The sequence below is a fragment of the Anomaloglossus baeobatrachus genome, chromosome 6, assembly GCF_048569485.1.
Source record: "Anomaloglossus baeobatrachus isolate aAnoBae1 chromosome 6, aAnoBae1.hap1, whole genome shotgun sequence".
NCBI classification, from domain to species: Eukaryota; Metazoa; Chordata; class Amphibia; order Anura; family Aromobatidae; genus Anomaloglossus; species Anomaloglossus baeobatrachus.
The window spans coordinates 78,179,305-78,251,393 of NC_134358.1; positions in this window are offsets into that span (position 1 = coordinate 78,179,305).

Sequence of the window (72,089 nt, forward strand, 5' to 3'; positions counted from 1 at the left end):
TTGAAGGTAAAAACGTCTGAGCCCCCAGCCTCTCCCTGTCTCCTGTCCTGGCCCTGATGACTATGTCTCCACCACACCCACCAGCCAGACCGGGAAAGAGACCCCAACAAGGGAACTACTAAAGGTGCACAGGGAGGGGAAACAAAGAAATGGAGAAAGTGACTATACAGGGTACTTTCACACTACACAGCAGCAACAGACAAGAAAAGCAGCAGCGATCACCTCCACACCTCTCCAGGGCAAGTTCCAGTGAGAACTGAATAACCAGCACCCCCTGCAAGAAGTAGAGAGTATTTAGCAAGGCTGGAAGTGGAAATCAGAGTAAACACCTGGGTCAGGCTAATGAGCTAGCAGCAGGCAAAGTAAAACGGAAATTAACACCAACGTTGCCAAAGGAAAAGAACATGTTTAAAATGTATGGTCTCAGAGGGAACTAATCACGAGGCATGTAGTGACAACTGTGACACTTCTTCAGTCCAGTTTTTACTGAGCCATCTTTGGTATCTTCTACTGCACAGCCACCTTTGGCACCTTCAGGCGCCTCCTGTCTTTGGCACTATTTACTCTGAGGAGGCCACTTGTCCTCTTGATGTCATATGAGGACTCACACAACGTTACGCCAACGATGTCACAAATGAAAAAAAACAAACAAAAACAGAATAATTTTACAAGTTATCCATTACATAAGAGTTAATGTAAGCAAAAGGTAATTTTCCCATTAAGGCCTCTTTCACACATCAGATTTTTGCATCAGTCACAATCTGTTTTGTGACTGATGCAACAGATACATCACAGATTGTTGTAAAACTGATGCAATGGATCCTGTTAAAAAACGAATCCGTCGTACTATTTTTTCCTGACCAGCAGTGATTTTACAACACTTCTGGGCATACTCACTTATAAAAAATGGAATCCGACGACGGATCCATCATTTGACGGATGACGACGGATCCTGATCCCATAGCCTTCCATGACAACAAACGACGGATGGCGACGGATCCGTCGCGGTCCGTTTTTTTCAACGCACACAAAAAACTTCACATTTGTCGACGGATTCGTCATACGACGGATGTAACGTGAGGCAATCCGTCGCAATCCGTCGCTAATGTGACGCCCTGGACTAGCCAGGTAGTCACAGACAGACCCTTGCACAAACACCCATCCCCCTAAAAAGGTAACAGCAGCCAACCTAAAAACCTTGGTCACCCCTCTCGGGTCTTGACGTTCAGACCAGGGGGCGGAGCCAGGCAGTTGGCCACGCCCACCGAGGAGTTCGGATAGCCCGAGGTGGGAAAGACAGAGCAGTTTAGTTTTGGAAGTGAAAGAGAGAGGAGTAAACGTCTGATAGGGGTCTGGGTCGTAGCCTGGACACCCTTTGGCCAAAAGGCAGACAGTGGTCGCCGCCTGCAGGAGCCGGGAAGACGGCCTGGTCGAACCGTAAGGGCCCTCGGGCCGCGCACCGCCCCGCACCACACCAATCCGTCCGCACCCTCACAACCGGGCCCTGGAAGAATCAACCCTCTACCCACGGAGGGGTCAACACCTGGCTGCGCAACACCGTCCCCATGGGCCTAGTAAACAGCAGCGGTGGTGTCTACATTCACTACAACCCGTGGGTGGCGTCACGAACTTAACCCAAACCACGGCCCTGGCCGTAAACCTACCTATCAAGCCCCTACGTAGCACCAGCATCCTTTCAGAGCGACGTGACCCCGGGTCCGGAGGCGCTTGAGCCACCCACTGACGAGCCCGGATCCAAGCGCGCGGGGTGAGCGCGGGGCGGTACACTAATACAGGTCAATGAGAAGAAAACGGATCCAGCACTAGATCCGTTTTTTTCACATTTGGACAGATTGTGTTTGATGGCAAAAAATGGATGTGTGAAAGGGGCCTAAGGCCCCTTTCACACATCAGTTTTTTGCCATCAGTCACAATCCGTTTTTTTGACAGATCAACGGATCTCCTGCTCCCCCACTCCCCAAAAAATAGGCACCTCTCTTTATTTAACAAGTTGTTTGGCAAGGTTAAGTTGGGGCCCAGGTAAACTAACGAACAAACTTTGCAATTAATTTAGATTGATTGTGCTAAATTAAAATGCTAAGGAAAGTTATAAGTAAAGTGCAAAATACAGGAATTACTAGAATAAATATATAACTTGAAGGTCTGGGATATTTCATCCCCAACCAATCCCACCACATCTGTTACTACTGAGAGAATATTCCAGCACAGTGCTACAAGGCTGTAGGAAAATGCCAAAATGATGAATTGGTTTGTGAATGGCTGAACAGCTTTAGTAAATATCACTTCCATGTAAATATTTATTTATGGAGAAACACAAGTGTTAGTTATACTTTGCTTGGGATGCTGGTATTATGGGGCACACATGTCTGCCAGTGTGAACTAGCGATGATATTTTTTTTTTACATAATTGTTTGTATATGAATGGAATATAGTGAACATTTACAGGATGGCTGGTAAAGAACATAGTGATGCTCTGTAGACTTTTATGGGTTGAAAAACAAATGACAAAGCTATATTAAAAAGTTTATCCACTTCAGAAACGTTTAGTTTTTTAATAGGGTCCACCCCATAATAGTCTGGTCTCTGGGTGTCTGTCTGATAGGATGACCAGTAATTAGTTGTAATGTGCTGAAGAACTAGTCAGCTAGTCTTTGATATCCCTGGAGCACCTCCTCAGGGGAAATGAAGTATTACATGGTTCCAATTGAATACAATCACATGTTCATGCAATGCACAGGTTTGCCATGTCCTCCAGGATAAAAGCTGGTATTTATGGCTCCCTTACGCTTTCTTTGGGCTAATAAGTGAGGTTCCTAATTAAAGAATCCAGGCCCAATTTCACATTTGTGAAACACAGGACATGGTCGAATCACAAACCTGGTGGCCTCTAGCCCAGGGTACCAATCTGAGCACAGCCCATGATTCACAGATTTATAAATTCAGCGTAACTTAGAACTTCATAAAAGAGTACCTAGAAACGTTATTGGAGATGGAAATGGGTCCTCTAATCTGTGCGGCTGCACAGATTTGACTAATGATATGTCCACCCCTGAGTGACCACTGCAGCCACTGATTAGCTGTAGTGGTCTTATGCTGGTCACATACATAAAAGATATCTAATAGGGTCCTTATTGATTAATAACTGCAAGAACAATTACCCCAATCAATTCTTGATTATATTAATAATGGTAAAATTACCCACAACAAACAACACAGATACAGGGGTTGGACAAAAAAATGGAAAGACCTGGAAACATCAACAAAAGTTAGGTTAATATGGTGTAGGTCCACCTTTTGCGGCGATTACAGCCTCAATTCTCCGAGGTATGGATTCATACAAGGTGTGAATTGTTTCCAAAGGAATTTTAGCCCGTTCTGCAGTTAAAACACCCTCCAGTTCTTTGAGCGACGATGGTGGTGGAAATCGACGTCTATCTTGAATCTCTAAAATCGACCATAAATGCTCAATAATGTGGAGGTCAGGGGAGTGTGGGGGCCAGATGAGATGCTCAACTTCATTAGAATGTTCCTCGTGCCATGCTTTAACGATTCTAGCTGTATGAATTGGTGCATTATCATCCTGAAAGATGGCATTCCCCTCCAGGAACAGTGCTTGAACCTTGGTCGCCCAAAATGTCTAAATAATCTCGGCTGTTAATTCTTCCGTGAAGGGATATCATTGGCCCGGCGGATCTCCACTAAATAGCAATTAATAGAAAAGACTAAAAATCAATGCCATTATTATCCTAAGGCAATAGCCAATAAATAGAAAAGCCAATAAATAGAAACTCACCCTGTACCTTTCCCTATGTGTAATCTCCTGCCTATCCAACGGAGGACCACCTTAATGTAAATGGTTGCCCCCCACTCCGCGGCGGCTCACCCTATAAAGCCCTCTCCTCTTCCTCACCTATCCTATCAATCTGGTTAAACAACCACACACCAATATAAATGGAGAGGCAGGGAGAAAGAAAAGGTATAGGTATGGAAATTTAGGAAAAAGTTCAAATAGAGATACTATGACAAATACTAAATGAGGGGCCTATGTTTGAAGACCATCTACAACAAAGTTGTCATCTATGGATTCTCAATCTCCAATTAATTTATAGATACCTAATAACAGTTAGCCTCTCTACTTTAACAATTCTGAATAAACCTCATTTGGCAAATAAATGCAAATGTTGTTGTCCACCTTGTTGGTATACAAAAAGAGTTACACATTTACCAGATCAATACAACATTTATACGCTTAATAATTTATATATCTGTGTTGTTTGTTGTGTGTAATTTTATCATTATTAATATAATAAAGAATTGACTGGGGTTATTGTTTTTGCAGTTATTAATCTTATGCTGGTCACCTGTAAACAGGTGCAGGCAGAACATAGCCAACTGAACTTTTGTGCTGAATCTGTAGGTTCACAATTATTTCCATTGCTGTAATTGTCAGTATATTTTTGTTTAAAACCATATTTCCCTGCTGGATAGCGCCATGATAAACAACCCAACGCCTAAAGCGGGCTTTACACGCTGCGACATCGCTAATGCGGAGTCGCTGGGGTCACGGAATTTGTGACGCACATCCGGCCGCATTAGCGATGTTGCTGCGTGTGACACCGATGAGCGATTTTGCATCGTTGCAAAAACGTGCAAAATCGCTCATCGGTGACATGGGGGTCCATTCTCGATTATCGTTACTGCAGCAGTAACGATGTAGTTCGTCGCTCCTGCGGCAGCACACATCGCTATGTGTGACGCCGCAGGAACGAGGAACCTCTCCTTACCTGCCTCCCGGCCGCTATGCGGAAGGAAGGAGGTGGGCGGGATGTTCCGGCCACTCATCTCCGCTATTGGTCGGCCGCTCAGTGACGTCGCTGTGACGCCGCACTGACCGCCCCCTTAGAAAGGAGGCGGTTCGCCGGTCACAGCGACGTCGCCGGGCAGGTAAGTATGTGTGACGCGTCTGCGCGATGTTGTGCGGCACGGGCAGCGATTTGCCTGTGTCACACAACAGATGGGGGCGGGTACCCACGCTAGCGATATCGGGACCGATATCGCAGCGTGTAAAGTAGCCTTTAGGCTGCTTTCACACATCAGTTTTTTGGCATCAGGCACAATCCGGCGAAATAACTGATGCGACGGATCCGGCGAAAAAACGGATCAGTTGCATCAGTTTTTTCCATCAGTTCCTTCAGTTTTTTGACAGATCCGGTGTGATACTGAGCATGCTCAGTTCAAAAAAACGGATCCGGCGTCCGGATCCGTTTTTTGCCGCATTGCACCGGATCCGGTGTCCATAGGCTTCCATTATAAAACATGCCGTACAACGCTGTATCCGGCGCGATCCGTTTTTTTTTGCCGGACACAAAAATGTTCACTTCAACGTTTCATCCAGCTGCCGGACAAGTACAAAAAACTGATGAAATGCAAGGCCATCCGGCACAATCTGGCGCTAATGAAAGTCTATGGGGGGAAAAACGGACGCCGGATCCGTTTTTTCATGTTTTTGCCGTCTTGTGCCTGATGGCAAAAAACTGATGTGTGAAAGCAGCCTAATTGACCTCATTAACCTACACTCTTCAATACCAAGATGGAAAAATTGTGTGATTATGGAAATCATAGAATGGATAAACATTTAATGATATACAAATGATAAAATAATGGAAACAGAATTTTCAAAACATTTCAATTTTTCTATATCAAGTATGAGCACCACGGTCAGTACTTGTTATCTAAGGAATGTTCTGTCATTCTGAATGCACTTGTGCAAATCATCAAGATCTTCAGCTGGCAGTTCCCACTCAGCCAATTAATGACATCTCACATGTGCTTAATGGGAGACAAGTCAGGAGATACTGCAAGCCATGGTAGCACATTTGGCTCACACTGGCTTTTCACAGTAACATAAGCAACATGTAGTCTGTCATGTTGAAAAATGGCTCCTAGAGACTTTGCAGGAAAGGATGTATCACTGGTTCGACGAATGATACTAAAGAGGAAATTGGTTGTCAAATACCAAGCCGAAGGTGTCAGTGCCTATATTGGGGGGTGCTACTGCTATGGACAATAAGAAACACGCTGCCACTTTAAGAGACAGAAACCTCCCCGTGTTGAGGGGTAATGGAATGTTCTGCTCCCCCTGCAGAAAGTGTGCTAATGGACAGCCCGAGTGTAAGAAGAGAAGTGTGAGTTTCTGTTTTGCTTTGAGAAGCGTGTGAAGGAACACACAGCCGGTGCGTCTCGGAGGATTGGAGTTTTTCTTCTGAATCGAGAGAGACTTGCAGATAACAGGGAACAAGCGAGGATTCTAATGCAAGAAGAAGATTTTGATCTCCTTAACCCGGCCCAGGAGAAGTGCGCACCTTCAGATGAGACTATTGTTGGGGGCCCCCGGGACTGGATCCACGTCCCCAGCATCACTGTGAGTTGAATATTGTGCACATACTAGGGGCTAAAGTAGGCTTCAGTAGGTAGAACACGGCATCCGTGTGGCCCGTTTAGCAGAGGCCAGAGAGGTTACGTGTAGAGTAGCATTGTACCTGACTGTTTTTTGTGTTTCTTGAACCTGTAATAGTTGGAGCACCGTGCTATTGAGCGGACCAGCTAGAGAATACAAAAGTGTTGTTAAATCACGTTTTGCCACTGTATACCCCGTGCCTGAACCTGCCTTCTCCACATCTTTCCCCGCCTGTTAATAAATACACCCTTGTTGTTCGCACCTCGTCTTGTGTACTGTAACCTACTCTGGACTGCGGTGGTCCTCTCGGCCATCGCTTCAAGTGGCGCTGCGAGCAGGGTACGGTCACCAAGATGGAGGCAGCAGACAGCAACGGCGGGGATGCTAATGTTAATGGGGGTGCTGTGGGCACTGGTGGAACCCTTGCAAGGACACTTCCAATGGGCACCATATTTAGTGTGCTACCAAAATTCGATGGCAATAACATGGCACTGTGCGACTGGGTGTCCCGGCTACAGAGCACCCTGAAAGTGTATAACATCGGCCCAGAGCTTGAGGTGGACATCGCTTTGACTGCCCTAGAGGGAGAAGCCCGTAGAAACGTCTGTCTACAACCAGAACCCACCCGTAGTACCCTGAAAGAGTTAGTTGGATTCTTGGAAGAGATCTATGGCGAGACTGCTAGTGCGGGACATCTTCGCGCCAAATTTTTTTCGAGGCTGCAGCGGGAAGAAGAAGGGATCTCTCAGTATGCAACAGCACTACAAGAAGTGTTAGCGGAGGTCCAGAGAAAGGAGTCAGATGGACTCGGCGGCATAGGCTCTACCGACCGGATACTCCGGGAACAGTTTATTCTGGGATTGCATAGCGTATCCTTGCAGCAAGCCCTGGCAGAATGGGTCCGAGCGAATCCGGCTCTTACTTTTCGTCAAATCCTAGCAGAAGCAGTAGCCCGAAGTAAAGAAGAAAGTTACGCATCTGGAGTGGTGCGCGTCCAAACCGCCACCTCCAGAGTGGACCCAAACTGCCAGGTGGGACTGGTCCAGATGGTGCAAGATTTACAGAAATCCGTTCTCAACGTACAGGAGAAGCTGACCCAGATGGAGCAAAGAATGAGGGACTTGTCTGGTGAACATCCCTACCCAGCTGCATCCTCCTCCTTCCAACCTGGCCCATCATACTCACGCAATAATTCCTCGGCTCTACCAATGGGGGACTGGAGGCTGCAGGCTTCCTCTCGTCAGCCACTAGAGGCACGAGGTATTCCCCAGCGAGGAGAAGACACCCACTGCTGGGGATGTGGAGGTCGGGGGCATATTGCCAGGGGGTGCCGTAATAACACTCAAAGCCAACGGAAGCCATCGTTAAACTACCAACCCCCGCAGTAGTGCGGCACTCTGCGGGGGAGGCGAGAAGGGAGGCCGCTCCATATCATAACGAACATTTGATCGCTGGTTGTCCCATCCTACGTGCTGAATTCGAGAGTGTCCCAGTGAATTGCTTGATAGATACTGGGTCACAAGTGACGACGATGCCAGAAGCATATTTCAATCAACATTTCCAGACACTGGCCAGGCCAGAGAAAGAGACCCTGATCCGGGTGATTGCTGCTAATCAACAACAGATCCCGGTCACAGGAGTTGTGTGGATGAATGTTCGAATCTGTGGGCAAGAAGTGGGGAAAAAAGGGATCCTACTAGTCCCCGAGCCCATCAACGAAGATGTACCTGTAATATTGGGGATGAATGTCCTACGTGAATTAGATCAGATTATGTTCACCAAACGGGGACCCGGATACTGGAAGCAAGCTACTACACATAAGCCTACACAGGAAGCACTTCAACGGCTGATCCGCGTCTGTGGGACGCAGAAGAGTGTGCCATCTCATCAGACGGTAGGGGTCATCAGTAGAGATGAGCAAACCGGTCCCGGTTCGGCTCGAGGTCGGTTCGCCGAACGGAGGTCCCGTTCGACTTCGGTGCATCGAACGTTCGACGAACCGAACTCGAACTGCATAGGAAACAATGGCAGGCATTCACAAACACATAAAAACACCTAGAAAACACCCTCAAAGGTGTCCAAAAGGTGACAAACAACTCACAACACAACACAAACACATGGGAAAGTGACAAGGACATATACTCATGCGAAAACAAAAGAGCAGGACAAGGAAAAAGTGGAGGACACACAGATATAGGCATGGCACGCCCTTCTAAAATCATGTAAAACACCGCAAGGTGACTCCAAGCGGAGTCTCCCTTTTTTCCAAAAATTGGGCCCCACACACACCCACCCCTTCAGTGGCAGCAGTTGTGCCCCAGTTGTAGACTTCACAGCTAGATTTGCATCAAGCACATTCATAAATACGCCATAATTAACCGTCCCCAGGATGACACCGGGGTAGGTAGCAAAGTCTTTCCTGATCCCAGCTCTGTTCATCTTGGATCATTTTTAAAAAACACAGCAAGCAAGGGTTACTCCAAGCGGAGTCTCCCTTTTTTCCAAAAATTGGGCCCCACACACACCCACCCCTTCAGTGGCAGCACTTGTGCCCCAGTTGTACAATTCACAGCTACATTTGCATCAAGCACATTCAAAAATACGCTATTCTTAACCGTCCCCAGGATGACACCAGGGTAGGTAGCAAAGTCTTTCCTGATCCCAGCTCTGTTCATCTTGGCTTCTTTTAAAAACAATGTAAGCAAGGGTTACTCCAAGCGGAGTCTTCCTTTTTTCCAAAAATTGGGCCCCACACACACCCATCCCTTCAGTGGCAGCAGTTGTGCCCCAGTTGTACAATTCACAGCTAGATTTGCATCAAGCACATTCAAAAATACGCTATTCTTAACCGTCCCCAGGATGACACCGGGGTAGGTAGCAAAGTCTTTCCTGATCCCAGCTCTGTTCATCTTGGATCATTTTTAAAAAACACAGCACGCAAGGGTTACTCCAAGCGGAGTCTCCCTTTTTTCCAAAAATTGGGCCCCACACACACCCACCCCTTCAGTGGCAGCAGTTGTGCCCCAGTTGTACAATTCACAGCTACATTTGCATCAAGCACATTCAAAAATACGCTATTCTTAACCGTCCCCAGGATGACACCGGGGTAGGTAGCAAAGTCTTTCCTGATCCCAGCTCTGTTCATCTTGGCTTCTTTTAAAAACAATGTAAGCAAGGGTTACTCCAAGCGGAGTCTTCCTTTTTTCCAAAAATTGGGCCCCACACACACCCACCCCTTCAGTGGCAGCAGTTGTGCCCCAGTTGTACAATTCACAGCTACATTTGCATCAAGCATATTCAAAAATACGCTATTCTTAACCGTCCCCAGGATGACCCCGGGGTAGGTAGCAAAGTCTTTGCTGAACCATGACTTGTTCATCTTGGCTTCTTTTAAAAACAATGTAAGCAAGGGTTACTCCAAGCGGAGCCTCCCTTTTTTTCCAAAAATTGGGCCCCACACAGACACCTTATCAGTGGCAGCACTTGTGCCCTAGATGCAAACAGGATGTTTTGATTTGCATCAAGCACATTCCAAATCCACAAGCATTTACTCTCCCCAGGATGACACAGGGGTAGTAAATTCCTTCTGGATCTATGACTTGTTCATTTTGATGAACGTCAGTCTGTCCACATTGTCACTGGACAGACGCGTGCGCTTATCTGTCAGCACACACCCAGCAGCACTGAAGACACGTTCAGAGACAACGCTGGCAGATGGACACGACAAAATCTCCAAGGCGTAACTGGAGAGCTCTGGCCATTTTTCTAGATTTGAAGCCCAAAAGGAGCAAGGCTCCATTTGCAAAGTCATGGCATCGATGTTCATTTGGAGATACTCCTGTATCATCCTCTCCAGCCGTTGACTATGTGTCAGACTTGTTGTCTCTGGTGGCCTTGCAAAGGAGGGTCTAAAAAAATTATGAAAAGATTCCATAAAATTGCTGTTACCAGCACCAGATACGGTGCTACTGGTACGGGTAGACTGTTGAAGAGGACGAGACCGTCCCATGCTTGTCAAGTTACAACTGGGAGAATCACTCCCTGCACCTGCATGGTTGTTTGGTGGAAAAGCCGAGCTAAGATCGAGTAACAGCTTCTGCTGATACTCCTGCATACGTGCGTCCCTTTCTATGGCTGGAATTATGTCACAAAATTTGGACTTGTACCGGGGATCTAATAGTGTGGCAATCCAGTAGTCATCATCACTTCTAATTTTAACAATACGAGGGTCATGTTGGAGGTAGTGCAACAAGAAGGCACTCATGTGTCTTGCGCAGCCATGCGGACCAAGTCCACGCTGTGTTTGTGGCATAGAGGTGCTAACCGTTCTTTCTTCCTCTGACATCTCCCCCCAACCTCTTTCAACTGAAATTTGACCAAGGTCTCCCTCATCTGCTGAGTCTTCCATGTCCATGGACAGTTCGTCCTCCATTTCTTCATGTTCTCCTGCACCTTCCTCAACATTTAGCCTGCTACTATGCGCCCTTGTTGATCCCTGTCCCCCATGGTCCCATGCCTGCTGCGTTGGTGATGATGAACGTCTGGACCTTGGTGATGTTGTTGTCCCTTGCGCATATGAATCCTCCTGTAGTTCATCCCCTTCCTGTTGTCCCACCCCCTGACTCCGAATAGTGTTTAGCGTGTGCTCCAGCATGTAAATGACTGGAATTGTCATGCTGATAATGGCATTGTCAGCGCTAAACATATTCGTCGCCATGTCGAAACTGTGCAGAAGGGTGCATAGGTCCTTGATCTGAGACCACTGCATCAGGGTGATCTGCCCCACCTCTGCATCTCGTTGGCCCAGGCTATACGTCATGACGTATTGCACCAGGGCTCGGCGGTGCTGCCACAGTCGCTGTAACATGTGGAGAGTTGAATTCCAGCGTGTCGCCACATCGCATTTCAGGCGATGAACCGGCAGGCCGAAAGACTTCTGGAGCGATGCAAGTCGCTCAGCTGCGGCGCTTGAACGGCGGAAGTGAGCAGACAGTTTTCGTGCCCTGTTCAGAAGGCCATCTAGGCTGGGATAGTGTGTTAAAAATTGCTGGACGACAAGGTTCAACACGTGAGCCATACAAGGTACGTGTGTCACCTTGCCCAGGCGAAGGGCCGCACCCAGGTTTGCAGCATTGTCGCACACGGCCTTACCAGGCTGCAGGTTGAGTGGAGACAACCATTTATTAAACTCGGACCGCAGAGCTGACCACAACTCCTCAGCTGTGTGACTCTTATTCCCAAGACATGTCAAGCTAAAGACCGCCTGATGCCGTTGCGCTCTGCTGCCAGCATAGTAATGAGGGGTGCGTGATTCCTTCTGCGCAGTGAGAACGCTGGTGGCCTGACCAGGCAGGCTTGGGGCAGAGGTGGAGGACCCAGATGAGGTGGAGGAGGCAGAAGCAGTGGCGGAACTTGGACAGACAGAGGATTGACACACAAGTCGTGGGGACGGCAAGACTTGTGCAGCAGACCCTTCACCATCTATCACCATAGTTACCCAGTGCCCAGTCAGCGACATGTAACGTCCCTGTCCATGCTTACTGGTCCAAGTATCGGTGGTGAAATGCACCCGTTGACACACAGAGTTTCTCAAGGAAGCGGTGATGTTGTGTGCGACATGCTGGTGTAGCGCGGGCACACCTTTCTTAGAGAAGTAGTGGCGACTAAGCATCTGGTACTGGGGCACAGCGACAGACATAAGGTCTCTAAAATCCTGTGTGTCCACTAGGCGGAAAGGCAGCATTTCGGTAGCCAAGGGCTTACAGAGGGATAGAGTCAACCTCTTAGCTTTGTCATGGGTCGCAGGAAGTGGCCTTTTATTTGACCACATCTGAGGGACAGAGATCTGGCTGCTGTGTGTAGACGGTGTTGAGTAGGGTGTCCCTGGAAAAATGCAGGTTTGTGAGGAAAGTGCAGGCGGAGACATGATGTTGCCTTCATCCAACGTTGGTGCTATCGATGTCTGAGAGAGCTGTACACACTCACTTGTTTCCCCTTCCAAACCAACTGACGACCTACCAAGCAAACTGCCTGTTGCGGTTACAGTGGTGGAAATTGTGCGTGGAAAAACAGGTGTGACAGCTGTCCCCACAGTCCTAGAAGATGAAGAGCGCGCGGATGCACTGGAAGGGGCAGGCGGTGGATGGTTCGCTCCGCTAGGCCGCATTGCTGCACGGTGAGCTTCCCACCGGGACCTATGATATTTATTCATGTGACGATTCATGGAAGAAGTTGTCAAACTGCTGAGGTTTTAACCTCTACTAAGAGAACCATGACAAATTTTACAGATCACATAATTTGGGCGATCTTTTGCTATGTCAAAAAAGGACCAGGCTAGGCAAGGCTTAGAGGGCATGCGACCTGTTGATCCACCCCGACTAGTGCTCAGAGGAAGAGTGGTGGTTGAGGATGCAGTTGTAGACGTGCTACCAGTACTCCGACTCTGTCCAGGAAGGCGCAAGGTAACTTCGTCATCAGTTACATCCTCCTCCACCACCTCTGTTGACCTCCTCGAGTGCCTGACTGTGGGTTGACAGTAGGTGGGGTCTAGAACTTCATCATCAATTGTTGTGTTTGCACTCCCCTCCCTTTCAGACCGAGCCTCTTCTTGCCCTGACCGAATATTTAAGTTGTCATCCCAATCGGGTATCTGCCTCTCATCTTCATCAGTATGTTCCTCATTGTCTATAACCACAGGTGTTACAGTTTGTGACAAAGGGTCAACATTATGCTCAGAAACTTGGTCCTCACGGCCTGAATCAGAGTCACAAAGGTTCTGGGCATCACTGCAGACCATTTCCTGTTCTGTACTCACTGTAGCTTGGGAGCAGACCTCTGATTCCCAGGCTATAGTGTGACTGAACAGCTCTGCAGACTCAGCCATCTCAGTTCCACCATACTGTGCAGGGCTGATGGAGACTTCAGAGCTGGGAGAAAGCAAGTTTGATTGGGATGACAACTCAGAGGACTGGTGTTTTTTGGATGCGGTACTTGAAGTGGCTGAGAGGGCACTTGTTGGACCACTTGAGATCCATTCAAGCATTTTCCTTTTTTGGCCATCATCTACCTTTGTTCCTGTTGTTCGTGTCCGTAAAAAAGGGAGCACATCGGATTGTCCACGGTAAGTAGTAGACATCTTACTTTTGCTGGTAGATGGTCTATCTTCAGCAGATGATAATGGAGCTTTGCCACCTTCCCCACGGACAAACCCTTTTTTTCCTTTTCCACCACGCCTCTTCCCCTTTCCACCAGCATCTGTCATTTTGCCACTCATGTTGATTGCGACAAGATTGTGCACTTAAAATGTGGTAGTAAAAATTGAGAGGTGGTGTAGATTGCAGCAGTGGTCTAGCTTTATTAACAGCAGAATAATAAAGAATAAATATCCCTGACAATGCAACTACGGCCCTTAAACTGGCAGCATAAATTGCTAGTATAATGGATTAGTAACTATGAGTTGGAGTGTGCAATGCAGGCAGAGGTGCTGCAAATATCTGTGCACTACTGGGACTATACAGAAGTCCAACAGCCACGTTTAGGATGACACTAAGTTCACTCAGTATTTGCTAGTATAATGGCTTAGTTATAATGAGTTTGAGTGTGCAATGCAGGCAGACGTGCTGCAAATATCTGTGCACTACTGGGACTATACAGAAGTCCAATAGCCACGTTTAGGATGACACTAAGTTCACTCAGTGTTTGTTAGTATAATGGCTTAGTAACTATCAGTTTGAGTGTGCAATGCAGGCAGACGTGCTGCAAATATCTGTGCACTACTGGGACTATACAGAAGTCCAACAGCCACGTTTAGGATGACACTAAGTTCACTCAGTGTTTGCTAGTATAATGGCTTAGTTATAATGAGTTGGAGTGTGCAGAGGACAGGAGGGTACAGTGCCAGGGTTGTGGGGCTCTGGGTAGAGGAAAGGAAGCCTGCCTTTCTATTCCCTCCTAATGGGGAAATGCAGCGAGGAAATCCCTGACCTTAGCTACACAGACGCTGTCTCTGTTTTCAGGACCTGTCACCTATGGCTCTGACCCTGCCGGTACAAGCCCTTAAAAGGACTGATAGAAAGTGCTATCCCTAAGCTGTCCAGCGCTGTGTATGGAGCGCATACAGTAGTATCGGCGATAGGACAAAGGACGGAGCTGCGCCAGTGATGTCTGACACCAAGGACGCAGAAGAGATAATGGCGTCCGGACGGGCAGATACTCATTTTTATAATGCAGGGACATGTGACATGGACATCCTATCACACATGCCGTTGCTTCTCTGGCTAAAAGTCCACTTAGCTGTGTGTGTGTCTGGGATTGGCTGACATAATGGCCCTCCCCACTACACGCGCGCGCTTAGGGAAGGAAGACAAGGAAAAAAAAAAAAAATGGCTCTCGCCATTATACAAACAGCAGTGATCTGAAGGCGCTGTTCCCGCACACTATGCACTGAAATGTCATAATAGTGTGAGTCACAGAACCCACACACTGGGTTTTCACTAACTTTTTAACACGAAACCGTCTCTCTCCCAATCAGCTAACACCTCCCTGTCATGCCTTGGATTTGATCCAGCAATCCTATCTGTGCTCTGGTCCGTTTCCCTCTCACTGAGCCACAGTCAGATTTGGTAACTGTCCTGGTTCTGAACACTTTGTTTGTGTTCATTACCTTTATGCCAACAGGTGTTTCAATACTGTAATTCAGTCTGCCCTATCACCCAGCGATTGTAATTAATTAAAAGCTTTCCCAACTTGAATTTCCTGCTAGTGATATTTCTGCAGTGGACCCTGCTTAGAATTATAGCCTCTCTGCCAAGTGGTTTTCCTGGTAGATTGTTAGTTATGGTTTATCTTATTTTTACTCTGAACCTTCCCCCAGATTCTAAAGGAGATATGTGATATCCTTGATGGCCTTTAAGAAGCAAGTGTTCAATTGGTCATCTTAGTCATCCAGTTAGGGTTGTTTCAGTCTACGCAGGGGCCTTTAGGCACTGCACAGCTGGGACCTCTAGTCTGTATGAAGCTGGGTTGGTCAGGTGTAGTAGTTTTGACATTGTTTCCCTTGTGTGCAATGCTGCATGCATAACACTCCCAATGTGGGCTAGTCCCATCACTTCACTATTTCTTACTTTGCACTCTAACAACTACATATACAAATGCTATATATTACACAGGAAGGCATTAAACAATATTTTCAAAAGATGCAGAGCACAGTTTACATTGCACTTCATGACAATACAATAATGTGTAATTGTCAGTACTAAAGCACTACTTTCTCACTGAAGAGATAACTTGTATATTTCCCAGAGGAGCATTGCGGTTAAAGTCTCCTCACTACTGGCATGCTATTTGTTTGTTAAATATTCTACCTTTTTAATGTATAAAATTGGTAAATTCTTTTTAATTTAAGAATCAAAAGCTGGAAAACTGAGTGATTTGATTATTCTCTTTATGCTGCAAGAAAATCTGTCAAGTGTTCTCGTTCATTTTCAGCTGCTTCCTCTGCGCATAGAAACTTCTCTAGAAAGACATCTCCACTCCACTCCTCCCCCATTTAGACCCCATCTTAGCCTCTCATACAGCCAGATCAGATCTCATACTTTGCACTGATGAGGGACAACCATCCAAAAACTCTATGTCTGCAAACTGAGGTTCTGATCTGGCATAAATCCTAAGTCATATGACAAGGCTCATTAAATGGTCACTTTTGAGTTTTAGGATTGCTACTTCCAATAGGTGGCACTAGAGTTTGTCTTCTTCCTCCCTGAAGAGACAATTTGCTTGTCTTCAGGGAACAGAATGACACAACATCAGTCCACCTCCTTACAGATAGAAACACTAAAAAAATAAAATGTAGATAGCTGACAATCAAAAACATTCATTTTATTGTCGCAATGGCAGGTGTCCATGGGAAGGTATATATTAATATATTAGAATGTAAAGAGTCACGTCCTGAAGTCTGTTGACAGTTAGAAAATTTGGAAAGGATCTGAGCCAAATTGTGATGGCTAGAGAACTGTTTCACAATATTTACAAAACACCATGTTTTGTAGTGTGGATATTAACTCCCAAAAGTGATCCAAAAAAGGACAAATAGTGAATTATTGACATCGTAATAAGTTATTAGAGTTCACTGATTTGTATGATGAAAAGGCTAGCCTGTACGGTCCGATTCTACAGAAGACCTACTGTCAAAGAAATTCAATTCAAGAAAAAGTTAATGCTGGTCATGATAGAAAGCTTGCAGTATGGAACTGCATAATGAAAGACTGAAAGACTGTTCAGCGTTCCCATACTGACACTTATTCACAGCTAAAAGTGCCTATAGTTGTCAAATGAGCACCAGAATTGAACCATAGAGCAACAAAAGACAGTGACCTGGCCTAATGAATAATGTTTTTTGTTTTTTTCCAAATCATTTGTGTGGCTGAGGACATGTGCTTCACTTACAGAAAAAGAGATGGCTTTCTACCAGATTTTGTAAGTGTTTGTGGGATTTTTAGCAATATATCCAGAAGACAATCTGTAACATGAGACACAGAGGTTGGAGGAGAGTGGCGGACTCACAATCTCCATTGTAGTTCATCCAAAAACTGTTCAATGAGGTTGAGGTTTTGGTTCTGTGTGGGTCAATTAAGTTTTTCTTTACCAAACTTCTCCTACCATGCCTTTGTGCCGCCCCCGTGCCAGCAGCCACCGCTGCTCGGATCCAGACCTTCAGGGGTGGTGGCTAGAGGGTCTCCAGACCCGGGGGTCTCGCGGACACGCCGAATAAAATGGGGAACGTAGGTGTACGGACTGGGCCATATTAAGTTCGTGACGCCACCCACGGTGTGTGGTGAGGTAGAACACCACCGCTGCTGTGACGGGGCAACCGGGGGGAGATGTTGTGCAGCGAGTTGTTAAGCCCTCTGTGGGCAGGGATGGTGGCCCGGGGACCCGGTTGGTGCGTGCAGGGGAAATGACGACCACAGACCCTCAGACGACCGCAGACCCTGCTGGTGTACTCACAGTTAGGAAAACACACAAGTCTCTGGTAAACCAAGGTGGTGGTGACCGGTGCCGCGGCCGGTTGTGTTCGGGATCCCCCACCCGGCTGGTGGTCTCTATCCTTTTCATGCACTGTCTAAGTAGAAAAGACTTCCTTGTATGAAATGTAGGAGTCCACTCCCGGCTGGATGTGGCCTAAGGAGCCGTGCCCGCAGACGCTGGCCCATGGGATCTATGGGCCTTGGCGGTGACCTCTTATCCCTAATCGGTGGGCTGTTGTCTTCTATGAGGGACTTTGGGTGGGACAGAACCTCTAGTCCTGGCCTCAATCGGTTAATTAACCAGTTCCAGTAGGTTCTGGTTCCTGGCTTCAGGGTCCGAGTACCCCCTTTGTGCTACGGTTTCCGGGTCGGTTCCCCGTGTCGGTACCGGAGGGCTACAACCCTGTCCCGGTCCACCTCGGTTCCACCGAGCCGTCTTCCCGTCTCCTGCTGACGGAGACCACCGTCTGCCTCCTAGCCAGTGGCACCAGGGCTCCTACCCTGGTACCTGTCAGTTTGCTTCAGGCCTGACACACAGGCCTGACCTCCGCTCCTGAACTCTCAGACGAACTAACTACTTTTCCCGTCCCGGGCAGTCTAAACCCCTGGGTGGGCGTGCACCAACCACCTGGCCATGCCCACTGGTGTGTCCAACTGTCCCTAAGGGGGGTGACTAGGGTTTAATGGTTGACTGTGTGTTTCCTAATGAGGGAAGGTATAATGCGGGGGCCTAACTGTGACTACCTGGTTTTGCCAGGGCGTCACACCTTTATGGACATATATCTTTGTGTACTGGGGCACACTCATGCCAAAACGAGCCTTACTCAAACTGTTTAAACAAGGTTAGAAGCTACAGTTCTCAAGATTTCCCTTACCTAGAGGCAGGGACCAAGTCTGACCCCTGAAAAACAACCACATAGCTTTATGAATCCTCCACCAAACTTTACAACTGGCACAATGCAGTCAGGCAGATAACGTTCTCCTGACATTTGCCAAAACCAGACTCATCCACCAGATGCCAGATAGCAAAGTATAATCTATATACTAGATTAGGTTTGAACTCTACAGTTATTGAGAGAACAGAGCGTTTTTCACTATTATGAACTATGGCCTCAGCACTCAACAACTCAGCTCTGATGTTTCATGTGGTCTCCACTTTGCGGCTCTAGTTGCTAAGCGCTTCCAGTTTTCAGTAATACAACTCATAAGTGAACTTGGGATATTGAGGCGGGAAGAAATTTCACAAACTAGGATAGGTGGCATCCTATTATAGTACTGTGCTCAAATTCAGTTAGCCCTTTACAATGAGTCATTCTGTCACACATGTTAGTTTAAGATGACCAACCACCAGGATTTTCCTATATAAATTAAAGCCAGTGCTATACTGGCGCTCTCATGCTGATTCTAAATATACCTTTAGTTCTGAAATCGGATGTATACTTTTTGAAATATAGGCAAGTAAAGTTTATAAAATGCACTGTTATTTGATTGATAGCAGCTACCGAAAATCTAATAGGTGGGTTGGATTTTGCTAGTTATTCCTGCCCCTGTCTGCATGCCTGTCCTTCCTCCCTCCCTCCTCCCCCTGCAATAAGAAAGACAGGGAAAGGAAAGACAGGAAGGCAGATAGGGGCAGGAATAACTTGCATAACCCCACCCACCTATTAGTTATTCTGCAGCTGCTATCAATCAACAGTGTATTTCACAAACTTTACTTGTCTGTATTTCAGAAACTATACATCAGATCTCACAACCAAAGGTATGTATAGAATCGGCATGATAGCGCCAGTATAGTACTGGCTTTAGTTTATATATTAAAATCCTGGTGGTTGGTCCTCTTTAACCCCTTCACGACCATGGACGGAAAGATCCGTCATGGTGCCCTGGGCCTTAACGACCAAGGACGGATCTTTCCGTCATGGCGTAATCGCGGCACCGGAGCCTCCGGTGACTGCGATCGGTTAACATAAACCGCAGATTCGGGGAGGAGGGGACCTGTTCCTGACCTCAGGAGGGGTGGTGCCTCCTCCCCGGACCTACGGAGGCTGTGATTGGCTGACGAATGCCGCTCAACCAATCACAGCCACTGTAATGTTCCAGCCACTTAAAGTGACTGAAACATTGAAATCCAGCCCTGGCCAGTGCAGCTATAGCACTGGCCATTGGCTGGAGCTGGGTGACCTCACTGGATCACCCTCCCCCAGCTCCAGTAGCTCTGATTGGAGAGATCGGCCTTGTGACCGCTGTCTCCAATCACAGTGGACCTGTTGCCGGTGACCGCCCCCGTCATCGTCCCTGCAGCACGCCAGCACAGTGAGTGTACACAGTGCAATGGCAGGGCGACAAGCTCCGGTCCCATGCTGTTATGACTATGTAAGGGGAATACATGAAATAGCAGAAACTGCTGTGTGAATACTGACTTGAAAAATCCAATAGCTATATGCAAGAGTGAATATGTGAAAAATGGAATCTGCATTACTGCCATGAACATATGAATCAAGAGAAATTTAGCTACTGAATTGATCAATGCAATAGAGCCCCAACACTACGCCAAAGTATTTCTCTACGTTGGGGTCCCTAACTGCATGAGAGGACACACACAAGTTAGGGACCCCAACGTAGAGAAATACTTTGGCGTAGTGTTGGGGCTCTATTGCATTGATCAATTCAGTAGCTAAATTTCTCTTGATTCATATGTTCATGGCAGTAATGCAGATTCCATTTTTCACATTTTCACTCTTGCATATAGCTATTGGATTTTTCAAGTCAGTATTCACACAGCAGTTTCTGCTATTTCATGTATTCCCCTTACATAGTCACTGGTGTGCATACCTTATCTCCCCATAGTAATGTTTTTTAGGTTTTTGCACCCAGTTCGGACTTAGAATGGTGTTCCAAACGTTATTCCTATTTGTTGGTATTTTTTCGTTTGTGAACCCTCCCCAACCACACCTATTGCCAATCCATATCATACGCATAAATAGCCTGGGTCTCAGCTTCCCATACACGGTAGGTTTTTTTAACTGCATGAGAGGACACACACAAGTTAGGGACCCCAACGTAGAGAAATACTTTGGCGTAGTGTTGGGGCTCTATTGCATTGATCAATTCAGTAGCTAAATTTCTCTTGATTCATATGTTCATGGCAGTAATGCAGATTCCATTTTTCACATATTCACTCTTGCATATAGCTATTGGATTTTTCAAGTCAGTATTCACACAGCAGTTTCTGCTATTTCATGTATTCCCCTTACATAGTCACTGGTGTGCATACCTTATCTCCCCATAGTGATGTTTTTTTAGGTTTTTGCACCCAGTTCGGACTTAGGAATAACGTTTGGAACACCATTCTATTTCCATGCTGTTATGAGACCGGAGCATGGGACCCGGAAGTTGCCGCGCCGCCATTGCACTGTATGAAACCGGCCTCCCAATCCGCCGCCGCCGCTGCCCTCCGCGATCTGCCACCCGCACCCCCACCCCTCGTATCTGCTGCCCACACCCTCACCCCCACACCTCCCGATTCGCCGCTGCCCTCCGCGATCTGCCACCCGCACCCCCACCCCTCGTATCTGCTGCCCGCACCCCCACACCTCCCGATCCGCCTCTGCCCTCCGCGATCTGCCACCCGATCTGCTGCCCGCACCCCCACCCCTCGTATCTGCTGCCCGCACCCTCACCCCCACACCTCCCGATCCGCCGCCGCCCTCCATCTGCCACAGTGCCACCGGTCCCCATCGATCTGCTGCCCGGCCCCTTTCCCTTGTGATCGGCTGCTCGTCCCCTCACCTCCGTGATGTGCTGCCAGCCCCCTCCACTCGAGATCGGCTGCCCGCTTCCTCCTCCGTTATGTGCTGTCCGGCCCCGCCCCCTCTCCGTTATGTGCTGCCCGGCCAAACCCCCTCTCCTCCGTTATGTGCTGCGCGCCCCCTCTCCGTTATGTGCTGCCCGTCCCCTCCCCTCCCCTCCATTATATGCTGCGTGCCCCCTCTCCTTAGTTATGTGCTGCCTGCTCCCCCCACCTCTCACCCCCGTGATCGGCTACTCGCCCCCTACTTGTCACCCCCATGATGTGCGCTCCCTCCCCTGTCACCGCCGTGATGTGCGCTCCCTCCCCTGTCACCGCTGTGATGTGCGCTCCCTCCCCTGTCACCGCCGTGATGTGCGCTCCCTCCCCTGTCACCGCCGTAATGTGCGCTCCCTCCCCTGTCACCGCCGTGATGTGCGCTCCCTCACCTGTCACCGCCGTGATGTTCGCTCCCTCACCTGTCACCGCCATGATGTGCGCTCCCTCCCCTGTCACCGCCGTGATGTGCGCTCCCTCCCCTGTCACCGCCGTGATGTGCGCTCCCTCCCCTGTCACCGCCGTGATGTGCGCTCCCTCACCTGTCACCGCCGTGATGTGCGCTCCCTCCCCTGTCACCGCCGTGATGTGCGCTCCCTCACCTGTCACCCCCGTGATGTGCGCTCCCTCCCCTGTCACCCCGTGATGTGCGCTCCCTCCCCTGTCACCCCGTGATCTGTGCTCCCTCACCTGTCACCCTGTGATCTGTGCTCCCTCACCTGTCACCGCCGTGATGTGCGCTCCCTCCCCTGTCACCCCATGATCTGTGCTCCCTCACCTGTCACCCCGTGATCTGTGCTCCCTCACCTGTCACCCCGTGATCTGTGCTCCCTCACCTGTCACCCTGTGATCTGTGCTCTCTCACCTGTCACCCCCGTGATCTGTGCTCCCTCACCTGTCACCCCCGTGATCTGCTGTCCGCTCTCCCTCACCTCTCACCCCCGTGATCTGTGCTCTGCTCACCTGTCTCCTCCGTGATCTGCGCTGCGCTCCCTCCCCCACCTCTCACCCTCCCCGATCTGCTGCCTCCTTCATGTCCTGTAATCCAGCTGCCTAGATCCATCCTGTAGGGTAACTATCCCCAATCTCACCTCCCACTCCCCTTCCCACCCATCCCCCATCCCCCCCTCCCTCCATCCTCTGCCGCTCCTGCATCCACTGCGCCCTCTCCCATCCGCCCCCACCCTATCCCAGCCGCCGTCTCACAATCACAGATGCTCCCTTTATATGCCGCTGCCCCCCCATCTGCCGACGCCCCATCTGCCGCCTCCCCACCCCCCATCTGCCGCTGGTTTTTTTTTCTATGCCATGGGGGTCTAGTTTCCAAAATGGGGTTACATGTGGGGGAGCTCCACTGTTTCGGCACCTCAGGGGGTCTCCAAATAGCATGGAATACGCTAATTATCCCAGACAATTTTGCGTTTGAAACGTCAAATGACGCTCCTTGCCTTCCGAGCCCTGCTGTGCGCCCAAACATTTTATTTCCACCACATATGAGGTGTCTGTGTACTCAGGAGAAATTGCACAATACATTTTATGGTGCAATTTTTCCTGATACCCTTGTGAAAAAAAAGCTACCTGGTTGAAGTAACAATTTTGTGGTAAAAAAAATTTTTTTTATTTTCACGGCTCAACTCTATTAACTTTTGTGAAGCCCCCAGAGGTTCAAAGTGCTCAATAAACATCTAGATAAATTCCATGAGGGGTCTAGTTTCCAAAATGGGGTCACATGTGGGGGAGCTCCACTGTTTCGGCACCTCAGGGGCTCTCCAAACACAACATGGTGCGGCTAACGATTCCAGCTAATTTTCTGTTCAAAAAAGTCAAATGGCGCTCCTTCCCTTCCGAGTCCTGCCGTGCGCCCAAACAGTGGTTTTTTGCCACATATGAGGTATCTGCGTGTTCAGTAGAAGTTGCCCAACAAATTTTGGGGGTTTATTTAATCCTGCTACCCTTGTGAATATGCAATATTTGAGGCTAAATTAACATTTTTGTTGCAAAAAGTAAAATGTTCATTTTTTCCTTCCACATTGCTTTAGTTACTGTGAAGCACCTGAAGGGTTAATAACCTTCTTGAATGTGGTTTTGAGTAGCCTGAGAGGTGCTGTTTTTGGAATGGTGTCACTTTTGGGTGTTTTGTGTCATGTAGACCTTTCAAAATCGCTTCAAATGTGATGTGGTCCCTAAAAAAAGTGGCTTTGTAAATTTTGTTGTAAAAATGAGAAATTGCTCATAAACTTTGAACCCCTATAACTTCCTTAATTTTTTTTTTTTTTTCCCAAAATTGTTCTGATGTAAAGTAGACATGTGGGAAATGTTATTTATGGGTCATTCCGTGTCAAGTGGACCAGTGGTCCCCACTCGACGTTCTCCGATTTTGCTGAAAATTTATAAGGATGTACATGCATGTTTGAAAAGAGGTTCTGTAAATTTTTAGGGCCAGATCTCAAATATATTGGGCACTGTTGACCTTTCACTGGAGGCCCCCCCAAGGCTGCGGCTTCAGCTAAGAGGATTTTGCAAACTTTGGCACATGGCCATTAGAGTTCTATACTGGCTATGATGCTGAAATTTGGCATACTAGCTCAACTTTTGCTGCTAAACGCGATAAAATTATTACCGGCTATGACAAAACAATATTTCGGTCGCAATTTTGTGTCAAAGTAGCTTGCAAAATGCCTCGCATAAAATTTATGCCAAACTTTGCCCATATATAACTCAAGAACAAAAACCAATAGGAACTGGTGCTTTACCCTGTACAACAAACATCTTCATGACTTTGCATTGCTGCAATATCACGGTCAAAGCATATGTATTTGTGGAAATATTCACACCCACATATGATGAAAAACTTAACAAAACCGAATTTTACCTATTTTTAGGTCAAATTTCCCAAAAAGGGTACCCCTAAAATATATTAATTCTGTTATCATTTGAAAGAGCACATTTTTCTCTACAAGTATCATTGGGGTTTTTTTTGGAGTCTCTCCATTTAAGAAAAGAAAAATGCCACTGAACATGGTGTTATGTATGCACGTAATGCATTGATTTTGTGTTTGATTTTCAGATTCTTATCACATGTTAGAGTTGTATTGTTGCTAGCAATGTCTATTATAATCAAAAACCTATAAACCTATTGACTATAGTTACATTTTAATGCATATATTATTTATTTTTTAGTGATGGAGAATGAAATTGATGACAAAAAGATTCGCATTTCAAGGGTGTCAAATGACCCTTCATCTTTCATTGCCCATGTAGATGGATCTGTCAGATCAGAAATGCCTTTTGTGCCAATTGCAAACCTCCAGCCAGGGCAATACATTGCCTGCATTTACGATAGGCACTGGTGGATTGGAAATATTTCTGAAATTTCAGTCGACGACCATGATGCATTAATACATTTTATGCATCCTCATGGACCAGCTAGCTTCTTTCACTGGCCTGTGAGAAATGATACATGCTGGATTCCCGAGCAGTCGATCATTGCAATAATTCCAGCACCAGCTGCAACAGCAATGGGCCGACAATACAGCTTCTCTGAACCGATTATGTTGCAAATTCAGCAACAATTCCAGACCACTTGCTTAGACTGAACATTATGGCTTGGGAACCAACAAAAGATACCCAATATTAGTCTTGGGATCCTAGGCAAAGACACCCACCCTCAGGCTTTGGAACCTGCGATAAAGAGACCACCCGTGACTTGCCTTGCACGGCTATCGGCCATGGCTCCTAGGCGATGGGGCTGCCAATTCTCGAAAGACAGCATTATTACAATTCTTAATAGGATTATAATACCAATTCTTAGGGAATTGGTTGTGGTATAACCACCATGGACCAACGCAAGGGTTTGAATAGTGCAGTTAGCATTCATTGCGTATTAATAAATAGCACCATGTTCAGTGGCATTTTTCTTTTCTTAAATGGAGAGACTCCAAAAAAAACCCCAATGATCCTTGTAGAGAAAAATGTGCTCTTTCAAATGATAACAAACAGAATTAATATATTTTAGGGGTACCCTTTTTGGGAAATTTGACCTAAAAATAGGTAAAATTCGGTTTTGTTAAGTTTTTCATCATATGTGGGTGTGAATATTTCCACAAATACATATGCTTTGACCGTGATATTTCGGCAATGCAAAGTCATGAAGATGTTTGTTGTACAGGGTAAAGCACCAGTTCCTATTGGTTTTTGTTCTTGAGTTATATATGGGCAAAGTTTGGCATAAATTTTATGCGAGGCGTTTTGCAAGCTACTTTGACACAAAATTGCGGCCGAAATATTGTTTTGTGATAGCCGGTAATAATTTTATCGCGTTTAGCAGCAAAAGTTGAGCTAGTATGCCAAATTTCAGCATCATAGCCAGTATAGAACTCTAATGGCTATGTGCCAAAGTTTGCAAAATCCTCTTAGCTGAAGCCGCAGGCTTGGGGGGGGGCCTCCAGTGAAAGGTCAACAGTGCCCAATATATTTTGAGATCTGGCCCTAAAAATTTACAGAACCTCTTTTCAAACATACATGTACATCCTTATAAATTTTCAGCAAAATCGGAGAACATCGAGTGGGGACGATTTTTAAAACTGGTCCACTTGACACGGAATGACCCTTATTAATTATTTTGTGTCATATGTCTCGTTGGTTTTAGAGCATAAAAATTCAAAGTTTGAAAATTATAAAATTTTCAAAATTTTCGCGAAATTTCCGTTTTCTTTCACAAAGAAACGCAAAAAATATCGGCCTAAATTTACCACTAACATGAAGCCCAATATGTCACGAAAAAACAATCTCAGAATCACCGGGATCCGCTGAAGCGTTCCAGAGTTATAACCTCATAAAGTGACACTGGTCAGAATTGCAAAAAATGGCCTGGTCTTTAGGGTCAAAATAGGCTTGGGGCTGAAGGGGTTAAGGTAAGTGGCATGGTGAGGGGCTGGATTTTATACATATGATTGAGAGGTTTATTTTTATTGCTATACAGAATATTCATATAAACTCTAAAGACACATGGTTTGTCTTTGAGACTACATAAATAAAGTGAACTATATAATTTATCAGAGGAATAATATTACAAACACCTTCTACTGGAACCAGTTGGACCCGATAGACTTTATCTCTGAGGCCGTGAGTCAGTTCAGATCATTTTCTTTTTAATTAAGCATACTTACTCAACCCTTGTTAAATAAAAGAAAGCTGCACGTGTTTTGCACCAAAAACTTGTGATAAAATTCCCAGTAATTCCAAAAATTAGAAACTTGGATATCAGTCGATCTTTAAATATCTGAATGGAATCCAAGTGATAGTGTAAAACTGTCAGATGAGAGAATCTATTAAAATCCAAGACATTGAAAAGTCAAATTGCAGCCCAGTTATTTAAAACAGCTGCTCAGAAAAGTCTTCTGCATACCTATATAATTAATCTAAGCTTTGTGATATACTAGATGACTGTGGCTTGGCTGCTCTCCAAACTTATGCCACTACTCAAAAATGGCTTTCTAGCTGAACTAAACTGAAGACGACTTTAAGCGACCGATCTAGAAGTAAACAAATTACATGTTTTATGTTAATACATAACATTTATATATATTTGGAAGATTTCTATATAATGATTTTTTTATATAAAGAGGTGTTCCTATACGGATGCTCTCTATTTGCTAAAAATCTATGGTGCAATACAGAAACTGGTGTTAAGGTTCCCTGAAGAACCACTGCAATGTATAACCGGAAGGTGCTTCATTATTTCGTTTTTTTTACTGTCAACATTCTAAAATTTTCCAATTCCTGTTTTTGAAGCACACTTGTCCGCTTGGCAAATTGAGCAGAGTCATTTCATTACCATTGAAGGGTAGGCGATTTAATGATATATCTATTGTACTGCTTGAGCTGTAGAAAAGGCAGGGACACATAAGGCCCCGTCACACAGAGGTTCCCAACTCCAGTCCTCAAGGCACACCAACAGTGCATGTTTTCAGGATTTCCTTAGTATTGCACAGGTGATAATTTAATCACCTGCAAAGGTGCTGAATCCAACACCCATGCAATGCTAAAGAAATCCTGAAAACATGCACTGTTGGTGTGCCTTGAGGACTGGAGTTGGGAACCTCTACAATAAGCAACATCGCTAGCAACATCGCTGCTGATGGACAACTTTTGTGACGTAGCAGTGATGTTGCTAGTGATGTCGCTGTGTGTTGACATCCAGCAACAACCTAGCCCCTGCTGTGAGGTTGTTGGTTGTTGCTGAATGTCCTGGACCATTTTTTAGTTGTTGCTCTCCCGCTGTGAAGCACAGATCGCTGTGTGTGACAGCGACAGAGCAACAACTAAATGTGCAGGCAGCAGGAGCCGGCTTCTGCGGACGCTGGTAACCACGGTAAACATCGGGTAACCAAGAAACCCTTCCCTTGGTTACCCGATATTTACCTTTATTACCAGCCTCTGCCGCTCTCACGCTGTCAGTCCCGGCTCCTGCTCTCTGCACGTGTAGCTGCAGTACACATCGGGTAATTAACCCCATGTGTGCTGTAGCTAGGAGAGCAGGGAGCCAGCGCTCAGTGTGCGTGGCTCCCTGCTCTCTGCACGTGTAGCTGCAGTACACATTGGGTAATTAACCCAATGTGTGCTGTAGCTAGGACAGCAGGGAGCCAGCGCTCAGTGTGCGTGGCTCCCTGCTCTCTGCACATGTAGCTGCAGGACACATCGGGTAATTAACCCAATGTGTGCTGTAGCTAGGAGAGCAGGGAGCCAGCGCTCAGTGTGCGATGCTCCCTGCTCTCTGCACGTGTATCAGAGTACACATCGGGTAATTAACCCGATGTGTACTGTAGCTAAGAGCAGGGAGCCAGCGCTAAGCGGCGTGCCCTGGTAACCAAGGTAAATATCGGGTTGGTTACCCGATATTTACCTTAGTTACCAAGCGCAGCATGCTTCCATGCATCACTGCTGGCTGGGGGCTGGTCACTGGTTGCTGGTGAGATCTGCCTGTGTGACAGCTCACCAGCAACCCGTGTAGCAATGCTCCAGCGATCCCTGCCAGGTCAGGTTGCTGGTGGGATCGCTGGAGCGTCTGACTGTGTGACCTCTCACCAGCATCCTCCTAGCAACTTACCAGCGATCCCTATCAGGTTGTATCGTTGTTGGGATCGCTGGTAAGTTGTTTAGTGTGACGGTACCTATATTCAGACCTGATGGTGTTCAGGTATTTAATGTAAAAATCCACCATGCCTCTCTATTTAACAATTTCCGTTTCCGATCCCCTCCTCTTCTCAAGGTATCCACTTTTTCAACTCCCATGATTTTGCTAGCCGAAACATCACCACCATGACATAAAGTAAAATGTCGTGATACTGCAGAGCATTTCACTAATATTTTATTTTTAGCATCTAAGGCTATGTCCGCATTTTCCGTTTTCACCTGCGTTTCTGGTGCTTTTTAGGTCCGTTTTGAACTGCAGTTTTCATGCCAAAATGCATGCGTTTTGATTTTCCAGCAAAGTCTATGGAAAATGTGGATTTCCTGTCCGCACTTTGCGTTTCTAAACGCAGCGTTTAATTTGCATAATTTTGGGCAAAAACTCTGCATTCAAAGATGCAGCATGGCAATTGTTTTTACCATTTTGGGTGTGTTTTGCTAACATTGAAGTCAATGAAAAATGGCAAAAACCAAGATTCCTTCAAAATCCTGCATTTTACCTGCTTTTTAGGTGCAGAAAACATGCGTTTTGGATTAAAAAAAATGCATGCTTTTGTGACATTAAAATAATGGAATAATATGTGCCTTTACACACACACATAGTCCGACAATTAAAATAATGAAAAATATTAATTTATTGTTATATTACCGCAAAAACTTATAAAACCGCTATAATTATATGAAATATAACTATTTTTTTTATTGTTTCAATAATTATATATGTGTTCCTTTTTTTTCCTATTTTCATTGTGTTTGACTGTTTAAACTTTATTTAGCAGTGTCTTTATGTTCATAATGCATCTGTCAAAACGCAATGGAAAAGCATGTGAAAAGCGCTAAAAACACAGCCAAAGCGCGGTAAATATGCATGCGTTTTAGCTCTATTTTATGGACAAAATCAACTTTGGCAAAATCAATTAGTGCCAAAATGTGCGTTTTGAACTGCAAGTAGGATGACGCAAAGTGCGCACATAGTCTTACAGGTGTCTTCGTATTCTGATTTTTAAAGCATTAGTTGTAGATCCTACATATTGCAATTTACATATCTCGCATTATATCAAATAGACTGTATATGCAGTATTACAATTAATATAGTTATGTATCATATACTCTTTTCCCATAGATAAAGATTGAAATTTTATAGAGGGTTTTGAAACTCCACAACATGTGCATATATTATGGCCACACTTGTAATACCCTTGAACTTTAAGCCAGTTACTCCCATCATCTCTATCTGCAGATATAAATAAACTAGGGGATAATGTTTGACCAATTGTTGGTGCTCGATGTGCAATAAAATTAATTGGATCTTTTATAATTTTCCTCAACTTATTATGTTCATTTAAAATGGGTAAGTTCTTTAGAATAATTTTCTTAATTTCATTAAATTGTGGACTATATGTTGATATAAAGGTTAGTTTATTAGTCCCTTGTTTTGTACCACGCTTATGATTATTTTTAGGGAATTCTTCCAAAAGGACTTTCCTATCTTTATTATGTACAATCTTCTCTGCTCTGTCACACAAATATATTCTTTCCATTAATCTTTCTCTCACTTTCAAAAATTCCCCTTGTAATTAATTTTCCATTCTTGTATTTCTTTTTATTCTAGTATATTCCCCTACCGGGATATTTCTGATCACATGTGTCTGATGGCATGAATTAGCTTGTAGCGTGGTATTCCTCGGAATAGATTTCCTATATGGGGAACTCTATAATATTCCCTGTGATTTAGAAATGTTAATGTCCAAAAAGTTAATGGCAAATTCCTGTGTCACACTGGAAAAAAGAATATTACTATTGTTATTATTGACATACTTCAAAAATTCTGATATATTTTCTCGTCCCCCCTCCCAGACCACCAGCACGTCGTCCAAATTACGACCGTACCAGTTGATCTGAGAAAGGAACGGATTGTCCGATGAAAAAATAAATTCTCTTTCCCAGCAATACATAAAGACTATAGAAATGGCAGGGGAAAAACTACCCCCCATCGGGGCTCCTCTTTTTTGTTGAAAAAAAATACCATTATACATAAAAAAAATTATTCTTCAATAAGAATTCTGTGGCCATACAGAGAAATTGGCATAATTCTTGTGAATAATCGGCAGGTCTGAATATCAGACATGATCTAACGTACCCCTATGTATAAAAGGAGAAAGGAATTTTTTTTGGGGGAAAAAAAAATCTTAAAAAAATCTAAAAAGATAAATAATATTAATAGGGGTGATAATAGTCGTGTTTAAAATGATTTAGTATATCAAAGCTCATTTAAATATTGCATATATATATGTTTAACTTATAATAGGAATAGAAATAGGAAAATAGGAAAATTAAATGACAATGGTTGTGATACAGTTCATGAGGGGTTAACATTCTAGGGTGGTTCCTGGTACTAGTGCACAGGATAGAATTTAAAACGCCAGGTGATAACACACACCACACACATTGAGAAAGCAATCAGTCCCGAAACATGTCTGTGTTTGGACGCGAATGAGATGGCGTCGGTAAATTGTCTCCGGTTTTATGTTTTCTAATTTTGTATTCCTGTGGAATGTTTTTTAATAAGAAAAAATAAAGTCTTGGATGTTTTAGAATCTACATCGCTGGATTATTTCTGCCTTTATGTAGACTTGTATGGGTGCGAGTGAAAACTAATCGGATTCCACCTGCAGCATGGTGCAACTGATTTCAATCCGATTAGGGCTGAGAAAAAAATCGCATATAGGAGCGACCTCTTAGGCTATGTGCGCACTTTCCGCCGTCCTACATGCAGTTGTAAACGCACGTTTTAGCCTTAAGTGATTTAGCCAAAGTTGCCTTTTTCAGAAATTTAGCGCAGAAAACGCATGCGTATTTACCGCGTTTTAGATGCGTTTTCAGCGCTTTTTGCATGCTTTTTCACCTGCGTTTTGACACATGCGTTTTGAATATCAAGACACTGCTAAATAAAGTTTAAACAGTCAAACGGAATGAAAATGTAGAAAAAAAGGGGACAAATCTATATTAATGGGAAAAATAATGGGAAAAATAATGGAAAAAGATATATTTAATAAAATTATAGCGTTAATATACATTTTATCGGCAAAATAGCAATAAATGCATATTAGTTTTAAATTTAATTGTCGGATTATGTGTGTGTGTAAAGGGACATATCAAATCATTATTTTGATGTCCAAAACGCATGTTTTCTGCAATGAAAAAGCAGGTAAAACGCAGGAATTTTGATATTTCTTGCTTTTTGCTACTTCTCATTGACTTCAATTTTAACAAAACGCACCACAAATGGCAAAAACAATTGACAGGGTTCTTTTCTGAATGCATGGTTTTTGACCAAACTTATGCAAATTTTGAGATGCGTTTTGAAAACGCAAAGTGCGCACAAGAAATCATGAATTCTCATTGTCTTTAATGGAAAACCAAAACGCATGCATTTGGGCACAAAAACGCCGCAGTTCAAAACTGACCCTAAACGCACCTGAAACGCAGGTGAAAACGGAAAGTGCGCACATAGTCTTAGAGTAACATGGGTCTGAGTGGAATGTGATTTTTTTTTATCACATTCCACTCGGCCCCTTTTTCTCGCCGTGTGTCTTTACCCTAAAAAATTTCATTTGTGATTTCTTCATTATTCAAAAGAGTGAAAAAAACACCGCAAAACAACAGTAAAAAGGACAAAACAAACTGTAGAGTTCTAGATTTTTCTTCTACTTGAAAAACGTCTCAGGTTTTGCCTGAGTTTAAAATAGTTTGGTGGAGGGAATCCTGCTGACTTATTCCATTTAAATATAGTATGAAGTTTGTATGTGAAATCTGGGGACAGATATTCTATCAATTTTTATTCTGGCTCTTGTAACATAAATTATACCAAGCTACAACATGTGGTACATGTGCACTGCAGAGGTTTTTTTAAGCAATTTTTATTATTGTACAAATTGATACACACGTGGTCAAAATTGTTTGTATCCCTCGTTTAATGGTCACAGAAATAACTTGAATCTGACGAAAGTAATAATAAATAAAAAAATATATGAAAATGAACAAATGAAAGTCAGACATTGCTTTTCTGCTTCCACAGAAATGATGGGAGCCCTGAAAATAGAGTGACAAAAAGGACATGGTAAATCAAGGTGTGTCCACTAATTAGCATCACAGGTATCTACAATCTTGTAATCTGTCAGTGGGTCTATATGGCTACATATACTCATTGTGCTGTTTGGTGACATGGTGTGTACCACACTGAACATGGACCAAAGGAAGCGAAGGAAAGAGTTGTCTCTGGAGCTTAGAAAGAAAATTATAGACAAGAATGTTAAAAGTAAAGGTTATAAGACCATCTCCAAGTAGCTTGATGTTCCTGTGTCTACAGTTGCACATATTATTCAGAAATTTAAGATCCATGGGACTGTAGCCAACTTCCCTGGACGTGACCGCAGGAGGAAAATTGATGACAAATCAAAGGTGGATAATACAAATGGTAATAAAAGAGCCCAGAAAAACATCTAAAGAGACTAACTGTAAACTTGAAGCTCAAGGAACATCAGTGTCAGATCGCACGATCCATCGTTGTTTGAGCCAAAGTGGACTTCATGGGAGACGACCAATTAGGACACCATTGTTGAAAAAAAATCATAAAAAAGCCAGACTGGAATTTGCCAAACTACATGTTGACAAACCACAAAGCTCCTGGGATAATGTCCTATGGACAGATGAGACAAAAATTTAACTTTTTGGCAAGGCACATAGCTTTATGCTCATAGACAAAAAAATGAAGCATATCAAGAAAAGAACACTGTCCCTACTGTGAAACATGGAGGAGGCTCTGTTATGTTCTGGGGCTGCTTTGCTGCATCTGGCACTGGGTGTCTTGAATCTGTGCAGAGTACAATGAAATCTCAAGAGTATCAAAGGATTCTAGAGAGAAATGTGCTGCCCAGTGACAGAAAGCTTGGTCTTAGTCGCAGGTCATGGGTTTGTATCAGGATAATGACCCAAAACATACAGCTAAAATGACCCAAGAATAGCTAAGAGGAAAACATTGGACTATTCTGAAGTGGCCTTCTATGAGCCCTGACCTAAATCCTATTGAGCATCTTTGGAAAGAGCTGAAACATGCCGTCTAGAAAAGGCAACCTTCAAACACGAGACAACTGGAGCAGTTTGCTCCTGAGGAGTGGCTAAAATACCTGTCGAGAGGTGCAGAAGTCTCATTGACAGTTATATGAATCGTTTGATTGCAGTGATTGCTTCAAAAGGTTGTGCAACAAAATATTAAGCTAAGGAGGAGGAAGAGGAGAAACAGGAGGAGGAGGGAAGGAAGGAGGAGGAGGAGGGCACCATCATTTCTGTCCAGGCCGATTTCATGAGTTTTAATATTTTTTTTAATTTTGTGGAACCAGAAAAGCAGCAATGTCTGACTTTCATTTGTTCATTTTCATAGAGTTTTTATTTATTATTACTTTTGTCAGAATCAAGTTATTTTTGTGACCATTGTGGGTTTTTCTTTCATTAAACGAAGGGTACCCACAATTTTGACCACGTGTGTATGTAGGCACAATAACTCGCACATTGACACGCAATGCAAAATAAACAATTTTTTTAACAAATCTTTCCAACGTAAACACAATTTTATAGTTGATGCATGAGATGGAAAGCATGTCAGCACAAACTAAACAACAGATGGGGAAACTTATAAATATATGGCACTTGTGTATGTTTCACCTTTACGGCTCAGTCACCTTTCATACATTATGGATTCATATACAGGGTCTAGCGCAGAGCGTGGACCTTACTTTGATCAATCTGGTTTAGTAACATTTTGAGTTTATTATAAATTATATGAATATGGATCAATCACAAAATAAAATTATATCAGAAATGTAAATATAAAACCTAGAGGAAATTATTATTAATAATAATAATAATAATAATAATAATCTTTCACCCCTTAAGACCTGGTCAATTTTTCATTTTTGCAATATTGTTTTTTGCTCCCCTTATTCCAAAAGACTTAACTTTTTTTTTATTTTTCCATCGATATAGCCGTGTAAAGACTTGTTTTTTGCGAGATGAGTTGTACTTTTGAATGACATCATCCATTTTATCATAAGATGTAATGTAAGTGGGGAAAAAAAATCCAGATAGCAAAAAAAGTGAAATTCTGCAATTTTTTTTGTGTTTTTTTTATTGTTTTTTTATAGCTTTCATTTTTCCATAAAACTGACCTCCATGTATTATTCTCCAGGACATTACAATTAAGAAGATACCAAAAATGTATAGTTTTTATTTTATTTAAGTGGTGAAAAAAAATCAGAAATTTTGAAAAAGAAATATCTTGCTGGAGTAACGATTTTACGAGAGCCGTAACATTCTCAATATTTGGGATATGGAGCTGTATATGGGTTTGTTGATTGAAACCCAAGCTGAACTTTTTATTGATATTATATTGGTGTATATACAATGTTTTTATCATTTATTACATTTTCTTCTGTTTTTCCGGCAGTGGAAAAACTGCAATTCTGGCTTTTCATTTTTTTTTCTCATTATACCCTCTACGGATCAGATTAATTTATTTTATATTTTGATAGATTGGACTTTTACAAACACAGCGATACCAAATATATGTATTTTTGTTTTTTTATTTCTTAATTTTGAATGTGGCAAAAGGGGAGTGATATGAAATGTTATTTTCTTTTATTTTTTTAAAACTTTTTTTTCTACTTTGTACTGTATTTAATAACTCCCTTAGGGGACTTGCACCTGCAATGGTCTGATCACTTGTTGTATATACAGCAATGTCACAACATTGCTCTATGTAGAAGAATTCAGTCTCCTATGAACGCCATCCACGGGCTGGTTTTCATAGTAGTACTGTGAAGACAGACACAGGGGTCGTCAGCTGACCCATGGCTGTTATAACAACTCATCAACATCCCGCAATCACGATGAGGGTTCAGAAGAACTGTGGTGCTGCGTGTCTTACTATCTGATAGCATTTGCGACAGACAGCAGAGGTGATGAGCACAGGCCCGAATCAGCAAATAAGTGTCATGCACCCCGTACAAAGCCATGTCCGCACACAAAGGCTCCTGGCGAAGGAGGGCGGCGCCCGCGCATCCTGAGAACAGCTCCCTCCTTCATACCCATAGTACTTGAGTGTACGAAGTAACTCATCTTGTAACATACACACATATCAGGTTTTTGCTACCTTATCTGGAGCAGCATAATGTAAGAAAAGAGACTCTGATTCCAACAATGTATCACTTAGTATGCTGGAAGCAGCAGTTGTTACACAATCAGAGTTTTTAGATGTAGCTTGTAGCAGGGCTCAGAAGGCTGCCCCTGCCAATACCAGGCTTCTTATGTACGTTACTAACCACAACGTCTAGAGGAGTACCCTCCGAACACAAGAAGCTGAAGCTCATAAAAATATACAGTTTAAATAGCTCATTTTTATTCAAATCCATAAAAATAAAAAAAGAAGGAATACAGTAGCTCCACTAAAAAAATGACAATGGACGTGGATATACAACCGGAGAAAAGAGTCATATTATATACAAAATACTCAATGGAGATTTCACACATTAACACTTCTGTAGTCACATATTATCTCCATGGCTCAGATAGAAAGGTATCTCAGAACAATTAATCCAAAGAGTTATAATATTGTTTGCATTATCTCAATAATATATAAAGTGCAATCGTGCTTCATTAAATAAAGTCTATTCAGGGAAATTTGTCCTAGTGATATTAATCTTAATGCTGATAATAAATTGGCTAAATGTTATATGCATGAGCTCAAGTAAACATACGGTGCCCTGCTATATGTCCAGAGCAATAAAGGACAAAGTTGAATATGTAACAAGTTCACAGTACGTTGTTGTGTCCCGAATTCGGCTGCTTAACAATGTTCCTCCACCCCGACGTACATTTCGCCCTGCTTCTTCGGTGACCTAAATATAACATTTAACCCTTGGATTATCAGCATTAAGAATAGTATCACTTTTTTGTTTATTTTAATGGATTTGAATAAAAATAAGATATTTTAACTATATATTTTTTATGAGTTTCTTGTGTTCTGGGGGTACTACTCTAGATGGTGTGCTTAGTAATATGTTCTGAAGGTTATCACGTTTGGTGAAAAAAATCTTTTGCATAAATTTTGGTCACTTATTGTATGTAATTCTTATCTACATTGTCTATAGAAGAAAAAGCTGTGGAAAACAAGCGCAAATAGGGTCTTACCCCAATATGTGCGGGGTGGGGAGGGGGGAGTAATATCATTCACCAATTGTAGTTGTGAAAGTCACAACTACTATATTCGCATGTACAGATCGATCCACGGCTGCAGCCACCTAAACGGCAGATAACAGAAAGAGATGGAGAGGGGTGTTCAAATGCCGCGCCAAAAGATCACTTGTTCGGAAGATCAGATCAATGTCACTTTATTTTCATACAGGTCTACGCGTTTCAGGAACACCTGCCCCCATCCTCAGGACCGTCAGGTATAGAAATAACATTGATGTTATTTCTATACCTGACGGTCCTGAGGAAGGGGGCAGGTGCTCCTGAAACGCGTAGACCTGTATGAAAGTAAAGTGACATTGATCTGATCTTCCAAACAAGTGATCTTTTGGCGCGGCATTTGAACACACCTCTCCATCTCTTTCTGTTATCTACATTGTCTATAGGCAGTGAGCTGTTTATCAGAGTAGTCAGATGACTTCGCAGGAGGCAGCTAGTCCCAGCAATGATAACTTCCTAGTGATAAATCTTCACTGTAAGTAAACAACAGCACACAGCCTAATAAATAACACTGCTGGTGTCTCAGCTCCTATCTCCTGTTGTTTTCAGATTACATAGCAAAAAACTGCAGACAGATTCCCTTTAAGAGAATTTCATTTGACTTGTATAAGGGACCCCTTCTGTGTGACATTCATTTACACTAATAGTAAAGTTTTCTTGATTTTATAGATTTTTAGCATAATTTATGAGTAAACAAAAAAACCTTAAAGTTGATTTAAGGTGATAATCCACTTGGGCTAGTCGAACAAGGATGGTATATGAAAATTGTTTACAGGCATATAAACTCTGAAAATTGTAAAATTATGATACATTACTTTGTGTTACTATGTGCCCTCGAATCTTCAAAACTGTACTCAAATTCAGAGACAAATGGCTATAAACACTCATTACGTACCAACTGACGTGTGCTTATTGTTTTAAAGAGCTCTTGACATACATTTTACTATACAAAACACTCCGTCCCTCAGATGTGACTTTTGCAGCATACATATATCAAAATGTTTATAGAAAGTATATTTTCTGAAATATCTCAGCAGAATAAAGCAATGTGCTACAGCTAGGAGACATAAAATGGAACACATGTCTCGTGTAAATCACCGTTCTGACCACATGTTTAACATGAGGACATGTATATACCGTAGGTTTGTCTAAGCATTAGACAAATGCAAAGTATATTTTAATTACTTGAGTTCAACCAAAAAAGTTAACTAGTTTGGTATTTTTAGATCTACTTGAATGATAGTGTGTCGCCCTGGGCAAGCCAGGGGTCACAGGTCACAACACCACCACACCCCACACTCCAGGTAGGCACATCACAGCTAACCAGAAATCCTTGTTGCCTTCCTCCAGAGGCTGTTGATTCACACCAGGGGGTGGGCCAGGCGGTTGGCTCCGCCCACCAAGGAGATCACAGCTCTGGAGGCAGGAAGTACCAGGCAGTCCAGTGAGGGACATGAACGAGTGAACAGCAGATTAGCCCAGGCAGGGCAAGAGTGAAGTCAGCTCAGGGACGAGCTTGAGTAAACAAGAGTAAACAGCAAGTGAAAGTAGAAAAGTGGAAAAGGAGGAAAGCAAGTGAGGTGACAAGAAGGAAGGAAAGCCTGAAGGGTCCAGCTTTGTGTAGGGCCAGAACAGCAAGGTCAACGACAGCGGTGACTGTCTGGAGGGGGACCGTTTGGAAGTTCCTGGAAGGACCCCGTTGGCTGTGTGCCCGGTGGTCTGGAGCAGTGTTCCGAAGGACAGTCAGCACCAGGGCAGGGGCCTCTCGGACCCTGGCAAGGCTAGGAGTCGCCAAATTTGCCGAATCCGTCAGTGAAGGGGACGTAGATCCCCCAACAACCAAGTCCCGATTGAAGGCAACAGCCCAACCTGAAGCAGAGAGACACCGCCACCGCCAAGGCACCAGTTTCTCAGGGCCAGCGCCTGCGGGCAAAGTGTAGAGCTCCTCCGGCCCAGATTGCAGTCGGGGAGCGGGTAACCGGAGGGAATCCACCGCTACCATCAGTCAAACATAGGTGCAAGGAAGAGGGACATCACCGTCACCTACCGGGAGTGCAGGTGCAGCCGTCTGTGGGACCGTCCTACCAGCCGTTTGGTTTACCGTACAAACTGTGTCCGTGTCTCAGGCTGAGTGAGTACCACAGTGCCGCAAGGCACAGCGCTGCCCCCGCGTCCCTGCGCCCACCAGGCCCTGCACCTCACAACCCATCACCGGGCCCCGGGATCACCAACCCCTACCCACGGAGGGGCAACACAACACCTGGCTGCTCCCCATCACCATCCCCGGGATCCCCATCCAGAGCAGCGGTGGTGCAATCACCACAACCGTGGGTGGCGTCACGAACTATAACAATCCCCTCACCCAACCACAAACCCCCCTTTCACTCACGGGCGAGGAGTGTCGCTCGAGAAACCCCGGGATCCGGCCCACGGCTCGAGCCACCACTGAGCAGCTGCCGGACCCGAGCAGAGGGGGTGAGCGCGGTGTGCCGACACCCTCCTCCCCGCCCGCGACAACTTGGCGTCACGAACAGGATCTTACCGCTCTGCCATTTGGTAGAGGTGCGCCTTGTTACCGCCGGAGGTATCCGGCAGAAAAATTGCAGAAGCCGCCATCTTTGGCGCGAAAAGTTCCCGCTCGAGCGTCTTCTCGAGCAGTAGAGGCGCGAAGGCCAAAACCCCGCCCCGAGAGAGGAGGGGCCGGAAAGAGCTAAGGGGGACGCGATGGCGGCCGGCCGCATGTAGCTGCGGCTATAAAAGCAGGGACGCCAGGACTCTGCAAACATACCGTTCCTGGAAGCAAAAAGAGAAGCCATCATGTGGATGCCTGTTACACCTCGTGGCTCTCCTGTGGCAAGGAATGAGACAGTCTCCTTGCCTGCCACGAGCGCTCCTGCTCAACAGCGCCGAAGGTCTGCCAGACTGCGCAGAGTGCAGGAGAAACCTCCTCAGAGAGGCAGCACGAGAGTGACACCTAGTGGTACTCCTGTTGCAAGAGATGAGGCGGTCTCCCATTCCTTGCCTGCCGCAGCTCCTCCTGCTCAGCAGCCTCGAAGGTCTGTGAGGTTGCGCAATGTGCAGAGGTTTGCTGTTCAGGGAAGCAGTGAGACTCCCGTTATCTCTACACATTATGAGACCGAGGATCCCGCCTCTATTTCCCAGAGGCAGGAGGGTGAGCATGTGCTATGCTTGGTGGATCCTGATTCGCCCACTGACGTCACACGGCTTGATGACAAGGCTGGTGACGTGGTGAATCCTGACTGGCCAGGCTGGGATGTCGTGGATCCTGATTGGGTCAAATCCGTCATCTCCGCCTCGCGCCCGCCCTTGGCTGGAGCTACACCTCCTTAAAAGCTCCTCCTGCCATCATGGCGGCGCGCGACCGTCCTTCTATGTTTGGATGTCTGGCAGCGTGCTGCCACGCCACTGCTCAGGCATTATCGTCTTCTGTGGGCTTGGCCCTTGCTGCTTAGGCAGCACCTGGTTTGCAGGCCGTGTCCCTGCCTTGCTGCTCCGGCAGTAGCTCCTTTGACAGGCCGTGTTCCTGTTCCAGGTGAGCTCCTCGAGTCTCCACCGGACTCACCTGGTTATCGAAAGCACACATGCGTGGGCACCTCTGTGCTACCCTCGTGCCATATTCTCGTGACTTCCACTGGCACACGTGCGTGGGCACCTCTGTGCTTCCCCGTGCAACAGGTACACCGAGCCGTGTGATCCCTGCCATACAACCCTCACGGGTTAGGGCAGACCGGTGTACATAGATCGTCTGTGACATTCCAGACGATCGCTAGCAGCAACCCGCTCACTCTTCACCCACCATAGCAGCGGTCCCTTACACCGCACAGTGGACCTTGACCGGCGGAAGCTGTCCATTCCCCATCTTGGCACGCTTCCCCGGGTCCCCCTTGTAACATTACGGTCGCGCCAAAGGTCTGGCTATGGCTGAAGAGCAGCAGCAGTTGCTGCGTTATGTGCAGCAGTTGGAATCACGATTGGCAGCAGTGGAGCAGTCTTCCTCCGACAAGACTACTCTGATCACAGTCGCCACCCAGGCGGCTACCCAGGCTGTGATATTGGGCGGAAGGTCTCCTCGCCTTGCGCTTCCAGAGCGCTTTAGCGGGGACAGCTCCGAGTGCCGTGGCTTTATAAACCAGGTCACCACCTACTTAGAGCTGTCCGCGACTCTTTACGCTACCGAGAAGGCGAAGGTAGCCTTCGTCCAGTCCCTGCTCACAGGCAGAGCGCTGAAGTGGTCCACGCCGTTGTGGGAGCGCGGAGATCGGGTGGTGAATAACTTAGCAGCCTATCTTGGGGCCATGAGAATGGTGTTCCTCGGGCCTCAAGTCACCCACGACTCCGCGCTGCGCCTCCTACGACTTCGGCAAGGGTCCGCTTCAGTCGGGGACTTTGCCGTACACTTTAGGACACTTGCCGCAGAGCTGGACTGGCCGGATAAGGTCCTTGTCCCTGTGTTCTGGGAGGGCCTGGCGGGGTTCGTCAAAGACGCACTGGCCACGCGTGAGGTGCCTGCTACTTTAGAGTCCTTGATTGTGGTTGCCTCTCGCATAAACATCCGCCAGGCGGAGCGGAGGCTCGAGGTCTCTTCAGTACCCACGTCCTCAAGGCCTAAAAAGCGTCTGGCTTCCGTTTTTCACCAGACAGGTCTCCCAGCCAGCTCTGTAGGCGACTCCGTGGAGTCAATGGAGGTGTCCAAAGCGGTCTCCTCTACCCCAGGTTCTCGGTCTGGTGTCATCTGCTTTTCCTGTGGGCAGAGGGGACACATAGCTACCCGATGTCCCAAACCGTCGGGAAAAGACAGCGTCTAGTTTCTATCAGAGGGGGGACTCTAGACGCTACCTCTCCCTCTAGGTTGACTATCAGCGCCCAGTTGCAGTTCGGCACTACTCTCTTCTCTGCCCTGGCTTGCTTGGACTCAGGCGCTGAAGGCAATTTTATCTCGACCTCCCTGGCAACCCGATACTCAGTTCCCCTGGTTCTGTTGCCCAAGCCATTCAGGGTCCGGGTAGTCGACGGGTCCATACTACTCGATCCTATCACCCAGATCACTATCCCTCTCAGGATGGATGTACCACCGGGACACCATGAGCAGGTGTCCTTCCTGGTGCTTCCAGGGGGGACGGATGAGATCCTACTGGGCCTTCCCTGGTTGAGACAGCATGCTCCTATACTCAACTGGGCAACAGGGGAGATCTCATCCTGGGCAGGATCCTGTAGAGAGCACCTCGTGACTACCGAACCACCCGCTACCATTAGGTCGGTTGGGTCCTCAGAGAATACAGGGGGGCCGGGTTTACCGACACCTTATGAGGCCTATAGGGATGTCTTTTCAAAAAGGGCCGCAGATACTCTTCCTCCCCACCGGCCATATGATTGCCGAATAGACCTGAAGCCAGGCTCCGAGCCCCCTAGGGGCAGAGTGTATCCACTCTCTGCTCCAGAGACGGAGGCTATGTCCAAATATATTCAGGACAGCCTGGCGAAGGGGTTCATTCGCAAGTCTATTTCACCGGCTGGTGCAGGGTTCTTTTTTGTGCAGAAGAAGGAAGGGGATCTGCGCCCTTGTATCGATTACAGGGGATTAAATGCAATCACGATCAAGAACAAATACCCTTTGCCCCTCATTACTGAGCTATTTGATCGATTCCGCGGGGCAAAAGTCTTCACAAAGCTGGATCTACGCGGGGCGTATAATCTAGTGCGAGTCCGAAAGGGCGATGAGTGGAAGACCACCTTTAACACCAGGGACGGTCACTACGAGTATCTAGTAATGCCCTTCGGACTCTGCAATGCCCCCGCCGTATTTCAAGACTTTGTGAATGACATTTTCCGGGATTTGTATCTTTCCGTGGTTGCATACCTGGATGACATTCTTATCTTCTCACCCGATCTTACCACCCATCGGAGGGATGTCATCCGAGTACTTAAGAGGCTCCGCACCCATTCGCTATATGCTAAGCTGGAAAAGTGCGTTTTTGAACGGGAATCCTTGCCGTTCCTGGGGTACATCGTGTCCAGTCAGGGGTTAGCAATGGATCCGGGGAAGTTGGAGACAGTGATGAACTGGCCTGAGCCCCGCTCGCTGAAGGCGATCCAGCGATTCTTGGGGTTTATCAATTATTATCGCCAGTTCATTCCCAACTTCTCGACGGTGGCAGCACCCATCATTGCCCTTACCCGCAAGGGCGCTAATCCCAAAGCATGGACACGAGAAACGGTAGAGGCATTTCACTCTCTCAAAACTCACTTCTCCAGAGCTCCCATCCTTCATCGTCCAGACATCTCCAAACCCTTCCTACTGGAGGTAGACGCCTCTTCGGTCGGTGCAGGTGCAGTCCTGTACCAGAAAAACGAACGAGGAAGGAAGCATCCTTGTTTCTTTTTCTCCAAGACCTTTTCTCCGGCCGAGAGGAACTACTCCATAGGGGATAGGGAGTTACTGGCGATGAAACTAGCATTCCAGGAATGGCGGCATCTCCTGGAGGGTGCGAAGCATCCATTTGAGGTATATTCTGACCACAAAAACCTCACATACCTCCAGACAGCACAACGCCTGAACCCAAGGCAGGCCCGTTGGTCTTTATTCTTCTCCCGGTTCCGCTTTATTATCCGCCACCTGGCCGGTGAGAAGAACGTACGGGCCGATGCCTTGTCACGTTGTATGGTTGTGTTGGAGGAGGACGAGGAGGAGCCTCGTCTTATACTACCCCTGGACAGCTTGAGGATGGTCACTCCCACTTCTTTGGACCAGGTGCCACCTGGCAAAACCCTCGTTCCCCCTGAACTACGGAACGAGGTGCTATCGTGGGCCCATGCCTCCAAGGTCGGGGGTCACTTTGGGGTCAAAAGGACCAGAGACCTGGTGACCAGGCATTATTGGTGGCCGAGACTACCCCAGGACGTACAGGAGTATGTGGGAGCCTGTATGTCGTGTGCTCGGAATAAGCCGTCTCGGCAGAGACCGGCAGGTCTTCTTCACCCACTGCCAGTGCCGGATCGTCCCTGGGAAGTGGTAGGGATGGACTTCCTGGGAGATCTGCCCAAGTCAGCAGGGCACAAGGTCGTATGGGTCATCACGGACCACTTCTCTAAAATGGTCCACTTGGTGCCTCTCCCACGACTCCCGACGTCACGTGCTCTCGCCACCTTGTTCATTCGGCATGTATTTAGGTTGCATGGCATGCCTGACAAGGTGGTGAGCGACCGGGGTCCCCAGTTCGCGTCTCGCTTCTGGAGAGAGCTCTGTAAGCTCCTGCAGATAGAGCTGAACATCTCCTCCGCATACCATCCCGAGACCAATGGACTAGTGGAGAGGACTAATCAAACCTTGGTAACTTACCTCCGCCATTTTATCTCCGCGCATCACGACAACTGGGCTAACCTCCTTCCTTGGGCCGAATTTGCCATTAACAATTCGGTCCATGAATCCTCTGGCCAGACTCCGTTCCTACTCAATAACGGACAACATCCCAGAATCCCGGTTCCGATGCCCATTACGTCACCCGATACTAGAGTGGAGGATTGGGCGACCAAGGCCCGGGAGATCTGGGATGACACCCAAGAGGCTCTTAAGAGGGCTAAAGACCGGATGGTGACAACGGCTGATGTCCGCCGTCGCCCTGCACCATCCTTCGCCCCTGGTGACCTAGTATGGCTGTCCTCTAAGAATGTTAACCTACGGGTACAGGCAGCCAAATTCGCCCCTAGGTATCTGGGTCCGTTTAAGGTACTACAGCAGGTAAACCCGGTGGCATACCGACTCCAGCTCCCTCCACGCTGGGCTATAGCCAACACCTTTCACGTGTCCCTCCTGAAACCCGTACGACTTAATAAATTCTCGGGGTCCCTGCCGGCTCAAACAGACTCCCCGTCCGACGACCCTGAGGTGGCAAAAATTGTGGAGACAAAAGTCATACAGGGCAAGAGGTACTACCTCGTGGAGTGGGCCGGTCGTGGTCCGGAGCATAGATCCTGGGAGTTGGAGGATCATATCCGCGCCCCGGGGTTGATAGCGGCCTTCGAGCACGGGCAGGGGGGGGGCCTAGACGGGGGGGTAATGTTACACCTCGTGGCTCTCCTGTGGCAAGGAATGAGACAGTCTCCTTGCCTGCCACGAGCGCTCCTGCTCAACAGCGCCGAAGGTCTGCCAGACTGCGCAGAGTGCAGGAGAAACCTCCTCAGAGAGGCAGCACGAGAGTGACACCTAGTGGTACTCCTGTTGCAAGAGATGAGGCGGTCTCCCATTCCTTGCCTGCCGCAGCTCCTCCTGCTCAGCAGCCTTGAAGGTCTGTGAGGTTGCGCAATGTGCAGAGGTTTGCTGTTCAGGGAAGCAGTGAGACTCCCGTTATCTCTACACATTATGAGACCGAGGATCCCGCCTCTATTTCCCAGAGGCAGGAGGGTGAGCATGTGCTATGCTTGGTGGATCCTGATTCGCCCACTGACGTCACACGGCTTGATGACAAGGCTGGTGACGTGGTGAATCCTGACTGGCCAGGCTGGGATGTCGTGGATCCTGATTGGGTCAAATCCGTCATCTCCGCCTCGCGCCCGCCCTTGGCTGGAGCTACACCTCCTTAAAAGCTCCTCCTGCCATCATGGCGGCGCGCGACCGTCCTTCTATGTTTGGATGTCTGGCAGCGTGCTGCCACGCCACTGCTCAGGCATTATCGTCTTCTGTGGGCTTGGCCCTTGCTGCTTAGGCAGCACCTGGTTTGCAGGCCGTGTCCCTGCCTTGCTGCTCCGGCAGTAGCTCCTTTGACAGGCCGTGTTCCTGTTCCAGGTGAGCTCCTCGAGTCTCCACCGGACTCACCTGGTTATCGAAAGCACACGTGCGTGGGCACCTCTGTGCTACCCTCGTGCCATATTCTCGTGACTTCCACTGGCACACGTGCGTGGGCACCTCTGTGCTTCCCCGTGCAACAGGTACACCGAACCGTGTGATCCCTGCCATACAACCCTCACGGGTTAGGGCAGACCGGTGTACATAGATCGTCTGTGACATTCCAGACGATCGCTAGCAGCAACCCGCTCACTCTTCACCCACCATAGCAGCGGTCCCTTACACCGCACAGTGGACCTTGACCGGCGGAAGCTGTCCATTCCCCATCTTGGCACGCTTCCCCGGGTCCCCCTCGTAACAGATGCCGTCCCGCGACACCGTAGCCCCCGCGCCTGGAACCGCGGCGTGGGTGGAAATACGAACCGCGCAGCTCTACCAAAGGCTGCAGGTCAGGATGCAGCTCCTCATGGAGGAGTGGGAGGCCGACATGGCGGACGTTGTAGCCACCGTGCGGAGACGCGAGGAGGAGGCGGAGAAAGGGAGGGTGAGTGACCCACGTCCCGATGCTCTTGAAGGGCCGGTCATCGCGGCTGTGGGGCCCGGTCCAAGCCCTCTCCCCTCGTTGCCTCCCTCGCCACCCGTCCCGGAGGCTGTGACCCCGCCACTAGGCCTGCTACCACCGCAACCGGTAGCAGTACCCAGCGTCCCCACCCAAGCGGGCCGACCTGTAACCGGAGCCCGCGGCACACCGGAGGTGTTACCGTGGAAGACGCCGAAAGTAGAACCGGAGGCATCCCTTGAAAACTCCCCGAGCCGGAGCCGATGACCCGTTTCGAGCCGAAGGCCCGGCAGCGGAAAGCCCCTATGCCCATCCCCCACACCTCGGCCGAGGTAGCGCCGGGTTGTTGCTGTAAGGCAGCGCCCAAGGCCAAGACACCGCGGGACATGCCACCCGTAGTCCTGACAGTGGGTAACGTCCAGGATGTCCCGCGGGGCCCGACTCGTGCGCCGGCGCTGGCAGCAGCGACGTACTGGGATAGGGAGCCGGTACCGCTGGGCCTGGAGATCGCCGAGAGGGAGCGGAAGAAGGCCGAACTGGTGGCCAGAGCGATCCGGGAGAAGGAGCACCTCCGGCAGGCAACCTCCCGTGCCCGAGGACCGTTGTACGTGGGGCAGGTGAGGCGGTTTGATGTCCGCCGGGGCTACGGGTTCATCTACGAGCCGGGCCTGGAGGCCGAAGTTTTTGTAGCCCGGCGGGATGTGAATGCCCACCTGCCCGAGGAGCATCCTGGCCGTAATCTGATGCCGGGTGATATCGTCCAGTACACTCGGTTCTTTGGGGAGCGAGGGTGGTTTGCGCTGGACGCTAGATTGAAGGGCAGCCCAGAGGCCCCAGCAAGCGCCGCGCCCCCTCCCTTGGAAGGAGCACTGGAGCCTGGAAGTCCGGAGTAGGGCAGCGGGTGCCCGTAGCACCGTCCCCGTTGGGACCACCAGAAGTTTGTTTGTTGAAAAAGTTTGAGATGATGAAGAAAATGATTATACCGAAGTTTAACCTGATTTGCTGTGATTTGCAACCGGCAGGAGCCGGCACCGTTGTCCCCGTGGGGACCGTTTAAAAATGCATGGGAACTATCCATGGACAAGCCCGTGAACTTGCAGGGCAACCACAAACGTTAGTGGCTTGTAAATATGTTGGTTACCGTTACCGTTTTCCGCAATGCCGCCTCCGGAGAGGCAGGTTGGAGGGAGGGCCCTGAGCAGAGCAGGCCAGGGCCCAGCCGCCAAAGGAACCGGTGGCTACCCTCTGGAGGGAAGGACAGATCCCGCTCGGGTACCGTGTGCTGGACTGTGGGTCAAGGGGTGCTGCCTGGGTTTTAGGGGCAGCATCAGGGCCAGGTTACTTGGGTGGGAGAGAGCGGAAACCGTAACCGTAAACCGTTGCAACGTTAAAAGTAAATGTGCCTCCCGTTTGGGAAGAAGTTATTAAAAATGTTATTCATGTTATGCTTAACCTTGTTACCCCTTTTTCAGAAAAATAAAACCGGTGTAGGACGGCAGCCCGCGGACGGTCTGCATTTTGCTAAGGGGGAATGTGTCGCCCTGGGCAAGCCAGGGGTCACAGGTCACAACACCACCACACCCCACACTCCAGGTAGGCACATCACAGCTAACCAGAAATCCTTGTTGCCTTCCTCCAGAGGCTGTTGATTCACACCAGGGGGTGGGCCAGGCGGTTGGCTCCGCCCACCAAGGAGATCACAGCTCTGGAGGCAGGAAGTACCAGGCAGTCCAGTGAGGGACATGAACGAGTGAACAGCAGATTAGCCCAGGCAGGGCAAGAGTGAAGTCAGCTCAGGGACGAGCTTGAGTAAACAAGAGTAAACAGCAAGTGAAAGTAGAAAAGTGGAAAAGGAGGAAAGCAAGTGAGGTGACAAGAAGGAAGGAAAGCCTGAAGGGTCCAGCTTTGTGTAGGGCCAGAACAGCAAGGTCAGCGACGGCGGTGACTGTCTGGAGGGGGACCGTTTGGAAGTTCCTGGAAGGACCCCGTTGGCTGTGTGCCCGGTGGTCTGGAGCAGTGTTCCGAAGGACAGTCAGCACCAGGGCAGGGGCCTTTCGGACCCTGGCAAGGCTAGGAGTCGCCAAATTTGCCGAATCCGTCAGTGAAGGGGACGTAGATCCCCCAACAACCAAGTCCCGATTGAAGGCAACAGCCCAACCTGAAGCAGAGAGACACCGCCACCGCCAAGGCACCAGTTTCTCAGGGCCAGCGCCTGCGGGCAAAGTGTAGAGCTCCTCCGGCCCAGATTGCAGTCGGGGAGCGGGTAACCGGAGGGAATCCACCGCTACCATCAGTCAAACATAGGTGCAAGGAAGAGGGACATCACCGTCACCTACCGGGAGTGCAGGTGCAGCCGTCTGTGGGACCGTCCTACCAGCCGTTTGGTTTACCGTACAAACTGTGTCCGTGTCTCAGGCTGAGTGAGTACCACAGTGCCGCAAGGCACAGCGCTGCCCCCGCGTCCCTGCGCCCACCAGGCCCCGCACCTCACAACCCATCACCGGGCCCCGGGATCACCAACCCCTACTCACGGAGGGGCAACACAACACCTGGCTGCTCCCCATCACCATCCCCGGGATCCCCATCCAGAGCAGCGGTGGTGCAATCACCACAACCGTGGGTGGCGTCACGAACTATAACAATCTCCTCACCCAACCACAAACCCCCCTTTCACTCACGGGCGAGGAGTGTCGCTCGAGAAACCCCGGGATCCGGCCCACGGCTCGAGCCACCACTGAGCAGCTGCCGGACCCGAACAGAGGGGGTGAGCGCGGTGTGCCGACACCCTCCTCCCCGCCCGCGACAACTGCGACAGGGTCAGATTGGCTCACCTGAGAAGCAAGAGATCATTGGAAGAGCCTAGACTTTGACACAATAATGGGCTCCAATGGTCGAGCAGATGAAATGGATGAAAACCTCCATTAAGAGCTAATTGCTTGTCATCAAAGTCTATATCTTATGGGATGATTCACCAAAAAACTACTAGATCTCATTGATGATATGTGGTGTGCATATGATTATACCAATATCAGCCAACTTTAATTCATTGATGTCAAATGCTGGAAACCTCCTTTAATTCCTTAGTGACATCTGCCATACATGACCAGTGGATGGCTGCACTGCCTGTATGAAGCCGGATCAGCATACAACACAATTGCAAAAGGAGCTGCCAGCAGCGGATCTTGATGATTTGCCAAATTGCATTAGTTGTGGCAGGACTGCCTTTAAACAACTATTAATACCCTCAAAGTTAGCAGCCAAGGCTGTAAGTGCAGGAATGTCTGTGCATGGTGCTCATACTCCATAATGAATAAATCAAATGTAATTTTTATTTTTTTTATCAGTCACGGTATTTTTTCGTTTTGTTGCAATTTCAATTTTGAGGATTGTACATTGGAGGATCAGTCACAATGGCTAATTATAGAGTGCAGCAGTCAGGCAGTGTGGCTAATTAGAAAATGACGAGTGAGTCACTGTGGCTGAATATATTTTGTGGGGGGGGCATATTTCCCAATTATATATTGGGGATAGGCACGGTGGCTGATTTTATATTCCTGGAGGCGGCATTTAAGCTGATCAGATTTGTAAAAGGAAACAGTGGCTAGTGTAGGGAATCAGCCCTGGTAGGCGATGGCAGGAACACAGTAAAAAGGTATACACGGGTTCTCAGTCCAAGAAGGTCAGTGTTTTATTCACACTTGACAACAAAAATACAAATGCACAGTCTTACTTCAGACCATGAAAAACACGAAAATTCCAGTTTGGTAGCAGCATAGCATAAGTTCCAGACTTGACAATCCATTCAGATGTGGTTTCCCCACAAAGTCTCCTTCAGCACAGGCAGACTGCTTCAGTTCTCCAGCCCAACCACCCTCAAACGGAGAAGCTCTGGCTGTCTATTTATGCTGTGCTAATCATATAACTGTGCACATGGGGTGCTGCCTCAAAACCTGAACTAGCAGAGAAGACCCAGGCCCGAGATGAACTTTTCTGTGCGTCACAGCAGTTATCTATTCAGGTGGACCTTATACACAATTATACATTTAGGGGGATAGAGGCTAATTGTGGAGACAAATTGTGTGATACTTTTTTTGAGGGACGAGTATATTACATAGAAAATTGGCATAAAGAGACACGTTGTGGGGTATATTTCCATTTTTTTTTTTAAAAAAAAAAAATGGCTAGTTTTTGCTACTCTTTTATTTTTGCTGCTCCCCTGAGTATTCCAGTTTTCAATCTTTTGAAATCCACCATATGGTTCCAGAGATATACCCCTTTACATTTAATGCTAATGTTAAGTCCTCTTTAAGAGGCATATTGTGGGATATAGGCCTAGGACACACTGCAAGAAAAACGGTGCGAGTGGAATGTGATAAAAAATCACATTCCACTCGGACCAATATTACTCTATGGGGCAGCTCCCATGAACGATTGTTTTCTCAGCCTGAATCGGACCAAAAAAACAGTTGCAGCATGCTGCGGGTGGAATGCAATCCTGTTCCACTCGCACCCATTCACGTCTATGGGGCGAGAGGAATATCGCATTGCTCTCGCATTACACTGGTGTAACGCGAGAGCAGTGAGATTCTCGCATCATCAGGCAACGGAGGAGATAGGGAGATAAACCCTGTCCTCCACAGCGCTGGCCCTCCCCTTCACAGCGCCGGTCCTCCCCTCTGCAGCGCCGGCTCTCCCCTCTGCAACTGTGGTCTAATCACATGATCGGACCACAGTCGAATGACCCTCACATGACACTCTGCTGTGAGCATGAGCCCAGTGTCATGCGAGGACTCGCAGTAATCCCCGTGTGCCCTCAGCCATACTTGTATTGAGAGACACATTGTGCAGCATTTTTTATTAAGTGAGCACTTTGTGTGGCAAGTTTTTAATCTAGGGCACATTGCGGATATTTTTTTTAGGCAATACATACTGTACATAGGTGACGTTGTTTTCAGGGACACAATGTTTAGATATGATGCAAGAGCTGAAGCTTTTTGTGTTGCAGCCTCTGGAGAGACAAGTCATGACTGAGGTATAATCATGAAGCTTTGGCCCAAGAGTAGAAGAAAAGAAAGATAGTTAACTCCAATGAGAGGAAATATCAGCTGACCTCCTACCTATGCTTCTGAATACAGTGTCCTCCCTTATTGTGTATTGCATTATCCTTTATCGCATAAAGTGTTCCTACTTATTATGAAATACGGTGCTCTTAATATGTACAATAACTGATGTCTCTGAGTGCTGATTGTATTTATTTAGGGGTCTGGGCAATGAATGAGCTCATATGTACTGTGTGTGCATTCAATCTATATGTTGAATAATACATAAATGGGCAAAGTGTAAAGAAACAATTTTGTGTGAATTTAGTTTGAATCTCCTAAATATAACTCTAAAAAGTTAGGAACTATAGTAATATGTGAACTGAAGAAAGGAATGAAGGACCGCACTCCGTCCACTGTGCAGGAATAGGATTTATTTAAACGTGCAGGGTAAAAAGCCGGGGGCGCACTGTGGGCTGGCTCCCAAGCAACGGACGACGGCCGTTTCGCCTAATCAGGCTTCCACGGGTTCATTCCTTTCTTCAGTTCATCTATACTTGGACTTTGTTTCTCTGGACGAGCACCCCCACCCAGGATATGGTAATTTACAGCCCTCTATGAGCACACGTGCGTTACTGCAAGGTGATATGCGGTGGTGCTGGATCACATCTATTTTGTTGCCATAGTAATATGTGACATCATCAGGAAAGCATGGCCATATACATTATATGGTGGAGTGGAAATATAAGCTATTACTTTATGGATGGCAGGACCCATTGAAGCATGAGCACACACGAAACTGCCGACGTCCGATGCACACGCTGCTTCCTCCCCTGATGGTTTAAATGAATTAATAAACTGAAATTTTATGGATCGTAAGTGCTACTGGATTATTTTCTACATTTTTTCAGTATATTCAAGACTGCCCCAGTTTCAGCACCGCAAGATGCTATGGTTGGAGTGTTTGAATGATAGAAAATATAAGCTTCAGGATTGTGCTTAATTCCCCTTTTTCTTTATACTTATGTTATATATTAGAACAAAAAAATGAGCCGGAGTATGTATTTGTGTACATGCCGCTTCTAAGCTCATGTTCACACTGGCCTTAAGACATAAAAAACTAAAGATGAAAATAATATGAACATATACCCTGCTGTAACTAAATAAAAGCATAATGCATATAAATAAACATAGGGTACTTAGTAAACGCTATTTTTGATCAAAAAAGCGTAAAGCCATCCCGCCGCGATGTAATGTTTATATATACAGTGCCTTGCGAAAGTATTCAGCTCCCTTGAATTTTTCAACCTTTTCCCACATTTCAGTCTTCAAACATAAAGATAAAAAAATTAATGTTATGGTGGAGAATCAACAACAAGTGGGACACAATTGTGAAGGTGAACAAAATTTATTGCTTATTTTAAATTTTTAAAAAAAATTAACTGAAAAGCGGGGCGTGTAATATTATTCGGTCCCTTTACTTTCAGTGCAACAAACTCACTCCAGAAGATCATTGAGGATCTCTGAATGATCCAATGTTGTCCTAAATGACTGTTGATGATAAATATAATCCCCCTGTGTGTAATCAAGTCTCCGTATAAATGCACCTGCTCTGTGCTAGTCTCAGTGTTCTGTTTAAAGCGCAGATAGCATCATGAAGACCAAGGAACACAACAGGCAAGTCCGTGATACTGTTGTGGAGAAGTTTAAGCGAGATTTGGTTACAAAAAGATTTCCAAAACTTTAAACATCCCAAAGAGCACTGTGCAAGTGATCATATTGAAATGGAAGGAGTATCATACCACTGCAAATCTACCAAGACCCGGACGTTCATCCAAACTTTCATCTCAAACAAGGAGAAGACTGATCAGAGATGCAGCCAAGAGGCCCATGATCACTCTGGATGAACTGCAGAGATCTACAGCTGAGGTGGGAGAGTCTGTCCATAGGACAACAATCATTTGTACACTGCACAAATCTGGCCTTTATGGAAAAGTGGCAAGAAGAAAGTCATTTCTCAAAGATATCCATAAACAGGGTTGTTCAAAGTTTGCCACAAGCCACCTGGGAGACACACCAAACATGTGGAAGAAGGTGCTCTGGTCAGATAAAACCAAAATCAAACTATTTGGGCACAATGTCAAATTATATGTTTGGCATAAAAGCAACACAGTTCATCACCCTGAACACACCATCCCCACTGTCAAACATGGTGGTGGCAGCATCATGGTTTGGGCCTGCTTTACTTCAGCAGGGACAGGGAAGATGGTTAAAATTGATGGGAAGATGGATGGAGCCAAATACAGGACCATTCTTGAAGAAAACCTGTTGGAGTCTGCAAAAGACCTGAGACTGGGATGGAGATTTGTCTTCCAACAAGAAAATGATCCCAAACATAAATCAAAATCTACAATGGAATGGTTCACAAATAAACGTATCCAGGTGTTAGAATGGCCAAGTCAAAGTCCAGACCTGAATCCAATCGAGAATCTGTGGAAAGAGCTGAAAACTGCTGTTCACAAACGCTCTCCATCCAACCTCACTCAGCTCCAGCTGTTTGCAAAGGAAGAATGGGCAAGAATTTCAGTCTCTCGATGTGCAAAACTGATAGGCACAAAACCCAAGCGACTTGCAGCTGTAATCGCAGAAAAAGGTGGCACTACAAAGTATTAACTTAAAGGGGCCGAATAATATTGCATGCCACAATTTTCAGTTATTTATTTTTTAAAAAAGTTTAAAATAAGCAATACATTTTATTCAACTTCACAATTGTGTCCCACTTGTGGTTGATTCTTCATCATAACATTAAAATTTTTATCTTTATGTTTGAAGCCTGAAATGCAGGAAAAGGTTGAAAAATTCAAGGGAGCGAATACTTTCGCAAGGCACTGTATATATGTTGTTATGAATCAGCGCCGCCATAGCCGCAAGCAGCCTGCTGCAGTTCCTGTTGCGCCCAGGTGCCGGCTGCCGTTTTTGGCCGTGCCTTGGGTCATCCAACTGGCTGCTTCTTCCTCCACATCTAAGTGTGGAGAGGCGGCTAGTGCGCATGCGCTTGCCGATTTACCCCAGCCAGAGCCTAAAGGGGGCTTTACACGCTATGATATCGGTAATGTTTTATCGTCGGGGTCACATTGTTAGTGACGCACATCCGGCGTCATTAACAATATCGCAGCGTGTAACACTTACCAGCGACCTTAAGCGACCTCAAAAATGGTGAAAATCGTTCACCATGGAGAGGTTGTCCCAAACTCAAAAATCGGTAAGGGTTGTTTATCCATGTTGTTCATCGCTCATGCGGCAGCACACATCGCTGTGTGTGACACCGCAGGAGCGAGGAACGTCTCCTTACCTGCCGCCGGCCGCAATGCGGAAGGAAGAAGGTGGGCGGGATGTTACGTCCCACTCATCTCCGCCCCTCCGCTTTGATTGGCCGGCCGCTTAGTGAAGTCGCGGTGACGTCGCGGTGACGCCGAACGTCCCTCCCCCTTGAGGGAGGGATTGTTTGGAAGTCACAGCGACGACGACGACCAGGTAAGTGCGTGTGACACTGCCGTAGCGATAATGTTCGCTGCTGCAGCGATCACACGATATAGCATGTGCGATGGGGGCGGGTACTTACACGCTCGATATCGCTAGAAATTGCTAGCAATATCACTACTGTGTAAAGCCCGCTTTAGTCCAGTTTTTCGCCTAGGGAGTCAGCCTGATAGTGCCTTTTCTGAGGCTAAGTCCTCGGTTCAGGCTACTGAGCATGCTCTTACACTTAGTGCGAAAAGCCTCTTTGCACATGTACTTGGACATCGTGCCGTTTCTAAGTCCTGTGTTGTGCTTACTGAGCATGCTCAGGCAGATAGTCTGATTTCCAAGACTGTTGTTCAGGCTACTGAGCATGCTCAGGTACTTAGTGCATCAGAGGCTAGGTCCAGTAAGGACCTCACTGGGCATGTCTGTGAGGTAGCAGGCTCTGATAGGCTGACACACATCAGGTGTCCTGATGATTGGCCATTCCGGACTGGCTCGCGGAGGCCCACCCCTATGACACGGCACCTCACCATTGGTCGTCAGACGATGACTGGTAAAGTGTTTGGGGTGTGGCTGCCATGAGGTCATCAATGACGTGGCGGTTCCAGATAGGCCCCTGGTGGCGTCACTGATGACATGCACTCTGCTTGATGGTTCCACCCTGGGTTTTGGGCGGACCCAGGTTATAAAAGGCGCTGCAGACAACATGGAGGTGCGCAGTCTTAGAGTTCATGGTGGCATAAGCTTTGTTGGAAGCGGTAGGTAGGGCTAGGAGAACAGTGCCTGTCACGCCAAGATTCATGGCTCAGCACATCAGGGTCAGGCGTTGTGCTTCCTTGCTGCCGTTCCAGTTGTGCTATAGCAGCCCAGTGACGTTAACTGGACTATGGCTGCTGCGTCACCTGTCCGTTTGTGTCTCCTACACACACGGACAGTATACCTGCTGCGTCACCTGTCCGAGAGTGCCCTCTACGCACACGGATAGCGTACTTGCTGCGCCACCTGTCCGGTTGGGCCCTCTACGCGCACGGACAGCGTATTTCAGAACCCCTGTGGAGTTAACAGGGTGTTCCTGGATTGGGTGTGTGAACCCTATTTCCCTCCTTGGCTTCCCAGTCAAATGCTACTGGTGTGACTTCCTGGTCTGACGTGTCCTTCACACACGTGGCCAGTCGAGTGGTGACTAGATACGCTAATCGGAGGACCGCTCGGCCTGACGTGTCTTACACATGTGGCCGACAGGGCGCTGTCGCAGTGGTCTTCTCGGTCAACGCTAACTGGTTACCATCCGGCCGGACGTATTCCCTACACATGTGGTCGGAGTAGCGCCCGCTCCACCGAAACGCTAACTGGGTTGTCGTCCGGTTTGACGTAACGGGTTATCTCTGAGTCATCAGCTCTATAGTCTCCGCCTAACCCACAGGGTGCCAGCAGCTCCATTGCCATCTAGAGCACAGTGGGCCCCGACTGGCGATTGGGATATATACCTCCTGGTCCTAATCTGCTGGTCCCCCCATAACATATGTACTTTTTATTTGTAACTTTAACTCCTATACTTTACTTTCTGTGCTATCGGACACCACCTAAAATAGAATCAGAATACCATTTCAGAGAAAAGTAAAGTCTTATACAGATTTGTATGCCCTTGCTCTGCATAGGATGCTCTTCTTATGACATTGAGACTATAATGTACATCTTCACTTAAGAACATTCTTCACAACAATGAACCTGAACATATGCAATGAATATTAGTGTTATCAGAGTGAGTTTGACCCTTTTTTGTCTGCAAGAAGTATATACTTTCTAGACACAACACAGAGGATTGAACAGCTGGGAAGACGTTATTGTATATTTCAGATATTCTGCCGTATGTTCTGTTTTCAAATGAAACTGTAGAATGTATATAGTTGGGTGCCAAAATGTGTTCTGGATGTTCTTCACAAATTAAAGAAGATGCACTAATCATCACAAGGGGGATATCACACACCCCAATCTGGCACAAAATGCTATTGATTAAGAATATCAATTATGGCCAAATCAAGGTGTGATGTCCCATATCTGCTCTCTTAGCCAGTAACCGTGTAGGGAAGAAGGATCTGAGATCTCCCCATCTGCACATTGATCTATGTAGGGTTTAGCCTACACTTTTTACACAATCTAAGTACAAGCTATGTGTTGGACAGTATGTACAATGAACATCACCTTAAGAGTAGGAAACACAGTATGATATCAATGCAGTTTTTTTTCCTTAATATGGACCAGAAATGAAAATTCTAGCCTAAGGCAAATCTCTCGAACTGGTAAATCACAAGTTAGATTTGGCTAACCCATAGTGGATTATTGCTCTGAGACTAAAATGCTGATTTATCTACTATTGGTCAGCTTTCTCCAATTATACACAGACTTATGTGTCCTAATCGGTAGGTGCAGTCATACAAAACTAGTTCAACCTTTAATGAAAAAGCTGAACCTTATTAAGCTTAAGTTCCTGTTATATTTGAGTCAATTTCAAGACTTTAAGTTCTAAAAAGCTGAAAATTTAAAGGGAACCTGTCACCAGATTTGGTGCCTATAAGCTGCGGCCACCACCACTGAGCTCTTATATACAGCATTCCAGAATGCTGTATATAAGAGCCCAGGCCGCTATGCAAAACTTAAAAACACCTCTATAATACTCACCTAAGGGGAGGTCTGGCCTGATGGATGTCGCTGCTCTCCGGTCTGGCACCTCCTCTCTCCGGTCCGGCGCCTCCTCTCTACAGCAATCACCATCCTCCTGCTTCTGAAGACCGTGTGCAGGACGCATCCTAAGTCCTGCACACTAGCCGGCATTGAGGTCATGTGCAGGCGCACTTTGATCTGCCCTGCTCAGGGCAGAGCAAAGTATTGTAGTATGCATGCGCTGGTGTTCTTTAACCTTTTTTCGTGCCTGCACATTACAGTACTTTGATCTGCCCTCAGCAGGGCAGATCAAAGTGCACCTGGACAGGACCTCTATTTCGGCCTGTTTGGATGATGTAGACGCATAATCCACACTGGACTGGCCGCAGAAGGGAGGCGCCGGACCAGAAAGAGGAGGCGCCGGACTGGAGAGCAGCGACACCAATAACACCAAACTGCCCCCCCCCCTCAGGTGAGTATTATAAAAGTGTTTAAATAAATAAAAAAAAATGCTTTATTTTTATATAGCGTTAACATATTCTGCAGTGCTTTACATACATCAGGAACACTGTCCCCATTGCAGCTTCCAATCTACATTACCCTATTAGTATGTCTTTGGCATGTGGGAGGAAACCGGAGAACCTGGAGGAAACCCACGTAAACACGGGGAGAACATACAAAGTCCTTGCAGATGTTGTCCTTGGTGGAATTCTAAACCAGTACCCCAACGTTGCAAGACTGCAGTGCTAACCACTGAGCCACCGGGCCACCATGTTTTTTACTTTATATAGAGCAGCCTAGGCCCTTATATAAGTATTCTAGAATGCTGTACATAAGAACTCAGTGGTGGTGGCCGCAGCTTATAGTCACCAAATCTGGTGACAGGTTACCTTTAATAGAGGCTTGGGTACAATTTATATTAAATTTTATAGAGTGCAAATGGCTTTCCACTTTGGGAGATGGCTTTTAGTTTTGAAGGTTTCCCAGTAAGTTGAATTGCTTCTGGTACACGCAGCGATCAGATGTAATGTGTTGAACCAGGAGGCAAGTGTTCGTATTCAAATACCCTGAGGTTCCAGTGTGACGCCCTGGACAAGCCAGGGGTCACAGGTAATTACTCCACCACACCCTACACCCCGGTTAGGCACATCTAAGCCAGACACAAAACCCTTGTTGCCTTCCTCCAGGGGCTGATGTCCACACCAGGGGGTGGGCCAGGCGGTTGGTCCCGCCCACCGAGGAGTTCACAGTCCTGGAGGCGGGAAAAGAGTTGAGTTAAGCTAGGGAAGTGAAAGTGGAAGGAGTAAAGTGAAGTGGAGTAGAGCAACTGACTGACACCGTCCGGGTGTGTGGCCCGGGCGAGACAGCAAGGTTGGCAGACGGTGGTGACCGTCTGCAGGAGTGGCCTATCGGAGTTGCCGTAAGGACCGTGGACGGGCGGTGGCCCGGCGGTACCGGACCAGTACACAAGGAGAAGCCAGCACCATTGGCAGGGGCTTTTCGGACACCGGCAAGGCTTGGAGTTGCTGTGAATTTGCCGAATCCGTCAGTGAAGGGGACCTCCTGGGTTTCCAAACAACTAAGTCCCGATTGAAGGCAACAGTCCAACCGAGTGAGAGAGACACCGCCACCGCCAAGGCATCAGTTTCTCAGGGCCAGCGCCTGCGGGCAAAAAGGGTCTCCTCCGGCCCATATCCAAGCCGGGGAGCGGGTTACCGGTGGGAACCCATTGGAACCAACAGCAGGACTAGGTGCAGGGAAAGGACAGTCACCGTTAACCTTCCGGGGAAAAGCAACAGCAGCCGTCCGTGGGACCCGTCTTTCTAGCCGTGTGTTTTACCGTGAACTGTGTCATCGTTTCAGGCTGAGTGAGTACCACCGTGCCATGCGGCACAGCGCTGCCCCCGCGACCCTGCACCTCACCAGGCCCCGCAACCCGCCTGCCATCACCCATCCTTACCCCCATCACTGGGCCCCGGGACAACCAACCCCTACCCACGGAAGGGAGAACTAACAACTCAGCTGCTCCCTGTCACCGCTCCCGGGATCCCCATACAGAGCAGCGGTGGTGTCACCAACATCACCACAACCGTGGGTGGCGTCACGGACAATAAATCCACACAATAAAACCCACCCTTTTCACTCACGGGCGAGGAGCGCCGCTCGAGTCCCCGGGATCCGGCCCACCGCTCGAGCCACCACCGAGCAGCGGCAGCCGCAGCAGTAGCAGCGGCCGGACCCGAGCAGTGGGAGAGTGCAGCGTCCCCTCCTCCGCCCGCGACAACTTGGCGTCACGAACAGGATCCTACCGCTCTGCCGTTTGGTAGAGGTGCGCCTTGTTACCGCCGGAGGTGTCCGGCCGAAAAATTTCAGAAGCCGCCATCTTTGGCGCGAAAAGTTCCCGCTCGAGCGTCTCCTCGAGTAGTGGAGGTGTGAAGGCCAAAACCCCGCCCCGATAGAGGAGGAGCCGGAAAGAGGCTAAGGGGGACTGATGGCGTCTGGCCGCGTGTAGCGGCTCCACAAGTAGGAACACTGGGACCCCACGATCCGCTGACCCCTGCAAAGAATGTCCGCTCCACCTAGCTATGTGGAGGCTACCGAGCCGGTGCCCGGGACAGCGGCATGGCTGAGGGCCCGAACGGCAGGGATCTGCCGACACTACCGGAGCCAGATCTGTAGGCTGATGGAGCAGTGGACCGCGGAGGTGGAAGAGGTAGCTGCAGTCGCATGAGTGTATGAAATGGAGGCCATGATGGAGGAGCTGGTGAGTGACCCACGCCCCTGTGTCCCCAAGGGACAGGCGGTTGCGGCTGAGGGACCCGGTCTGCCCCTGGCCCCCATGCCGCCTCCGTCCTCCTTGCCCGTGCACCGCGCTACGTCTGGCTCGTCGGGCGCACACCCCTTCGTAACAGTGTCCGAGAGAGTGGCGAGCCTGGAAGCTGCGGCAGCTGGCGGCAACCCGCCTTGCGCAGGGACGGACAATAGTGATTCCGGGCCTGACACCGAGCCCATTTCAGAAGAAGATGAAGGAGTCGTCGCTCTGCATGACATGGAGGCCTCTTACATCCCCCGGAGTGGAAATAACGGGTATCGGGCGGCCCTTCCTCGCCGCGCCTGCTATGCGCTGGAGGGGCTGGTGCCCGTGTTCTTCCACCCAGAGCCGGGTGGGGAGGACGAAGGTGCATCCTAAGGGCAGCGGAATGCCGTTGCCACTGTCCCCGTTGGGACCACCACTGTTGTAAAGTTTGAAAGTTTTAAAGATGAAAATGATAAGTGAATGAAACCGTGAAAAGTCACCTGATTGCAACCTGATTTGGAACCGGTCGTAGCCGGCAACTGGTCCCCGTTGGGACCCCCTTTTCACCACTTTGCATAGGAACTCCTATGGACAAGCCTGAGAACTTGCAGGGCAACCACAAACGTTAGTGGAATGTAAATAAATGTTCTTGTTACAGCTTCCACCGTTGCCGCCTCCGGAGAGGCAGATTGGAGGAAGGGCCCGCAGTGGAGCAGGCTGGGGCCCAGCCACCACCAGAACCGGTGGCAATCCTCTGGGGGTTTCAGGGGTTCCCCATGAACGTGGGTCCCCTGAAAAGGACAGAACCCGCTCGGGCAGCTTGTGCAGGACTGGGGTCAAGGGGTGCTGCCTGTTTGCTAGGGGCAGCATCAGGGCCAGGTTGCTTGGGTGGGAGAGAGCGGAAGCCGTAACCGTTTGAAACCGTTGAAACCGTTTAAGTAAGAGTACCTCCCGATGTGGGAAGATGTTATTTTAATTGTATGTCTGTCACCGTTTTACATTTTTATATTTTACAGTTAAAAAAAAAAAAAAAGGAAAAATAAAACCGGTGTTGGACGGGCAGCCCGCGGACGGTCTGCATTTTGCTAAGGGGGAATGTGACGCCAGGGGTCACAGGTAATTACACCACCACACCCTACACCCCGGTTAGGCACATCTAAGCCAGACACAAAACCCTTGTTGCCTTCCTCCAGGGGCTGATGTCCACACCAGGGGGTGGGCCAGGCGGTTGGTCCCGCCCACCGAGGAGTTCACAGTCCTGGAGGCGGGAAAAGAGTTGAGTTAAGCTAGGGAAGTGAAAGTGGAAGGAGTAAAGTGAAGTGGAGTAGAGCAACTGACTGACACCGTCCGGGTGTGTGGCCCGGGCGAGACAGCAAGGTTGGCAGACGGTGGTGACCGTCTGCAGGAGTGGCCTATCGGAGTTGCCGTAAGGACCGTGGATGGGCGGTGGCCCGGCGGTACCGGACCGGTACACAAGGTGAAGCCAGCACCATTGGCAGGGGCTTTTCGGACCCCGGCAAGGCTTGGAGTCGCCGTGAATTTGCCGAATCCGTCAGTGAAGGGGACCTCTTGGGTTTCCAAACAACTAAGTCCCGATTGAAGGCAACAGTCCAACCGAGTGAGAGAGACAGCACCACCGCCAAGGCATCAGTTTCTCAGGGCCAGCGCCTGCGGGCAAAAAGGGTCTCCTCCGGCCCATATCCAAGCCAGGGAGCGGGTTACCGGTGGGAACCCATTGGAACCAACAGCAGGACTAGGTGCAGGGAAAGGACAGTCACCGTTAACCTTCCGGGGAAAAGCAACAGCAGCCGTCCATGGGACCCGTCTTTCTAGCCGTGTGTTTTACCGTGAACTGTGTCATCGTTTCAGGCTGAGTGAGTACCACCGTGCCATGCGGCACAGCGCTGCCCCCGCGACCCTGCACCTCACCAGGCCCCGCAACCCGCCTGCCATCACCCATCCTTAGCCCCATCACTGGGCCCCGGGACAACCAACCCCTACCCACGGAGGGGAGAACTAACAACTCAGCTGCTCCCTGTCACCGCTCCCGGGATCCCCATACAGAGCAGCGGTGGTGTCACCAACATCACCACAACCGTGGGTGGCGTCACGGACAATAAATCCACACAATCAAACCCACCCTTTTCACTCACGGGCGAGGAGCGCCGCTCGAGTCCCCGGGATCCGGCCCACCGCTCGAGCCACCACCGAGCAGCGGCAGCCGCAGCAGCAGCAGCGGCCGGGCCCAAGCAGTGTGAGAGTGCAGCGTCCCCTCCTCCGCCCGCGACAACTGCACTGATAGTTTCTTTGATCACCATCATAATGGTGATGTGTCCACCCATTACATGACAGTTCCATGCAATCACAACAGTGGCGTCAGTAAGACTGATAAAAAAATAATGGCCAGTAATTGGCTGCCTGGGACACATGTCTAGAACACCACTGCAATAGATAGTAATTTAATTATTGTAAATAAAGTCTTAGAAAACTTAATTTTATAAAAAAAAAAGTTGATTTTGCTAAGATTAAGTTCACATGGCTATGTTTGTTTTGTGTGTTCAGCATTGGATTTATATATCTGATCATCTTGTTGTTCTTACTAGAGATGGGTGAACCCACAGATGTTTGGGTTAACCGGGTCCGGCTGGAATTAAAATAAAGTCCGTTTTTTGACCAGACTTGACCCGAACTTGACCCCAGGCCCTGAACCGCATATAAGTCTAAGGGAACCCGAACTTTAGTGCTATAGAATGGTGGTAGTAAGGGCTAGGGTGCTGCAAAAGGAAGCAAAATGGGGATTAAAGCAGGACAATTATAGTTACCTAGTTTGTGCCACACTGTTTTCGGGTTCATTCATTAAACCTTATGAATATTCCCTGCTTCCCCAGCACACCCTCTGTGCCGACATCTGTGATTGGTTGCCCTCACCATAGCTGTCTGGCTCACAGAAGTGGAATGAAAAAATAAATAATTGGAAACAGGGACATGCGATCCCTTCTATTTTGATACCCAGCACAGATAAAGCAGATAGCTGGAGACTGCAGCCCCAAGCTATGTGCTGTATCTTGGCTGGCGATCAAATCATGGGGGACCCCACACATTTTAAAATAAATAAATAAATCATTTTAAAAAACAGTATGCGATCCCCCTTAATTTTCATACCCAGCTAAGATAAAGTAGACACCTGAGGGCTGGTATTCTCAGACTGGAGTGGCCCATGGTTATTGGGCCCTCTCTAGCCTAAAAATAGCAACCTGCAGCCTCCGCAGAATTGGTGTATCCATTAGATGCGCCAATCTTGGCACTTACCCTGGTCATCCCGATTGCCCTGGTATTGTGGCAATTGGGGTTATATATGGGGTTAATGACACCTGTGACTTGTCAAAAAAACGCTCATAGCCTAATCTGGTAATCAGACATTAATTTAATATGTTTAGCTGAAGTGAGTTCCATGAATTAACCTCAGGTAAGTTCATCTGAGGTCACAGCTGAAGTGCCATGGGAACTTCCAGCTATGACGCCAGGTGAACTGACTGAAGTCACTGCTCTAACAGCTGCGGCTCTATCAGTGTGTCCTGCAGGCTGCAGTTTTTAATGTGGGACGTCAAGCTGTGCATTACGTCGGACCTGCAGGAGTGTTCTGGGGATTAATAAATTGGAGAAAGAGGGTATTTTGTTGTGTTTTAAATAAAGGATTTTTCTCTGTGTTTTGTGTTTATTCCTTTTTAATTACATGATTAGTAATGGGTTGGTATCATAGACCGCTATCCATTACTAATCCAGGACTTCATGGCAGCTGTGATTTTTTTGACAAATCACAGCTGTCATTAACATCATATATTACCCCGATTGCCACCGATCCAAGGCAATCGGGATGAGCTGATTGCACAGGATGTAACGTAACGTTTTTATTTTTCGATTCTGGGGCTAAGCTTGCAGCCTGAGTTGTGGTTTTTACTAGGGTAGACACAATCACCTCTTATTGTATTTAATTGCATTGTTCAGGCAGCCAAAAAATGTAATTCTGAAGGGTTTTTTTTGTTTTTTTTTGTTACGCTCTTTACCGATTGGATTAATTTATTTTATATCTTGATGGGTTGGACATTTCTGAAAGTAGCGATGCCAGATATGTGGGTTTTGTTTTCTCTTAGTTCTTTTATTTTCAATGGAAAGGCTGAAGTTGAAAAGAGGATGGCTTCTACAAAGTGATAATTATCGTCCTTAAGACACGTCAAAATCCTCAAAAGGCTCAAGCTGAAGGTTTTACAATGGCCCTCACAGTCCCCTGATCTGATCATCATTGAAAATCTGTGACTAGACCTCAAAAGAGCAGTGCACGCAAGATGAGCCAGGAATCTCATAGAACTGGAAGACTTCTCCAAGGAAGAACGGATGAAAATCTCTCAAAAAAGAATTGAAGGGCTCTTGGCTGCTACAAAAAGTGTTTATGAAGTGTGATACCTGCCAAAAGGGGTGCTACTAGGTATTCACCATGCAGGGTACCTAAACTTTTGCATAGGCCCATTTTCCCTTTTTGTTTAATTTAAAAATATAAAAGATGAAAACAATTTTTTGCTTGCCTAAAATACAAAGGAAATGTGTCATCTTTAACTTTATGCTTTATAAATATAATTTCATTTTCAACTGACTTAACTGTTCACAAAAACATTTAAACTTTTGAATGCCACTGTATAGTACATAATAAATTACATAGATTACACAGTAATTCATATGCACCTTAAATCAGCACCTAAAAAAATAATATAATAATACCATGTGACTTACATAAAATAAAGCTTCTTACAGAAACGGGAGAGGGAAAAAAAACAAAAAGAGGCAAAATTGAAATAAAAATTGGTCATTCAGGCTCTTTCAGGTGTGGCCACTACAGGGTTAATAAACTGGTCACTAAACAGTTGGTGGCCCACTCGTGCTTTGGCCGCTTGCCCTAAATGTAAGTAAAGGGTACATATCAACCTTTGGTACATGTGATGTAATGATTGATAAACTCTTGGAAATCTAAAATACATATTATACGGTTTATATAGGGATTGGATCCCCAATTGGATCCATGACCTATATTTGTGGCTATACTCTTAAGGGTGCTTTACACGCTGCGACATCGCTAGCGATAGCTAGCGATGTCGTGCATGATAGCACCCGCCCCGTCGTTTGTGCGACATTTGGTAATCGCTGCCGTAGCGAAATTTATCGCTACGGCAGCGTCACACGCACATACCTTTTCAGCAACGTCGCTTTGACCGCCGAACAATCCCTCTTTCAAGGGGGAGGTGCATTCGGCATCAAAGCGACGTCATTGAGGCGTCACTAAGCGGCCGCCCAATAGCAGAGGAGGGGCGGACATTAGCGGCCGGAATATCACGCCCACCTCCTTCCTTCCTCCTTTCCGGTTGACGCAGGTAAGGTGAGGTTCCTTGTTCCTGCGGTGTCACACATAGCGATGTGTGATGCCGCAGGAACGACAAACAACATCGTACCTGCAGCAGCAATGATATTATGAAAAGGAGCGACGTGTCAACGATCAACGGTTTTTGACGCTTTTGCGCTCGTTGATCGTCGCTCCTAGCTGTCACACGCTGCGATGTGTGTCACTAACGACATTACCCTGACAATATATTGTTAGCGATGTCGCAGCGTGTAAAGCACCCTTTAGTTGCAAAGAGATGTTTACTTTTGTGATGGCTAAAACCTAGAGCTCCTACTAGGGAAAAAATCCTAGCCAAGATAAGACTTTTAATTGAATTTCAATGAATAGAAAAGATTAAATATAAAAACAAGAAAACAAAAAATTATTTAAAAAAAAAAGGCAAATTTATAAGAAAGCAAATTATATAGGCTGAAATAGTGAAAATGGTATCACTTTTTCAACACATGTCATGGTAACTGGAGACCAATACATGTCAACATCTCAGACATTTATTGTCCATTATATATCGGCAGGGAAAAGTGCACAATAACCAGGATTTTCATATATAAGTTAAAGCCAGTGCTATACTGGCACTATCAGGCTGATTCTATACAGACCTTTAGTGGTCAGCTCGGATGTTTAGGTTTTGAAATCCAAGAAGGTAAAGGTTATAAAATCATCAGCTTCTTGAGTGACAGCAGCTGAGGATCAGATAATATCTGGAGGTTATTCATACTTATCCCCTCCCCCTGCTAGAATTAGCATAAGTATTATACCATCAATTTAAATTTTGACTTCCAGGACCTGTGTGAATTCATACCCATGTGATCAGAAGGGGCGGGGCCTCAGCCAACAGAATATGTTGCTTCCTGGTATCAGCTTTGTTGGGTGAGGCCCCACCCCTTCTGGTCACATGGGTATGACCTCAGCACAGGTCCTGCAAGTCAAAATTTAAATCGATGGTATAATACTTATGCTAATTTTAACAGGGGGAGGGGATAACTCTGAATACCCCCCAGATATTATCTTATCCTCAGCTGCTGTCACTCAAGAAGCTGAAGATTTTATAAACTTTACTTTCTTGGATATCAAAACCTAAACATCCGAGCGGCCCACTACAGGTATGTATAGAATCAGCCTGATAGTGCCAGTATAGCACTGGCTTTAGCTTATATACGAAAATCCTGGTTATTGGTTCCCTTTAATGTTATGTGTTTTTCTCTGCAGTATATTTTTAGACTATCCCATACCAATTAGCATGCCCATTATAGCCAGAATCCATCCATGGTTCAATATATGCTTGAGTAAATCTTCTGTCACAGAACTTGTACTTAGTGGCTTTTTGTCCTTTTAGTATGTTTTTTATATACCTTTTCTTTAGTTTTTCTTTCAAAAATACCCTCTATATACAGGTGCATCTCAATAGATTAAAATATCATCAAAAAGTTAATTTATTTAAGTAATTCAATACAAAAAAAGGAAACACATATATAATATAGTCATTACACACAGAGGGATCTATTTCAAGTGTTTATTTCTGTTAATGTTGATGAGTATGGCTTACGGCCAATGAAATCCCAAAGGTCATTATGTCAGAAAACGAGAATTATTACTACAAAACACCTGCAAAGGCTTCTTAAGCATTTAAAATGGTCCCTTAGTCTGGTTCAGTAGGATACACAATCATGGGGAAGACTGCTGACTTGACAGATGTCCAGAAGGCGGTCAATGACACACTCCACAAGGAGGGTAAGCCACAAAGTGTCGTTGCTAAAGAAGCTGGCTGTTCACAGAGTGCTGTAGCCAAGCATATTAATGGAAAGTTAAGTGGAAGGATAAAGTGTGGTAGAAAAAGGTGCACAAGCAACTGGGATACCCACAGCCTTGATAGGATTGTTAAGATAAGACCATTCAAAAGTTTGGTGGCAATTTGCAAGGAGTGGACTGCTGCTGGAGTCAGTGCTTCAAGAGCCTCCACACACAGACGTATCCAGGACATGGGCTACAACTGGTGCATTCCTTATGTCAAGCCACTCATGGCCAATAGACAACGCCACAAGATAGAGATGGAAATTTCATTTTCTAGCAGGACTTGGCACCTGTCTATACTTCCAAAAGTACCAATACCTGGTTTAATAACCACAGTATCACTGTGCTTGATTGGCCAGCAAACTCGCCTGATCTAAACCCCATAGAGAATCTATGGGGAATTGTCAAGAGGAAGAAGAGCGACACCAGACCTAACAATGCAGACGAGCATGAAGGCTGTTATCAAACCAACCTGGGCTTCCATAACACCAAGTCAGCAGTGCCACAGGCTGATCGCCTCCATGCCACGCCGCATTGATGCAGTAATTCATGCAAAAGGAGCCCCAACCAAGTATTGAGGCATTTACTGTACAAACTTTTCAGTAGGTGCCAACATTTCTGAGTTTAAAATCATTTTTTCAGTTGGTCTTATATACAGTGCCTTGCAAAAGCATTCGGACCCCTTGAATGTTTCAACCTTTTCCCACATTTCAGGCTTCAAACATAAAGATAAAAAATTTAAATGTTATGGTGAAGAATCAACAACAAGTGGGACACAATTGTGAAGTTGAACAAAATGTATTGCTTATTGTAAACTTTTGTTAAAATTAAAAAATTGAAAATTGGGGCGTGCAATAATATTCGTCCCCTTTACTTTCAGTGCAGCAAACTCACTTCAGAAGTTCATTGAGGATCTCTGAATGATCCAATGTTGTCCTAAATGACTGATGATGATAACTATAATCCACCTGTGTGTAATCAAGTCTCCGTATAAATGCCCCTGTTCTGTGATAGGCTCAGTGTTCTGTTTAAAGCACGGAGAGCATCATGAAGATCAAGGAACACAACAGGCAGGTCCGTGATACAGTTGTGGAGAAGTTTAAAGCCAGATTTGGTTACAAAAATATTTCCATAACATTAAACATCCCAAGAAGCACTGTGCAACCGATCATATTCAAATGGAAGGAGTATCATACCACTGCAAATCGACCAAGACCCGGCCATCCATCCAAACTTTCATCTCAAACAAGGAGAAGACTGATCAGAGATGCAGCCAAGAGGCCTATGATCACTCTGGATGAACTGCAGAGATCTACAGCTGAGGTGGGAGAGTCTGTCCATAAGACAACAATCAGTCGTACACTGCAGAAATCTGGCTTTTATGGAACAGTGGCAAGAAGAAAGCCATTTCTCAAAGATATCCATAAAAAGTGTCATTTAAAGTTTACCACAAGCCACCTGGCAGACACCAAACATGTGAAAGAAGGTGCTGTGGTCAGATGAAACCAAAATCGAATTATTTGGGCACAATGCCAAACAATATGTTTGGTGTAAAAGCAACACAGCTCATCTCCCTGACAACACCATCCCCACTGTCAAACATGGTGGTGGCAGCATCATGGTTTGGGCCTGCTTTTCTTCAGCAGGGACAGGGAATATGGTTAAAATTGATGGGAAGATGGATGGAGCCAAATAGAGGACCATTCTTGAAGAAAACCTGTTGGAGTCTGCAAAAGACCTGAGACTGGGAAGGAGATTTGTCTTTCAAGACAATGATCCAAAACATAAAGCAAAATCTACAATGGAACTGTTGACAAATAAACGCATCCAGGTGTTGGAATGGCCAAGTCACAGTCCAGACCTGAATCCAATCGAGAATCTGTGGAAAGAGCTGAAAACTGCTGTTCACAAATGCTCTCCATCCAACCTCACTCAGCTCCAGCTGTTTACAAAGGAAGAATGGGCAAGAATTTCAGCCTCTCGATGTGCAAAACTGATAGACACATACCCCAAGCAACTTGCAGCTGTAATCGCAGCAAAAGGTGTCGCTACAGAGTATTAAATTAAAAAGGGCCGAATAATATTGCACGCCCCAATATTCAGTTTTATAATTTTAACAAAAGTTTAAAATAAGCAATAAATATTCAACTTCCCAATTGTGTCCCACTTGTTGTTGATTCTTCATCATAACATTAACATTTTGTATCTTTATGTTTGAAGCCTGAAATGTGGGAAAAGGTTAAAAACTTCAAGGAGGCCGAATACTTTTGCAAGGCACTGTAATATTCTAATTTCCTGAGATAATGACTTTTGGGTTTTCATTCACTGTAAGTCATAATCATCAACATTAACAGAAATAAACACTTGGAATAGATCCCTCTGTGTGTAATGACTCTATATAATATATAGGAATAGATCACTCTGTGTGTAATGACTCTATATAATATATAGGAATAGATCCCTCTGTGTGTAATGACTCTATATAATATATGTGTTTCCCTTTTTGTATTGAATTACTGAAATAAATTAACTTTTTGAGGTTATTCTAATTTATTGAGATGCACCTGTACGTGATGTCATTTGCTATGCATGTCAGCATAGCTCACAAGGTGAGCAGCTAAATTTTATCTAAAAATGACTCGAAATTTCTTTTACAATATATCAAAAGGTTGCGCCTTTTGTGTTTATCTTTTTACCGTTTTGTATACCAGGGAAGGAAGAAGAAGTGCAGTGTTGTCTGCGCGCTGCTGTGGATGTAGATGATCTTCCATATCCACGGCAGAACCCAGATGACACCGCACTTCCTTTTCCTTCCATGGTATAATCTCCAGTTCCATAAGCCATCAGGTTTGGAACCAGTGGTTGGTGCAGCAGCCCCACGGTAGATTAGTTTTGGCCTGTTTTCAGTGTTGTACCTGCTCAGCACAACTTTTGTCAAGTGATTAGTTTTTGATGCCATCATATGTCCTATGGTACTGTTTCACATATGGAGCGCTTTTCCTTTTTTCTTTGTTCACATTTTTACCCTTTTGGGCACAAAACTATAAAAAAAAATAGATACTTCCATCATTGAGACGACTGTATCATTTGTAGCACCGGCAGAGACGCTAACTTACTCACAGCCCCAGCCGGGTTGCATCCTCCCTTCACTCCCTCGGCCATCCACGTGTGCTGCTGCCTGCTTATCCTCCAAGGCCCTGTACATGCTGCACAGGGTTCCCGAAAGTGCACCTAATGCGGACGTCACACGAGACGAGCTATCGCGCTGGCAAGGCGGAAGGAAGGAGGTGGGCGGGATGTTTACGTCCCGCTCATCTTCGCCCCTCCGCCTCTATTGGCCGGCCGTTGTGTGACGTCGCTGTGACGCCAAACATTCCTCCCCGTTTCAGGAAGAGGATGTTCGCCACCCACAGCGAGGTCGCTCAGCTGGTAAGTACGTGTGACGGGGGTTTAACGACTTTGTGCGCCACGGGCAACTAATTACCCGTGACGCACAAACAACGGGGGCGGGTACGATCGCTCCTGCAATCGCACGATAGATCGTACCATGTGAAGCCCGCATAAGATGCATGCACATCGGCCATCCTCTTAAAGGGCCGGCGTGCTATTTCCAGAAAATGCCTCTCAGCCTATTTCTGAGAGGTACAGTGTATTTAAGGCATCCTTCCATTATGGGAGGTGCCTGGACAACACATACAGTTAGTCAGTATACCAGTCTGCTAGCTAGTTGTCATTAACCCTGTGACCATCTTCTGTAACTAGCTTCCCATACCTGACTTCCCCTGCCATGCCCTTCATTCCTGTTCATACTTGTCTGTACAGCCTGCTTTAGTCACCTCGCTTGCACCTGTCTATACCTCAGTCCGTCACCTGTCCTAGGGGTCAACTGCCACAATGCCGGTCATTTCCCTGGGAGTGCTACCTGGTAATCCCCTCCCACTAAAGGGTAAGCATGGGCTCCCCCTGTGGTCCAAGGGGTCCACTAATCCCACTCGCTGCCCTTACACCGGCCGTGAGCGTTACAACATTCTTCAGAATTACAAGTAACCAATGGCATTGGTGCAGTTGTTAATTCGGCGGGAGTTCATTACATTCCCCTGGCTTCAGATGAGAAGAGTGTTACTTCACATTACATCTAACACAAAACCATTTTATATATTACAGTCCAACCGTTGGCCTGGGCCGATTCACAAGTTACTCGAGATCAATGCTAGAAGCCGAGCTATTGAGGTAATTCATCTGACCTACTTTCAAGGGTGTAGTTCTCCTTTAATTCATTTCAAATGTTCCATTGCAACAATCTCAGGACATATTTCTTTGTACTTTCAGAGGAAGGAAAAAAAATAGTTTATGTCTCCTTAGTCATATCTGCTTTATGTTCAGATTCCTAAACCAGGTTGTGTCAGTGATCTCTTTGCTTCATTGTTTAGCTGCAGACCACACACACTGGCTACATTTAGATAGAGCCGGTTATGGAGGCCTGCGGGACACAAATTTACAATTGAAAGGGACGTTGATTGATCTTTACCTAGAGAAGGGTTACTAATATGTCAGCCTCTATTAATGATATTGAAAGCTTGGATGAAGCTTGCATTTTCCACCATTAGCCCTTTTGAAAAAACTGAATTTA